We start from the raw sequence: 60,948 nt of genomic DNA on the forward strand, positions 1-60,948 counted from the left end.
GGAAAAAGACGTCGAGAAGGAAACAAAGGCACGGACCCCGTGCCCGGGTCCGTGTCAGGGTCCGTGTGCCTACTGTACGTTGATACCTGCGAGAAAACTTATGCACATGCCTATCCCCGCAATTGCAACTCAATGGCACAATGTTTAACACCTTATGACCCTTCTTAGGACACCATAATATTGCATCAAAACTTGTACAAACACCTCAACCACAACGTGCACTATACTACACAATGCAACACCAATTATGCAATTAACATCGATCACTTTCCTACGACTTTAACTAATTCGAACGCCTAACACCATCGTCAAAACCTTAAAGAAATACACCAAACCTCAATAATAACATACCCATACGCAGCAACGATCGCCCGTCGGTTTCCAACGAAGCCTGCAACACTGAAACTTCAAGAAATATCAATATCACAACTTTTCTGAAACGCAGTTTGAGCAGTCCCACGAAAAACGCCATAACTCACTCAATATTTGTCCAAAAATTTGAACCATATATCAAATCGAAGGTATCGAAAAGTTCTACGTTTTTGCCGTTGAAAGTTTTCCCAAAATATGAACAGAAAAATCGCAGTTTTGACATGAACAGTAAAAACGAGTTTTAGATCTAAAAAAAAACTTCCTTCGAAATTGATCCGATTCATGATCCACTCAAACTACTATTGTCATACATAACTTTTACGCATAAAACAACGCAATACAATATATGACTTGATCGACACAGCAAGAACAGATTATACGTGCCTTTATGATGATAACGTTACCGAAAGACGACACCGAAGCGGAGATGGAGAGAGACTTGATCCGGGACGAACATGGCACCGTTTTTCTCGAAATAAAAATCACGAAAACCTTGCTGGAATTTGAAGAGGGGTGGGCGGCTGCTAGGCTAAGGAAGAGCCCTAGTTTTCTCTTTTAAAAAAAATAATAAAACTAGAATGAAACTTGTGTGTGTGTGTTTAGGCGTGAGTTAGTGTGCGTAAAAGTGTGTTTGTGTGTGTGTGGCGTGTGTTTTAGATAAATTAGGAGACTAATTGCTTAATTTAAAAAAAATAATTATTTACTAATCAAACACTAACTCTCCTATACCTTTTAAATGAAACTCTATAATTAAAATAGGTAACACACCAAACTAGACTTTTAAAAGTTCTAAAATCATAAACTCACAAAAATAATTACATTTAGGATTCAAAATCCTAACATCTCATAAAATACTAAATTTTAAAAGTTTTAAACTCTTAAAATCACTAAATAAATATTTAGGCTCAAAAATGCTAAAACTCACTAAATTATTTAAAAATGCCCATAAACTCAACTTAAAATAAAATACCATCTTTAAAATTGCCAAAAATCGCCACCGGGTCTTTTCCTCAATCCCGCCTCGAATGATCGCCTGAAACATGAAACTCGAAAGACGTTTTAACGTGCATTACATAAACGTAGATACTTTAAAATAATGCATTTAAATGAATTATGCATGACTAAACTCCTTTAAAATAAATTAAATGCCTTACTAATTTAAATAGATGCATGGGTTATACGTGTACTGAAATCGGGTTCTACAAGCTCGGCCAAAATTTTTTCTCGAGCTTCGGCCAAAATGTTGTAAACCTCGTAAAGGTTGATATGAGATAGGTCGGCCGGATTTTGTGGAGCTCGGCCATACAAAAAACCTCATAAAGATTGAAGGCAAAAACTTGTGTGAGACAGTCTCACGGGTCGTATTTGTGAGACGGATCTCTTATTTGGGTCACCCATGAAAAAGTATTAATTTTTATGCTAAGAGTATCATTTTTTATTATGAATATGGGTAGGGTTGACCCGTCTCACGGATTATGACCCGTGAGACGGTCTCACATGAGACTCACTCAAGATTGAAATGAGGAAGGTCGGCCCCGCACTCAAGGAGCTTGGCCAAAAAGTTGTCGACCTCGTAAAAGTTGATATGATCGAGGTCGTCTAGCTCAGAGAGCTAAACCAAAAAGTTGGTGACCCCTTAAAGGTTGACATGGGTGAGGTTAGCTATAGTTTGACCAAAAAGTTGTCAACCTTGTAAAGGTTGATATGATGGAAGTCGGCCGAGCTTGGGCAGCTTGGCCCGAAAATTATCATCCTTGTAAAGGTTGACTTGAGGGAGGTTGGCCGGAACTCATGGAGCTTGGCCAAAATGTTATCAACCTCGTAAAGTTAGATCTAAGTAAGGTTGGCCGGATATCGCAAAGCTCGATCAAACAAAACTCATAAAGGTTTATCTAAGATAGTTCGATCTCTAAGGTCTGGGATGAGCTCCCAGAGATAGGATGTAAGGCTCGAGAATTATTCGTTGTCATTGATGTTAGACTTGTGGAAATAAGAATGCATGAATTATGAGATTTTGAGCAGCAGGGCCGAAGCCACATCGCACCCGCGGTGCTAAGACTACCGCACCCGCGGTGTAGGTGACAGAAATTGGTGAATTTGTGCGAACAGACACCGCACCCGCGGTGCTAGCAAGACCGCCCCCGCGGTGTGAGACCGCACCCGCGGTCATGTAAGGACCGCACCCGCGGTCTAAGAATTCCAGAAAATAATATTGCTGCCGAGAGCACAGCGCACCCGCACTCTTGAGTCACCGCACCCGCGGTCTGCATGCGAGATTGCCACCTTTGAATTTCGTGTTGACACATGGCATGTATATATATACATAAAGTTGCTGAGTCTTCATTCTCCTTTCAGATTGAGGGAAAGAATCGAGAGCAAGCTTTGTTCCTTCAAGCTTTGTCATCTTAGATTTGAGATTGTGCAAGATTTGCTCATTTGATTTTAATTCCGAGTCCGGATTATTGATCCTTGCAACGAGGGCTAGCTAAGGATGTAAGTTTCGATTATTTTCAGCATGGTTCGAAATCTATGTATTGGGGAAATTATGATTTTGTTAGAAATATGTGTTTTTGGTATACCGAGCATCGTATGTTTGTTATCAGAATGATTTTCGGACACCGTATACGAGCCTTGCGAATTTCCAGCATGTATATCGATATTGATTGGAAGAATTGAGCATGTTATATTGTGTTTTGATGAGTATTTTATGAAGATTATGAGTTGTGGTTATTGTATATATTGTTTTGTTGAGATTGAGTTGACCGATACCGAGAATTACACCGTTACGCCGTCAAATTTTATTGAAACCGATTTCAGCTATGTTTATTGAGTTGTTTGAGATGTATATTGTAGTATCCCGATGTCTAATTTGAGTTAATTATTGGATTAATTGTATTTCGGTGGGATCGGAAGGACCGAACCGGGTTCGGATCGTCCGAAGTTGGTTCGGATCGTCCGAAGTTGGTTCGGATCGTCCGTTCTGTTCGGAGTCAGACGAGTCACGATCAGGGTTCGGATCGTCCGAAGACAGGTGGCTGGACACGTGGAAGACATGCAATGTTCGGATCGTCCGAAGTGGATCGGATCGTCCGAAGTGTACCGGATCGGAGCGTCCGAAGTGGATCGGATCGTCCGATCGTTGTCTATAAATAGAAGCGCGAGGCTTCACTCTTCACTCGCCAATTCCGAGAGTTCCAGAGCGTTTTAGTCGTTTCTGATGGGCTTCTAGTCTTTTACCGAGGTTCGGGCACTAGCGGGGAGCTACTGGTTTTGTAGCGGAGCTGTGCTCTAGTTGGGGGCTAGCGGCATCAGTGGGCTGACTACGGACGCAGGTATAGTTCTGGGTTCCCTTTGAGATTTGGGAGTATCTATTAGTCTAGTTAAGGCTTTTAGATGTGGTTTAGTGATATGGTATCACTTGGATTGTAGGCTTGATTCTAGGGCTGATTGCTAGGATCTACTGGTTTGAGGTACGAAAGTACTATCCGAGATAGCAGGATTGAGTATGCTTTACTATGTGTTGCATGTTTATATGTTGCATTATTATCTGTCATATGATGCATGATTTATTATGCGGCATTTGCATAATCATGTTGAGCCTGATTATCTTTGAGATAGCCTGTTGAGAGGGTGCTCAGCCCTCATTTGTTGTGGATGGTTGGACCCCGTTGGCCGACGGTGGTCAGGTCACCGGTATATCCACAGGTTTATTTTGGTATGGGAGCCACCTCCTGGTGCGACGGCGCAGAGTGCTACATACCTTGACGTCATTTGCCTGAGCAGTATTTCGTTATACCCAGATCCTGGTATCCAGTACATTTTGCATACATGCATGTCATAGTCTTGTATACTCATGCTTTCGGTGCTGAGCGTTTTATGCTCACGTCCTCGGTTTATATCTGTTTTGGACACCCTATTCGATGGGGCAGGTCTCAGGTTGGACGGTCCAGGAGGGAGTGGACAGGGAGCTGGCAGGGGTTGATTCGTAGTTGTTGGTATTTATTCTTGGATTTAGTTCGATCTGGTTGTTTAAGTATTTTTGTACTTACAGTTTCGATTGGGTTGTATTACTTATTCCGCTGTTTACCTGATTCAGTTTTAAATATAGATTTTGCATGCTTTAGTTCTGATTAGTAGGTGATTCTGGAACGGGTCACTACATTTATGGTATCAGAGCATGCATTAAGATTTTGGGATTTAGAACTGTTCTTTTGGGTTTAATCTCTGGTAACTTTTGTAGCGAGAGATGTCTGGTTATGACGACGATGCTAGTAGTCATGGCAGCGTTGGACGTTGGGGAGACCGCGACGATCGGGAGCGTCGCCGAGAGCATCGAGAACGTCGTCAACACCGTCGTGATGAGCCTCGGAGTTTTAGTATGCATCGGTTCTTGCAGATGGGGCCGAAACCTCTTTCGGGCGGTGAGACTCCGGATGTTGCGGAGAACTGGCTTGAGAGGATGGAGAGCTGCTTCAAGACTTTTCAGTGCTCGGCGGAGCAGCAGATTGATACCCTTGATTTCTTGCTGGAGGGTGGTGCGCGCAAGTGGTGGAGGTCTACCTCTGCACCGATAGTTCAGCGACAGGGTCGAGTTCTTTGGGCCGATTTCCGAGCCGCTTTCATGTTGCTTTACTTTCCGCCAGCTCTTCTGCAGACCAAGGCGATTGAGTTGATCAATCTGAAGCAGGGAAGTTTGTCTGTTGATGAGTATCAGCAGAAGTTCTTTGAGTTGCTTCCATATGTTCCGCATGTCAGTGATAATGCTATGGCCAAGTATAACCATTTTCTCCAGGGCCTCAATCAGGAGATTTATGATCGGGTTGTTGTCTGCGATGATCCGACATCGTATGAGGGCCTTGTGAATCGTTGTCGCCAGGCTGAGGGCAGTTTGCTGAGAGGTCGAGCCATGCAGTCTGCTCGTCCTACTAGTTCTGTGGGTCCCCGCGCCCAAGCATTTAAAAAGGCTGGATCTACTTCTTCTTCCTCTGGATCTGGAGGAGTTCACCATTTTGGGAAGAAGAGGGGCCCGTGTCAGCACTGCGGGAAGGATCACCCGACGGAGCGTTGTCGCAGGGTTGCGGGTGCTTGTTACAAGTGCGGTGAGATGGGCCACATGAAGAGAGATTGTCCACAGACGGGCGGAGGATCAGGATCTGGTTCTCAGGCTTCAGTTCATCAGAGGTCACAGCAGGGACAGTCTACTCAGGGTTCTAACCTCCGACCGCGTACTCAAGGGCAGGTCTTTGCTCTTAACCAGGATCAGGCGGCTGAGGAGAACGAGAGAGTTATCGCAGGTGTGTTTTTATTATGTGGATTACCTGCTTACGTTCTCATTGATACTGGTGCATCGCATTCATTCATATCTGCGAGGTTTGCTAAACGTCATAAGTTACCTTTCACTTCTTTGGACGTTGTGGTATCTGTTTCCACACCGATGGGTCATTCGGTGCTAGCTAAACGTCTAGTTTTGGGTTGTCCTCTAGAGTTTGAGGGTAATGTTTTAACTGCTAATTTGATGATTCTTGCGATGGAGGATTTTGATTGCATTCTGGGAATAGATGTGCTGACTGTGTTTAGAGCTACTGTGGACTGTTATCAGAAGTTTGTGCAGTTTCGTCCAGTTGAGGGCGACAGTTGGTTTTTCTATGGAGAGGGAGCGCGACCCCCGATGCCTGTGGTTTCTGCTCTGAAAGCCTGTCGTGCTTTAGAGTCGGGCGGGGAAGGCTACCTTATCTATGCTATTGATTCGTCCGCAGATAGTGTCGGTATCAGTGACATTCCAGTGGTTTGCGATTTTCCGGATGTTTTTCCCGAGGAGATTCCTGGTTTTCCTCCCGTTCGGGAAGTGGATTTCGGCATTGATTTAGTGCCAGGCACAGCACCAATCTCTAGAGCTCCTTATCGTTTAGCTCCATCGGAGATGCAAGAATTGAAACAGCAGTTGCAGGATCTTCTTGACAAGGGGTATATTCGACCCAGTGTGTCCCCGTGGGGAGCACCAGTTCTTTTTGTCAAAAAGAAAGATGGTTCGATGCGGCTCTGCATAGATTATCGGCAGTTGAATCGTGCTACGATAAAGAATAAGTATCCGTTGCCACGGATTGATGATTTATTTGATCAACTGCAAGGTACCTCTGTGTATTCCAAGATTGATTTAAGGTCTGGTTATCATCAGCTTCGAGTTCATCAGGGAGATATATCGAAGACTGCATTCAGGACCCGGTATGGGCATTATGAGTTTCTGGTTATGCCTTTTGGGGTGACGAATGCACCAGCAGTTTTTATGGATCTGATGAATCGGGTATTTCGGGATTTCTTGGATAAGTTTGTTGTGGTGTTTATAGATGATATCTTAATCTATTCGCATGATCAGCAAGAACACGCACAACACTTGAGGATTATTTTACAGACACTTCGCGAGAATCAGCTTTATGCGAAGTTGAGTAAATATGAGTTTTGGATTGACAGGGTTGTATTCCTTGGTCATGTCATTTCTAGCGAGGGAGTTTCAGTTGACCCGAGCAAGGTGGAAGCGGTATTGAACTGGTCGCGTCCGACGACAGTAGCCGAGATCCGCAGTTTTCTGGGATTGGCTGGGTATTATCGCCGTTTCATTGTCAACTTCTCTCAGATTGCTAAGCCACTCACTCAGCTCACTCGGAAAGATGTTTCATTTGAGTGGACATCAGAGTGCGAAGAGAGTTTTTGGGAACTTCGCAGACGTTTGACATCTGCGCCTGTTTTGGCTTTACCGTCTGGATCTGGTGGTTTCAGTGTCTACACCGATGCTTCTTTGCAGGGACTAGGGTGTGTTCTGATGCAGAATGAGCATGTGATTGCTTATGCGTCGAGGCAGTTGAAGCCTCATGAGGAAAACTATCCTGTTCATGATCTGGAATTAGCAGCGATCGTTTTTGCTTTGAAAATCTGGCGCCATTATCTGTATGGTGAGCGATTTGAGATTTTCACTGATCATAAGAGTTTGAAGTACCTGTTCACTCAGGCTGAGTTGAACATGCGTCAGCGTCGTTGGATGGATCTACTCAAGGATTATGACTGCGAGATCAAGTATCATCCAGGCTCTGCGAATCTCACGGCCGATGCTCTTAGTCGCAAGGTGAGATTGTCTGCTCTTCAGACTTGTGCTGTATCTGGGATTATTCAGGATTTCTGTTCGATGGGATTCAATTGTAAGCATCGGAAGGGAACCGACGGTATCCGTGTAGCTACTATTTTGTCTGAGCCAGTTCTATATTCTCGGATTAGAGATGCTCAGATGTCTGATTCTAAGGTTCAGAAATTAGCTCGGTTGGCTGATGGAGATAATACTTCTGGATTCCACTATCAGTCCGAGGGTCTTTTGTGTTTATCTGGTCGTGTTGTTGTACCGGAAGATGACACTTTGAGGGAGGAGATTTTATCCCAGGCTCATCGTAGCAAGTTGAGTGTTCATCCGGGGAGCAACAAGATGTATAAGGATTTGAGGACTCGATTTTGGTGGAAAGGTATGAAACGTAATGTTTATCAGTATGTCTCCAAGTGCCTAGTCTGTCAGCAGGTGAAGGCTGAGTATCGACGACCTGGAGGGTTATTGCAGAATCTTCCTATTCCGGAGTGGAAGTGGGAGCATATCACGATGGACTTCGTGACTCACTTGCCTATGTCTGTGGGGAATAGAGATGCTATCTGGGTGGTAGTGGATCGGCTTACTAAGTCTGCCCATTTTCTTCCGTATAACAGAGATTTCACTTTCGATCGGATGGCACGGTTGTACATTCAGGAGATTGTACGGTTTCACGGTGTGCCCGTGAGTATCGTTAGTGACAGAGATCCTCGATTTACATCTAGATTTTGGGGCAGCTTTCAGCAAGCTTTGGGCACTACCTTGAGTTTGAGTACTGCGTATCACCCAGAGACTGACGGTCAGTCAGAGAGGACTATTCGTACTCTTGAAGATATGTTGAGATCTTGTGTGATGGATTTCGGGCCAGCTTGGCAGGATCATCTGCCACTGATAGAGTTTGCATACAACAACAGTTTTCATAGGAGTATTGGTATGTCTCCGTTTGAAGCATTGTATGGTCGACGTTGTCGTACTCCTCTGTTCTGGGAGGAAGTCGGAGAACGACAGGTTGAGGGTCCAGAATTGATTCAGCAGGCCATGGACAAAGTTCTTGTGATCAAACAGCGGATTAAGACTGCTCAGGATCGACAAGCGAGTTATGCGAACACCAAGCGCAGACCTCTTCATTTTGATGCAGGCGAGAAAGTGTTTCTCAAGGTATCACCTTTTCGGAGGATTCTGAGGTTTGGACTCAAGGGTAAGCTATCTCCGAGATTCATTGGCCCTTTTGAGATCTTAGAATGCGTGGGAGATTTGGCCTACAGATTAGCTTTGCCACCGTATCTGTCCAGTGTTCACAATGTGTTTCATGTGTCCTTGTTAAGACGATACGTAGCGGATGAGTATCATGTTTTGCATCCGACAGAAGTTCAGCTGAATCCGGATTTGTCTTTTGTGGAAAGACCGGTTTCGATCTTAGATCGGAAGGATAAAGTACTGCGGAATAAGACTATTCCTCTTGTCTTAGTGCAGTGGCAGCGACGAGGTACTGAAGAAGCTACCTGGGAACTAGAGAGTCGCATGCGGTCAGAGCATCCAGAGCTGTTCTAGTAGTAGTATTTTCAGTTATGATTGTAATTCCAGTTGTACTTTCAGTTGTAATTCATTCTTAAGTTGAATGTATTGTTGTTCAGAATTGTCATTCTTCAGTTGCGATTTCGAGGACGAAATCCTTTTTAGAGGGGGAGAATGTAGTATCCCGATGCCTAATTTGAGTTAATTATTGGATTAATTGTATTTCGGTGGGATCGGAAGGACCGAACCGGGTTCGGATCGTCCGAAGTTGGTTCGGATCGTCCGAAGTTGGTTCGGATCGTCCGTTCTGTTCGGAGTCAGACGAGTCATGTCATGTCAGAGTTCGGATCGTCCGATCAGGGTTCGGATCGTCCGAAGACAGGTGGCTGGACACGTGGAAGACATGCAATGTTCGGATCGTCCGAAGTGGATCGGATCGTCCGAAGTGTACCGGATCGGAGCGTCCGAAGTGGATCGGATCGTCCGATCGTTGTCTATAAATAGAAGCGCGAGGCTTCACTCTTCACTCGCCAATTCCGAGAGTTCCAGAGCGTTTTAGTCGTTTCTGATGGGCTTCTAGTCTTTTACCGAGGTTCGGGCACTAGCGGGGAGCTACTGGTTTTGTAGCGGAGCTGTGCTCTAGTTGGGGGCTAGCGGCATCAGTGGGCTGACTACGGACGCAGGTATAGTTCTGGGTTCCCTTTGAGATTTGGGAGTATCTATTAGTCTAGTTAAGGCTTTTAGATGTGGTTTAGTGATATGGTATCACTTGGATTGTAGGCTTGATTCTAGGGCTGATTGCTAGGATCTACTGGTTTGAGGTACGAAAGTACTATCCGAGATAGCAGGATTGAGTATGCTTTACTATGTGTTGCATGTTTATATGTTGCATTATTATCTGTCATATGATGCATGATTTATTATGCGGCATTTGCATAATCATGTTGAGCCTGATTATCTTTGAGATAGCCTGTTGAGAGGGTGCTCAGCCCTCATTTGTTGTGGATGGTTGGACCCCGTTGGCCGACGGTGGTCAGGTCACCGGTATATCCACAGGTTTATTTTGGTATGGGAGCCACCTCCTGGTGCGACGGCGCAGAGTGCTACATACCTTGACGTCATTTGCCTGAGCAGTATTTCGTTATACCCAGATCCTGGTATCCAGTACATTTTGCATACATGCATGTCATAGTCTTGTATACTCATGCTTTCGGTGCTGAGCGTTTTATGCTCACGTCCTCGGTTTATATCTGTTTTGGACACCCTATTCGATGGGGCAGGTCTCAGGTTGGACGGTCCAGGAGGGAGTGGACAGGGAGCTGGCAGGGGTTGATTCGTAGTTGTTGGTATTTATTCTTGGATTTAGTTCGATCTGGTTGTTTAAGTATTTTTGTACTTACAGTTTCGATTGGGTTGTATTACTTATTCCGCTGTTTACCTGATTCAGTTTTAAATATAGATTTTGCATGCTTTAGTTCTGATTAGTAGGTGATTCTGGAACGGGTCACTACATATATTGATAGAGTGCACCTCGACTATGCCATTTCAGATTTGTGTTGGCTATTGTGAACTTGAGACTTCGACGACGACACCGACGATTCGGCAAGAAAGGTATAATTCATGTGATATCTGGGAAGATATAACTCAAATCAGATCTCATTTGAGTTTCCCAATAAAATCACATACTTGATTATTGTTTATCTTTTGATATAATTGTGATTTGTTTATAGACTTTATATTCAAATCCTTTGAAATGAACATGCTTTGTTTACAGATTGTTATACATTGCATTTGAGATAGGAAAACTTGACAGATAGTCAGATTTCTAGACGTTCGGTGTATCGTTACATAGGAGCAGACACCCTCCTATTGTAGATTATTCGATACAGATATGACCGAAGTCTAGGAATAAGACGTACGTCACCCCGATTGGGAGGGTAGGTGACAGACAGTGACGTCTTATTCACCCCGGGATCCCTAGAGATATAGTTGAGTCGAGTCTAGACATGAGTTGACTAGAACTGCATGTAGTTATGAATGTGGTTTCATAGACTATGAAATCCATGTTTATTGCTTCCAGTCATGACAGCATGGTTATATGATTTGATTTAAATTTCATGTGTATCTGAATTGGGTTGCATGCTTATTTTGATTTGATTTCATAGATTATGAAATCTATTACTTTTGAATATGTTCATGATAGCATGTTTTATGATTTAGATTGTTTCTATATATGCTTACCATGTTTTATACTGGGATTTGTTCTCACCGGAGTTATCCGGCTGTTGTCGTGTCTGTATGTGTGCATGGCAACAGGTGGGGCAGGATCTGGGTCTCGAGCTAGATGAGAGGTTGAGGATAGCGTGGAGATCTCGGGCGTTGAAGATTTCTAGTGTTTGCTTATTAGACTTGTACTACTGATATTTGTAGTTGGCATTTAAACACTAGCGTATGATTGTACTAGACAGACTTGTATGTACATTATGTTGTTTAATTAATATAGAGACATGTTATGCTTTAATTATACATTTGAGTTCATGTTAAAAGCAAAATTTTGACCCACATTTTCGAGTAAAGATCCAATAAATCCCAAAATAATTGAGTTAGAGCCCGGGTCCCCACAACAGGTGGTATCAGAGCGATAAATCCTTTAGACTTAGATAGTCAGAACTGATAGAATTTATAGATTGAGTTAGAAGGGAATGAGCGGGGTAGATTGAATTTTCTTCCTTGCATGTGATTGCTAGCATGAGATTTATGTCAATGTTGACTTACATGATGTGTGCTAGCATGGTTTATCGTTTTCCCTAGTACATGTTGTATTATATATGAATTGATTTCAGCATGTAAATACCAAGCCTGAATCAGAATCGATTCCAGATCAGAGGTATATGTTCAGAAGAGGGCTGAGATAGATTGTATAGATTGCGTACTAATCTGTTTGATATTCAGATATACCGCCTAGGAGAATTCCAGAAAGGGGCAGTACTTCGACTGAACAGATAGATGTATCAGAGACTCCGATAGAAACACAGATGAAGAGATTTCAGTCGTTTCAACCGCCGATTCTGAAAGGAACTGAGACGTCAGTAGATTGTGAGAATTGGCTTGAGGAGATAGAAATGGTGTTTGAATTCCTTGGTTTCACAGATGAGTGTAGAGTTAACCTGATTGAGCACCAATTGCAAGAGACTGCAAGAACATGGTGGTTACTAACCAAAGGAGCTTTAGAACAGAACCGTTCAGTGATTTCGTGGAAGATTTTTAAATTTGAATTCTATCAAAGATTCTTCCCTACATCGTACAGACAGGATAGAAGTGCAGAATTTGCAAACCTGAGACAGAATCAGATGAGTATTGATGAGTATTTGGCTCAGTTCTTCACCTTATTACGTTTTGCCCCTCTTGTGGCTAGGAATGATGATGCGATGTCTAGCCAGTTCATTCAGGGATTGAATCCAGAAATACGTACATTGGTGAGTGTGAAGCAATCGAATAGTTTTGCTGATACATTGAACAGAGCCAAAAGAGCAGAAACGGTTCTGATAGGACAAAAGGGAGCATCGTTTGATCTTCCAGCACCGAATCCACAACAACTGCCTTCCAGAGTTGAGATTGGAAGTAGCAGTGGTAAAAAGAAAGAACCATTGAAGATCGAAAAGAAACAGTTTAAGAAATTAGGAGGTGGACAGAGTAGTTCATCTATCTCCAGTGTTTCCAGTCCGAATTATACTGGAGTATACTGCAGAACTTGCGGAGGAAGACATTCCACAGAACACTGTCAAGGAGTACTTAGTAGATGCAATGTCTGTAAACAGCCGGGACACTTTGCGAGAGTTTGTCCTCAAAGAAGTTCCCGAAGATTTTAGGGAACAGAATTGTCAAAGAATCACGACTGAGAAGTAGCTTCAGAACGTACAACAGGTACTATTATTTAATGATTATGATGCATATGTATTGATATATACTAATGCATTTCATATGATTACATTTGATGGGGTAGCATGGAGATATGATGTATCTGTTGGGTTTGTTTGTACTGTAGTATTGATGTCTTTTCTTGTGGAGGAAATGATGATATCAGAAATTTCTGTATATATTGTATACTACAGTGAGATGAGAATGAAATAGAAATAGATTGTGATGTACTTCTGTTTCTGATTTGAACGCATTATTGATATGCATATGCTGAACAAGTACAGACATATTGTAGAATTTTTCCCGAAAATGGTAAGATTCAGACCAGAGATGACTGATCAGTGGAAATACCACGATAAGGATGTTAGATTTAGAATTCCTTTGATATCTGTATTGTATATGTGACTCAATTAATGCAGAAAGGAGCAGATTGCATCCTTCTGTATTCAGTAGATCTACTGAGATTGAGCCTAGCATTGGCAGATTTGCCAGTGATATACGAGTTGGCTGATGTTTGCCCAGATGAGATTTTGGATTTGTTGTAATCTCAAAAGATAGACTTCAGAAATTGAATGTAGATCAGGTAGTGTGTGTATGTTAAATTCAATAGAGAATGATATTGAATATACAGAATAATACATACCGAATTGAAAGAATTGAATATTTGAAGATTGTAGTGAATATTCTGAGAAGTAGGATTATTGTATACAGAAATTATTCAGATAAGAATTCCGCTTGAAACAGATTGTATTCAGAGTAAATGAGATCTGATGTTAGTATACAGATTGACTTTGACACAGTTGAGATTGCAATCAGTGACAGATAGGATATCGATATTAGAAAGGTCAGAAATTTCAGAAATGTCAGAATTGTCAGAAATGTATTATGTCTGATTTGACATATTATCTTACTCGATTATGGCTTTATATCTGCAGTGTATTGTTATTGTTCTAAATCAGTATTCGTGATATCTTGTATTGGTTGGGGAGCATATTATATTGGCAGATGATATATAGCAGTTGATCAGAATGGCATGAAGATTTGATTGATTTGTCAGAATTGATAGTATTGTTAGAACTTACAATCCTATATATTGACTAGGTTAGTATAGATTAGTGTTATTCTGAATCAGTATTGATACAGATTTTATGAATCGTTGAGAGTATATACAGTTCAGCTTGTATCAGAGATGAATTCGAGAAGTTCAGCAATTCAGAAACGTGATCAGAGTGGTCAGAACAGTATTTCGATAATCAGAGCAGAGTATCGGTCAGAGAAACAGATATGTTATTTTGTGGTCTGTATTAGACTGATTGTGTCATGATGTCAGAATGTTACAGAATTGTGTAACAGAATTGATATTGATAGTCAGAGCCGAATACCAGGTAGGTATTTTTTCTTTACTTTATGTTATTAACTGATTTGTTTATACCGAGTCTGAAATCACAGATAGTGTCAGAAATGCATTGTAGTGGGTTCAGTGTTCATTTTGCTGACTGAGAATATATGAGATTCGAACAGAAAGGTATGATATAGACAGATTAGATCAGTCGTGACAGAATTTGTATAGAAATGTTGGCAGAAATTGTACTGATACGTCTGAATCGCTAACAGAGAATACAGAAAGAAAGAAATCAGAAGATTTATTACAGACTTAGTATATTTCTGATTCGACATGGGGAGTATATTTCGATGAATTTCGTAATAAGATTATCCCAATATTTTCCAGATTGTGATATAATATGATTATGATTGACAGATTGTTCAATCTATATCTATTAGTTTGTACAAGAGGATGTACAAACAGAACCAAATGACACAGATTGATGTCAGAACATAGTCAGAGTGACTAGAATGTAGAAGTAGACTATATCAGATTGTGATTGTGATTAAGTTTGCAATTATGGCAGACCATACCATAAGTTATTTTGCAGATTATTCACAGATTGACAGACAGTCAGAGTGTATGATCTAGATATTAGAAGATATCCAGAGAATTGTGATGCTGGATGTTAGCACTAATTGATATGACTTATTATCACTGCGTGACAGTAACTATCAGCTTATCAGATGGGTAATGAGATAGTTATAGGCAAGACAGTATACGGTGAATACTACAGATTTCTTTTGAAGAAAATTCAAAAGAAGATAAAGATAGTTCAGAATGAACAGATTGAAGAAACCAACGTCGGATGATGACGATTTGGTATTTGAAGCTGAAGATGGTATATGCCCTTGATTGGGATAAACAGACTGGATAACACTATTGGCATTGGGTTGTTATGAACTGTGATTGGTGTATACGGATGTTGTATAACCAACATGGCAAGATTGATTTTGTCAGAGTTACTTGAAGAAGTATTATGATAGCATACTTCATGAATTCGTATTCCAGATGGGGATCAGGGAGTTGAGTTTTGATTTAAACTCTAGTATACATTTCTTCTCGTATATCTCTAAATTGATTGTTTATGAGTTCGAGGACGAACTTTTGTCTAAGAGGGGGAGAAATGTAAGGCTCGAGAATTATTCGTTGTCATTGATGTTAGACTTGTGGAAATAAGAATGCATGAATTATGAGATTTTGAGCAGCAGGGCCGAAGCCACATCGCACCCGCGGTGCTAAGACTACCGCACCCGCGGTGTAGGTGACAGAAATTGGTGAATTTGTGCGAACAGACACCGCACCCGCGGTGCTAGCAAGACCGCCCCCGCGGTGTGAGACCGCACCCGCGGTCATGTAAGGACCGCACCCGCGGTCTAAGAATTCCAGAAAATAATATTGCTGCCGAGAGCACAGCGCACCCGCACTCTTGAGTCACCGCACCCGCGGTCTGCATGCGAGATTGCCACCTTTGAATTTCGTGTTGACACATGGCATGTATATATATACATAAAGTTGCTGAGTCTTCATTCTCCTTTCAGATTGAGGGAAAGAATCGAGAGCAAGCTTTGTTCCTTCAAGCTTTGTCATCTTAGATTTGAGATTGTGCAAGATTTGCTCATTTGATTTTAATTCCGAGTCCGGATTATTGATCCTTGCAACGAGGGCTAGCTAAGGATGTAAGTTTCGATTATTTTCAGCATGGTTCGAAATCTATGTATTGGGGAAATTATGATTTTGTTAGAAATATGTGTTTTTGGTATACCGAGCATCGTATGTTTGTTATCAGAATGATTTTCGGACACCGTATACGAGCCTTGCGAATTTCCAGCATGTATATCGATATTGATTGGAAGAATTGAGCATGTTATATTGTGTTTTGATGAGTATTTTATGAAGATTATGAGTTGTGGCTATTGTATATATTGTTTTGTTGAGATTGAGTTGACCGATACCGAGAATTACACCGTTACGCCGTCAAATTTTATTGAAACCGATTTCAGCTATGTTTATTGAGTTGTTTGAGATGTATATTGATAGAGTGCACCTCGACTATGCCATTTCAGATTTGTGTTGGCTATTGTGAACTCGAGACTTCGACGACGACACCGACGATTCGGCAAGAAAGGTATAATTCATGTGATATCTGGGAAGATATAACTCAAATCAGATCTCATTTGAGTTTCCCAATAAAATCACATACTTGATTATTGTTTATCTTTTGATATAATTGTGATTTGTTTATAGACTTTATATTCAAATCCTTTGAAATGAACATGCTTTGTTTACAGATTGTTATACATTGCATTTGAGATAGGAAAACTTGACAGATAGTCAGATTTCTAGACGTTCGGTGTATCGTTACATAGGAGCAGACACCCTCCTATTGTAGATTATTCGATACAGATATGACCGAAGTCTAGGAATAAGACGTACGTCACCCCGATTGGGAGGGTAGGTGACAGACAGTGACGTCTTATTCACCCCGGGATCCCTAGAGATATAGTTGAGTCGAGTCTAGACATGAGTTGACTAGAACTGCATGTAGTTATGAATGTGGTTTCATAGACTATGAAATCCATGTTTATTGCTTCCAGTCATGACAGCATGGTTATATGATTTGATTTAAATTTCATGTGTATCTGAATTGGGTTGCATGCTTATTTTGATTTGATTTCATAGATTATGAAATCTATTACTTTTGAATATGTTCATGATAGCATGTTTTATGATTTAGATTGTTTCTATATATGATTACCATGTTTTATACTGGGATTTGTTCTCACCGGAGTTATCCGGCTGTTGTCGTGTCTGTATGTGTGCATGGCAACAGGTGGGGCAGGATCTTTGAAAAATATTACTTTTAATTCGAAAATTATCAATTTTATTCTAGCTATTGACCGTGTCGACCCGTTTAATGGATATAAATCTACGAGATCGTCTCACAAGAAACTCACTCTAAAAAATAATATTTTTCATTGAATTTGATTGGATATGAGATTGTCTCGTAACATTAATCCTCAAAAAATTTTGTTAATATAATAATAAGGAGTTATATGTTCAATTGAGTCGTAACTATATCTATATGCTGTGTGGATAAGATGCGCAAGATTGTGCGCAAATCACTTCCGAATTTATAATATTAGAAAAATATAATTATATTACTGAAAAACATAATTTGTAATTAAAATGACTCTCTAAAAAATAATGATTTTTTTGAATTCGAGATTGACGTCGACCATGAATCTTGATTTGTTTTGATAATTAAATATAATTTGAAATTATATATCATATATTTTTAGAATAAATTATAACAAAAACTTGTGTGAGATGGTCTCACGAATCATATTTGTTGAGACAGTTATCTTATTTGGGTCATACATGAAAAAGTATTATTTTTATACTATGAATATTACTTTTTATTGTGAATATCGATGGGGTTGACTCGTCTCATAGATAAATATTCGTAAGACCGTCTCACAAGAGACCTACTTATAAATTATATGAGTCCTATCTCATTGTGCATAGGCACGCCTACATTTGCGGCAGTCGGCACTACGATGGCAGATTATCCACTAACGCTATTCATGCATGCATTTAGAAATTATTTGATGCGGCATTTAGATATTTGATATTTGTTAATTTTAGGAGTAAATCGTTATTTTTTTCTCTATATTTTTAATTTATTTATTTTTTGTCCCGTTAGTGGTATCCCAAGTTGTACTTATATTCGATGGGGGCGTGAAACGAAAATTTAAATATGAGTTCTCTTGTTAGTATAAATAATGCTAAAATTCATTTAGCAAATAATAAATACAATAAATAATACATAAATACATAAGAAACAATATATTACATAAAAATGAGTCAATAAATATTTGAAATAATTACATAAATAATAATCGTCTAGCTATCTTAAGGGAAAAATATATATCAAATTTGTATAATCTAATTTTCGGATCATTTCTTTGTTAATCAATAACATAGCTAGCTCATTTAATATATTTTGTGATATTATTGATTGAAGATAAGTGTATATTAACTTCAACTTCGATAAGCTTATTTCTGCTTATTCAACTGTTATAATGATAGTTAACAAAATCTTATAAACAATATATGTATTTGAGAATAAATTATTCAGTTTTGCCAACATCGTAGCATCTTAAAAAATCATTGAAGTTCTGTACAATACTTCATCAAGCTAATTAAAGACTAACCTGTTAACTTCTCCAAACTCAACAAATACCCCAAAGTCTCTTGATATTGTTTAAATTGTTAAACTGAACTTTAAGAGAAAATCGAGTTTGATCAATTATAAACAAAAAATATTCAAATTACTCTTCTTCTTATTTAATATTGGGCCCTAAAAAATATTTGACTAGGTTATCAACTCAAAAATATATATGTTGGACATCTTCAAGGACGAGATCTTGAAGTGATGACCTCCATGGCTTCATAAAAGATCCGCCCTAATGTCACACATGTGACCACCAAGTCACTGTTATATTAGTATTATATCAATAAATAAAACCAAATCAATGGCATATCTGTAAATAACTCCACAAACAGCCCCTATTTGGCTACACCGCGCAGAAAGTCGATAGTTATCCTCCCAGCGACAAGCATGACACGAATTGGACTCGCTGTATCTATTTTCCTCGTACCAACGTTAACAGCCCCACGAACCATACAACCAACCAAATCCAGACACGTCACGCACCGAGTGGGGCACATGACGAATTTCCACCAATCATATCCGTCCACGACATCATTAATGAGGTCGGCGCACGTGCCATCGAGTACATTGAAATAGGGGTGTGGGCCCAACTTTATCCGAAAGCAGCTTATTATGGAAGAAGATAGCGTGTGGACTCGTGAAAGTGGGGGAATTTGAAGGAATTGGGCTTCGTCCCATCCACAACCAGCCCGGGTCCACATTCCTTATCTATTTTAATTTTTAATTATCAATAATAATCCGGAATGTTTCCGAAGGCATCTTTGAACTCAAGCAGCCTCCCCCCCCCCCCCCCCCCACACACTTGACCTTCATATTCCTCCATTTTGTTTTAATTCAAATATTTTCATTTTTGCAAAACATAATGTATACTGCTCTTGATTCGGATTCAACTGGAAATGAGAAGGTTGAATACAAACTTGGAAGACCGGTTCGGTTCCTTGACGTGTCTTTTTTTCTTAAATATGAAACCTGTATCGATATTAGTCTTAGGGGTGGATTTTCGGTATACCGTGGCAAAAATATCGATATCAAAAAATTCATACCGGTACCGATACCGAAATTCCGAAATTTTTCTATGGAAAAAATTCACACCAATACCATAATGATACCGAAAAAAAATTCGATATACCAAAAAAATGTGGTATACCTAAAAAAATGTCGGTACGGTATGATTATTTTTCGGTAATTTCGATATTTTTCCCACCCCATTTAGTCTTGTGCGTTTTATGCCATATTAAATCTGAGTAGGTTTTCTATGAGACGGTCTCACGAATCTTTATATGTGAAACGAGTCAACTCTACCAATATTCACAATAAAATTAATACTCTTAGCGTAAAAAATAGGCAAAAACTTGTGTGAGACGGTCTCACAAATCGTATTTTTGTGAGACGAATCTCTTATTTGGGTCATCCATGAAAAAGTATTACTTTTTATGTTAAGAGTATTATTTTTTTATTGTGAATATCGATAGGGTTGACCCGTCTCACATATAAAGATTCGTTAGACCATCTGACAAAGGATCTACTCTAAAAAGTAATATTTTTTTCATAGATAACCCAAATAAGAAATCCGTCTCACAAAATAAGACATGTAAGACCGTCTCACATAAATTTTTAACATATTTATAATATTTGGTACTTTCAAATGGTTATTATTTGTTGCTTAATAATATGACAATAAGGCAAGTTCAAATATTATAGGAAAAATAGAAGATAATCTTGTTAAGCATGCTTTTCTCCTGCTAATAAAAGATGCACACACGTTACATGTGTTATTATTATTATTATTATTTTGATCAAATAATAATAAACAATTAACACAAAAATATTTTCAATTTAGAAGAATGGTTTGATTTAAAAGAGAAGATTTGTTTATATTTTTTTCTATGTAAAATATTTAGTGACTCGAAAAAGTTTTTAGTAGGATAAGTAAGAATTGCGAAATTAAATATTTTGAAGTCCTATAAAAATCTCATATTTAATAATATAATATAGATAATAAATCATTAATATATATATATATATATATAATTATTAAATACAAATATTGATCACAAAAATAATTATGGGATGAATTTGACTTTTTTTTATTGGTTAACTAAAATGAGGCAGGCATGAGTCCCATCAAACAACGTGATATTGGCAATTTCGACTTCGAAGATTTGTTTGGTTGAAAATTCAAATTTGGATTTATTATTTCGATATTTGTTTGTGTATATATTATTTATTTACAAAATATTGGACCGCTTTTATTGACTTTTACAAAATGTAAATAAATTGCCTGGCATTTCGTCCGTTGCAATAAATTCATGCTTCCGGATATCATCTGCCAGCCTTAATAATTTTTGCAACTGTATAATTTCAGATATGTTGAGAAGAAATGGGCAAAATCTTATCTTATGCATTATTTTAACCTGCAATGGAGGACATCCATTGTTTACAAGTTTGTAACATTAGATATCGAACTCGAAACTTTGTCACAAACTCAAAAACTTTGATGTCAAATAAGCTATAAATTATATGAGTAGATCTCTTGTGAGATGGTCTCACGAATCTTTATCTGTGAGACGGATCAACCTTACTGATATTCACAATAAAAAGTAATACTTTTTCATGGATGACTCAAATAAGAGATCTGTTTCACAAAATACGACTCGTGAGACCGTCTTATAGAAGTTTTTGCTAAATTATAAACAAGAAGAACTAATAGTGTTACACGTACATGAAGAAAAATATACTATATGTATTTGCTAACCGGTGTTCACACTTAATGAAGAAATACAAGACGTATCAATAACAACAACAAAAAATTTTTTTTTGAAGTATTGCGTTAAATTAAGAAGTGTAGGGAGACTACAATAAAAAAAACTCTCAGAGATTGTGTCACATATTATTTTTGTGAGACGAATCTTCAATCCAACTTTTTACGTCAAATATATTAATTTTCACAATAATTATATATCAGATCAACAAATCTTACGTTTCACGAAAAACATGCCATAAAAAAAAATCAGACATTAGAAGTCAACGTGTAGAATTCGGGATCAATTTGTCACTGAGATTAAAAAAGAGAATAAATAATGACCAATTTCTCGGGATTATATATTGTGAAAAATTTGAATTATTTTGGAGTGATTTTATAACATTCAGAGAATTTTTCCAGTATTTCGTTCCCCACTGCTTTATCACAAGTGGTGGGGATTCTAAAATCAAATCACCATTTAGTCAAATATAAACAAATAAAATCACAGGAAGTCGTTGAAAATTTTAACATGCTTAGCCTCCAAATATATGTTTGACTTTTAGATTCAGATGTTTTTATATATCCAAATCTAAGTATGTACACATAAATATATTTTAAAAATTATTTATGGAAAAGTTTACGTATATATTTATAGCAAAAACTTGTGTGGGACAGTCTCACGGATCGTGAGACGGATCTCTTATTTGGGTCATCAATGAAAAAATATTACTTTTTATGCTAAGAATATTACTTTTTATTGTGAATATGGATAGGGTTGACCCGTCTCATAGATTAAGATCCGTTAGACGATCTCACATGAGACCCGCTCCATATTTAGATACATAAAAGTAGTTCTCATTTAAAAATTATTTGACTTGTCTTTAGAAATTAAAATAATTTTAGAATAGAAACACGAGTTTCGAAAAGAAAGAAAGAGTAGAAGAAAATGGGCTTCTGATTCGATGTAGCCCATGTTTGTACAGCCTGTTTCAATTTGGGCTGGAAACCAACCCAAACCCATTAGATAACAACACGAACTTTTTGAAATTATTTAGGATAGGGTAGTCATTCTCCACACTACACTAAAAATTAGACATGTGAAAACTGGCTATGGTTCAGACCGACTAATCATTTTGATTGGTCGAAAAATGGTCAAACTTAGTTCAACTATTTCATGTGGTGAGGTGGGCCGGTTTGGTAGGCGTAACAATTTTTGAGTTAGATTAAGCAAAATGGAGCCGGTCGACCTATATTTTCGTGGGTCGAGATATCGTCAATCCAATCTATCAATTTCACAACGAGCCTAATTTATTTTGACATATTTACTAAAAATGAAGTCGTTTACTGAAGTTTCTTTTTTTTTTTTCAAACAAAAAACACAACGTTTGGCACTCCTGTTTCTTTTTTATGAAAAAATCTCTTCAAAATTATATTATATCTAACGATATAGGGAAGGATATGGTTGCTTCGATGCTATATGTGGGGGCATGGTTTGGATGGACAAGATTCACACATATATGTGATTTTAAAAAAATTAGTGGACTCCATTTATGTGTGGCTAAATTTGAGCCCTTGATTCTATCATAGGGGTCGTGTCCCTACATGTAGGATGGAATCAACCGAAGGATATCACCATCCCAATTAGCTTACATTACTAAATTCGCCATTATGGTGAGTTTTTCTTCACTTTTTTCCCTTTTTAATAAACTAAATGTCGAATCCATGTAATCAAATGATTTATATTGAGTATATCTAGGGGCGGAGGCAAGATTCAAAAATATTTGAGGCTGACTTCGTTCTGGGTTAGACACTAATATGGATTACTATTTGGGTAAAATCGAACCGAATTTTATAGAATCGAATTAATCGAACCGAAAGAAGTTCATTATGAAAACCGAACAAACCAAAGGAATTTTTAGATTTTAAAAAAAATAAGTTTAGTAAAAAAATGCAATATAAAATTGAATTAAATAAGTTTAAATTATATTTATTAAAAATATATATTAAATATATTTTTATTGTCCAAAAAATTTTTATTAAAAATTTATAATATTTATATACTAATAAATTTATTAGAAATTTAATTGTATATATATTCGATTTGTTTTGTAAGTTGAATTTTTATAATAAAACCTGAAATCGAACCAAACTGAGCGATGTTTTAAAAAACTAAAATCGAACTTCCAAATAAACTGAATCGATTTTTATAATTAATTCACTTCGGTCGATTATTTTTGTTGAAAGCGGTATTTTGCTCAATTCTAGATGACTTAATTATATTTGCCCTTATTTTGAATCCAAAACAGATTTTTTCAATTTTTTGGACTCTAAGGAATCATTCAAGTCAAAGGTTAAAACCAGTTCACATTAGTTTTTAACACCAACATCTAAAAAAAATTAATGCATAGATATGTGGTTTTTTAATTATTCACAATAAATATTTTTATAATTTAATAAAATAAAGTAAAAAAAAAAGTGAGTTTCTTAAACTAATGTATAGAGACGTGACTTGCATAATTTTTTTAAATGCAACTCACGCTCAACGAAAAACAATTATTGGGCATGACTTGCCTAATTTTTATTTTTAAAAAGCAAGTCAAGCTTCAATTGGCGTGACTTGCTTAATTTTTTTATTTTTATTTTTTGAAATAAAAGCTGGACGTTTATGGTGGAGGAACCATATCATGTGAAAGACTGACGACCCACTATAGTTTTATTATTTATTGACATATGCATGCATCTTTCTTTTCTTTTACAATGTTATCGTCGCTTCATTGTCATATCAGATCAAAGTAGATTATCAATGCGGTTCAGCATAAGTTGAGTCCACTTTGAGTCAGCTCGACCAGTTAGACATCACAGAGATTAAGTTCAAGGCAAATTAGCCGTTCTTCTGGCAAAAAGAGAGTCAAAATCGTTGCATCATTTCAAATCATTCGAGGCAACCAATTATTGGTATATCCAGTTCTATTTTGTATAAACTGACTGATATTTGATGATTAGAATTTGCTATTGCAATAGCATTTCCCTTACACATGATGGTGTGCTTAAATGTATGATACAAGGGGCGCTTATTTTACTAAATAAACATCATGTTTATCCAGTTGATTTGAATGTAACTAAATTGATATTTTCAGTTAATATGTTGCTTAAACTGCTTGAACGTTAAAAAATGTTAAAATTTCATGAAATCGCATAAATGATTATATTTTTAAGGGTGAGTTTTTAATTCAGTTCTTGAGGGAGAGTTTTTTTTAAAATTATCCCTCGAACAGAAAAATATTTTAAACTCGTTTTAGATTCAGTTCTTGAGAGGGAGCTTTCTTATCCCTCGAATTGAAAAATTCTTTTTAATCGCCTTAAATGTTTTTGATTCTCACAAAAAGAGAGAATCAATATTAAAATTTAAAATTTATAGTTCGTGTTAATTGCTCAAGTTTTGTGATCATAAAAAATGGGGAGATTGTTGGAACATTTCATATTTGTAATATTGATTTTGATGTTAATAAAACTTGTTATTTTGTTTCTAACGAATTTGCCTAAGTACGCAGAAGCTGAAACTGATCAGGATTCGAACTGATAAGTCATCGAGCCAAAACCGAAGCTATCAAGACGCAAAACTGAAAACGTCAATTTATTTCCCATAATGAATCAGTTCAACTGATATATCAAAGATGAGTTCAACTGATTGTCCAGCTGATAGGTGGTTCAACAGAATACCTTCAGAAGCCCTGCCAGCTGATGAAGGGCTCAACTGATGAAGAGCCCAACTAACCAGTTCAACTGAAACAATGAAATCAGTTCAGCTGACGAGCCAATTGATTTCACCAAACCAGTTCAAGATCAGTTCAACTGACTAGTTCAGAACATCAGTTAGGAATCAATCTGTTTACAGAATACGACAAGTTTATTCAAATGGAATCCAGCTGTGCGCATTGAGGAAAAGCTTTTGTCCAGTCAAAGGACAATACTGGACGTGCAACAGAGCTTAAGGCTAAAATGTTCCAGAATGACTGTCGGAAAGTACAGATATATTTCGAGGAACAAATTCAAATTGCAACAAACATGTTTGATGAGTCTTGTTGTACGGTCTCATTGCCTCTATAAGTACCAGAACAAGATTATCAAAATACAAGTGTGAAAATCAAGAGAGAAGGGCACACTCAACGCATATCAACTTACAAGAAGCAATCATCCTAGATTTGAGGGAACACTTCAAAGTGTTATCAATTTAGATTAGAAGCATAATTCACTCAGTGTCTGAGAACACTTTCGTATTGTATTCATAGATCAGTTTTCACACACGCACACACCATGACTCACATAAATATAGAGAGTTAATCTTATTGAATAGTTGAGTGAGTCTTGTACAAAGACGTTAAACTTGTGTATGTAGTCTTTGACACATAGATGTTAAACAAGTGTTGGCTAGAAGGTGTTGCCTTCAGTCTAGACATGGAGTTCAGTTAGGCAGTAGTGTAAGTCCTAAGATGAGTGGGTTTGTACAAGACATTGTATAAATCAAAGTCTTCTAGTGGAACCTACCCGAGGTGGTAGAAAGGGTGACGTAAGAGCAGTTGAAATACCTGAACATCCATAAACATATCTTGTGTATTTAACTGCTTAACTTTCGTTTTAAAATTGATTTGATCAGTTCAGCTGATATCAGCTCAGTTCTGACCATAATTGAACTGATACAAGCTCGAACTGATCTCTCTTATATCAGTTAATCAATTTACATAAGTTAAAAGATTTTCAAACTAGTTAGCTTTCTTAACGAAGAATTATTTCGAATATTTTCCGCTTGGTTTAAAATCAAACTCGATCTAATTCATCGGTGTTTACATTCTTAGAACACGAGCTATTGAAACTCATGGGGAATATTGTGTTTGAAGTACCCTTGCAGGTGTCAAAACCAATCCTTCTGGATGTCTACATTCTAAGAACAATGACAAAACATCCAAGGCTTCAAGGTCGTAAACAAGCCATTTGAACTACAATTAATGAACAAAATGAATCATGTACCCGAGTGATAATATGACATATAAGAAATTTATAATTTATATAAACATATGAAAATTATTCGCACAAAGTGTGTAGGCGAATGTGTCCACGTGAATACATTTTTTCATATGTATGTATATTAAATTCGTAAGACTATAAAATAAAGATGACGTTATCAATTTTATATCATATATTGCATTTATTACCTTGCTCCGTATGGTGAAATTAGAAAAATATTATCATCGTTGTTTTGATTTTCAGGTCGAGCGATTAAGTTGTATCCCAAGCGGTCAGGACATAGAGGAGTCATTCTTGACCAGGCCCAAATCTACAAAATAATTGAGTTTAATAAATGTGTACCAAAAACGTATATATTGAAATAAAAAATTGTAATAAATATATATACCCGTAATATGTATAAAGGGGGCCTGCGATTTCTTGTTTTCTTGAGCTAGATGCGGAACACAACCGGTGATATAAATATGCAAGTATCACACTTGCCCAACTATAACTACGAACCTTATGCATATCTTATAGAATATGCAACTACAACAGTTTGACCGCACAACCTTCAGAATCAGGTAACATACAACCACCGATAACCAACATCGCAACACATTGGGAGTATGGTGTCATTTCTATATTTGTACTATTTTCATCAATTGTTGTTTGTATACGGTGCTAGTACAGAATAGTCAACTTTATTGAATCTGAAGTTTGCCTGAAGTGACATAAAACCTAACCAATCATAACAATAAACCTGTCATACAGTAAACTTGCAGGACATATCAATCATGATGATAGGGTCACCATCAACATTTAACCCCAAATTTAACGCAACATCTTGTAGCGTGATTGTGACCTCGCCAACTCGAAGGTGGAAAGTATGAGTTTCTCCGCGTCATCTTTCCACGAGACCAGTTATCAAATGATTATCATAAGCACAATCATCACAGCAGAGTATGTCGTAAAAACTCATTTCGTGTAGACATGATCGGACATGATGGTGTAGTATACTACTTTTCCACAATTCCTAAATTAAATTATCTTATTGACACACTCTTATGGTGTTATCCAAGTTGTTAGACGTAATAAAATTAGATATACGTGTTTGTTGCTGAAAAAAACAGTAGCATGAACAAGTCCAGCATGTAACGGCATTCTAATAATAATAATAATAATAATAATAATAATAATAATAATAATCTATCACAATATTGTATAAAAAACAACTACAACATCAATCATCAAAACAATTATAATATAAAATATTAACTATAAGTAAAAAATAATAAATACACTAAAATAATATTTTCACAATCTACGGGTTTTGAAAATACCATATTATTTTAATAATAAAAAACATAGCTAGATTTAAATTTTTATATTGAAGTTTTACCGGCATGAAAAATCAAAATAAAAGTATTGAAAATCTAAATAAAATCAAATCAAAAAGTTAATGTTTGGTGCAAGAATTGTCCGTGCTAGAAGAGCGATCGAACCGTGGTGCTTGAGCTGATACGCAATTTAAAAGATTTGAGTTGCATCATTACCACCAGCTATAGCTTTTGGTAAAACGGAAATTGCTCGGTCTTACAGTTGGCAATCAGAGCCAAGGTCACGGGTTCGATTCCCATTGATTGCAAGGAGTGCAATTATTGGGAGAGAGATTGTTGGGTACAATAATTGTCCATGCTAGAAGAATGATCAGATCATGGTGCTTGACCTGCTGTGCGGTTTAAAGATTTAAGTTGCACTATTACTACCAGCTATAACTTTTTGCAAAAGTACAAACGCTCGATCCTACATTTAATGTGGGGACCCGGACGCTAATCAAGTTCTTAATCATCATTGGGACTAATTAATCAATTATAAAACAGGGTCTAATTTTTTTTTAAAAAAAATGCGGAACGTAGTGAAATCAAACTAATATACATATTAGTATGAAATACAATACAAGTCCTGTACTGCAAGCATTCAAAATAAACTAAGGTTCACATCTAAATATCAAGTGTCAAAACCCTATATACATCCAAGTCCGAAGTCTCCACTCTATCACGATCTCTCCTCATCTCCTGGACCCTGATCCTGTCCCACCTGTTGTCATGTACACATACAGACAAGACAACAGCCGGATAACTCCAGTGAGAATATAATCCCAGTATAAATCAACGAAACATGCAATCATATAAATAAATATAAAGCATGTAAGCAGGTAACAGATATATGTATCAAAATCTGAAACATAAACAATCATAGACTATCAAACATATACGTGACTCCACGTCTCAGACTAGACTCAATCCTAGTGTAGGGATCCCGGTTTCCAAATGTGGTATTCCTATATCGAATTCCGTAATAGAAGGAACTCTGTTCCTATTACTCGATATAACCAAATATGGTGTTCCTATATCGAATTCCGTAATAGAAGAATTCCAATCCTATTACTCGATATAACCAAACATCCGGTGTTTTGACCTATCCGTCATGGACTTTAGCTCTATCGCTAATATCATTATCTTGAGACATCGTGCAATGTGCCCGTGGTGATTCCACCACTATCAGGCACTTCTGTCACAAGATTACTCGTCCGATACCTGCAATCTATAACTCAAGAGAACAAGTATATCAATCAAATCAATGCAAATATCAATGCAATAAAGTAAAATATGTGATTTAGGGAAACTCAAGTCTAGACTGACTTAAGTCGATCTCCCAATACCACATTGACTTATACCTTTCTTTCGTCGGTTTCTGGCCCAGTCGAAGTCCTGAGTTCACAGTCTGTCTGGCAATGACAATACCAATAATCTCATATAGTATACCTTTCAAATCAATAACAATCTGATCAATCTGGATTTAATTCAAAATCAACGGCATAACGGTACAATTTCAGTATCCCCGTCCATACAATATCCTCATATCACAGTTACAATCCATAACCCATATCCAATACAATCCGTACTCCAATCACAATTCAAATCTGTCTGGTATAAATCAGGATACCCTAAAAATTCACAATAATTCCATAATCAGTCCATTTCTCAATCTGACTTCGATTCTACGATGTCTAACATGTCAAGAACATCATATATGAGTTCTATTCAATTCTGACAATATCATAATTTCAAAACATGTCAAAACGTAGTAAAACTTACGTCCAGTTGTAGCCTACGTTGATAGGAACTCGATACCGAAGTCGGATTCAAAATCAGATAACCAGATATTACACAATTAATTCTGGAATCAAAGGAAATTGGAGAGGTCTTGCTTTGGGGATTCTCGGCTGTTTCCTCTGAAGGAATGAAATGCAATTTGGAAATTTATATATCAACTTGCATGGTGAGAGACGTGGCCCTTTCTCCAATTTTCGCCCAAATCTCTCAAAATTACGAAAATGTCATCCAGTAATTACGAAAATGCTATCCAGCAATGTCATTCAATAATTACGAAAATGCCATCCAGAAATTACGAAATTGCCATCCCAATAATTACGAAAATGCCATCCACTATTTACGAAATTGCCCTTAAATTTAATTCAACTATTTTTCCATTTAATTACAAAAATGTCATCAACACGATTTTATTTTCGGGGTCTCACAAAAATGATAATATCTCGAGCCTTACATTTAACTTGAGTTAGGTTAACATATTAAATAAAATATAATAAAGTAATTATTCTATCTATTAATGTAATTAATAATTTGAAGATCTACGCAAACAATAATAATAACAAACACGTAATAATTTAAAGATATACACATACTAATGTATTTGACCGTGTCAAAACACAAACATTTTTTTTAAAAAAATATATTAGTGTCACACTATCTCAAAGGGATCGACTGCATTTTTTTTCCCAAAAAAAGTTAATTAAGGCATCTCTTATAAGAAGGGGTAACTTGATTATGTTGTAATAAATTTTTGAATCTATATTAAACAATTAAATTAATCTAACATTATTGTAGTTAATATATATGATCGGAGAGTGTATTTTATAAAAATATTTAAGAATTTATTTTTATGATTATTATTATTATTATTTTAGAAAAATAACACAAGTCGCATGGTTTTTTAAAACAAAAAACTTAACAAAAATATACATACAAAACATATTATATTTAAAATTAGTATTATCCTAACATATGATTATACATGCATTATAAAAATTAAGAATAACCAAAAAATAAACATATAAAAGTATTGTGGCTCATAATTAGCGATGATTGTATTTTTTTATTAAAAAATAAAATTCAAGTTAAAAAAATTAGAATCAAGTTAAAAAAACTGAATATTTTTTTAAAAAAATTAACAAACATTTTTTAAAAAAATAAATTAGCCTTTTAAATTTAATTTAGAGCAAAAATATACATACAACAAGTTAAATCTAAAATTATTATTATGGTACTACATAATTATGCAATGATTAGAAAACAATAATAATAATATCAAAAATTTACATATAACATTAAATTTCTTAAAGTTTCCTAGACAAAAAATAATGATAATGATAATTTTATCATAATAAATGGTTTTGAAATATCTTTACAAATAATAATAATATTAAAAAATAAATATAATATTTAAAATTGCAAAAAATTAAAATCAACATAACACATAAATAATATTTTATCATAAATAATAATTTCATCTATAAATTTAATACTTAACATAAATAATTATATTAGTATTCATACATTATTGACAGTTGAATCAAAATTACCTGTAAAAAAATAAAAAAAATAAATTAACTCAAAATTAGAGTCAAGCAATTAAACAAATTATATAAAAAAAATTAAGAAAATTTACGAGTAAAGAGGCGAGAAAGAGAAAAACATGAAACACAATATTCGACTCTTCATATTATATAAGAAAAGCATGCGGATGTTTCCAATTATCAATTAAAAAGAGAGCACATGGCTTTGCAGCATTGACTACCACGCTTTGCTCCATGTTCCTCGGTCGACGAGATACAACTGTATTTTTAAAAAAAATTAAAGGAAGTCAAGTCGTTTCAATCGGCGTGACTTGAATTAAAAAAAATAATGAGAGGGCGTAACTTGCTTTTTTTCTATATATATAAAAAAATCAAGTCACGATCAAGGGGATGGCGTGACTTTTTCAATCACGCCTTTTCGATTGGCGTGATACGTTAGTTTCATAACTTCTCTCAAAATGCTGTCTTTTGTTTAATTATTAAAATATTAACCTTAAACAGTTAAACCCATAGATTTGGATTTTTTCAAATATTAAATAATAATATGAACATTAATAGGAAGCAAAGAGCTTGATACACCATTTAAGCAATTATATTCGAAATTTAAATAATTGATAAACCATATAATAACACATACTATGATAAAGATCGAAATTTTGAAAAATTTGAAAGGTTATTTACTTTATTTTTCTCAAAATTAATTCATACTAAAAATTTAAAATTCTATAAACTTTTAGCATTAATATAAATTAATGTAACAAAATGTGTAATTACTTCATATTAAATCAATTAATATATTTGTATGTTAATGTAAAAATGTTCTAAAAATATATTTGAAACTTAAACCTAATTTGAAATTTTAACTTATATTAAGTCATTTACCCTTTTGACAGAAATGCGACCAAAGTCATATTTGATTTTAGTATTTCTAGAATACCGTTTTTAAAAAGAGTGAGTTTCATGTGAGACCGTCTCATGGGTCATAATCCGTGAGACGGATCAACCCTACCCATACTCACAATAAAAAATAATTCTTAGCATAAAAAGTAATACTTTTTCATGGGTGATCCAAATAAGAGATTCGTCTCACAAATACGACCCACGAGACCGTCTCACACAAGTTTTTGTCTTTTAAAAATTCCTCATAGCTAAAAAAGTTTCCCATATTTGGGTCAATAAGATAAAACTAAAAAATACTCAAAAATAAAGTAAAACTAAAAAAAGGCAAAAACTTATGTGAGACAGTCTCACGGGTCATATTTGTGAGACGGATCTCCTATTTGGGTTGTTCATGAAAAAATATTATTTTTTATGCCAAAAATATTACTTTTTATTGTGAATATGGGTAGGGTTGACCCGTCTCACAGATTAAGATCCGTGAAACGGTCGCACATGAGACTCACTCCTAAAAAAATACTCAAAATCAAAACTACTGTTTTTTTATTAAAAAAATTGAGTGGAACTGAATCCCACTCTAGCCCAAGGATAGCTTTGCCCCTAGTATATCTATCTCACAGTCACCCTCTATAGGGAGAAATGTTGCAATACCTTCAGACAACCTTTGACCATTAAATTTTTTCTAAATTCTGTATCCATTTTGTATAAATTTACAAAAAAAAAAAAAAAAAAAAAAACCATTTGAAAGCATTCTCTAAAACCATAAAATCATATATTATACATCATTCCCACTTCTAATGTTGTGGCATGAGGTACACTCAATGCACATGTAGATGCTCTAGTGTTCCTCCTCAAGAACTCGTACCCAAAATTTATAGCTATCTTCTTCATCCAACTTGAACCTTGCTTTGTTCTAACATATGAATGTCCCATGATGTAAGCTATACCGGCTTCTCTCGCTTCCATCAAATCACGAAGCTCTTTATATGCGCCTTTATCCATATCTGGACTCCCGGGAATGACAAACTTGACTTGTTTCCTAGGCTTAACAGGTGGTGGGGGTTGTGTTTCCCTGAGTTCGGATGTGCTAGCTTTTTCGGGATTGGCACCATTTTCCTCCCGTGGCTGAATTGAGTCTACATGAGTGGAAAGTGTTCCAACTACAACCATTTTTTCATTTTGCTTCCAAGAATCTTTGCCTGGTTCATTCAAATTCCCCTTCCCGGTTCGTATGTACTCTGCAATAGAACACACAAGATCGTTTTCGAATTGTATGTCATCTTTATGAGCATCACGATAACCATATCGGACAATGCATCTGTACGTACGGTACTCTCTTGGTCCAATACGCCCCACAAGAAACCGTTCTTCGTGCTTCACGTGGGGAATAGGGATGGATTTTACACAGAGAAAAACTAGCACCTGGTGGAAAGCCGGGAGATTGGTGACAAAATGGGAGAAGATAGCTGGTATTCCAGATACAAGTTCCGTGTGTATCACGCCAATGCCTTTAACCCGTACGATGCCCAGACTCGGGCCCAACTCAAGTAGCCAATCAACAGATACTTTATTTTCAACATCATACTCGTACTTCTTAAGCGTACCATAGTGCCAGACACACATCACAATCACGAAGATGAATGAAATGGCAACTGGTACCCATGCTCCATCAAGAAACTTGACAAGAGATGCACAGAAATACAAGGACTCGAGTGTCCCGAAGAACAAGACAAAGCAAACTGCGAGAACGACATTTTGGCGCCAGCATAGCACGATAACAAGAGACATCAAACACGTTGTGACCAACATTACGGTGATGACTGCCAAACCTTCATGAAGGAAAACATAAAACTTTAGTAAGATTAACTTTGGATCTTCAGGAAACATAAAATATCTACCTGCAGCATTGCCTAAACTCTTGATGTCTCTAAAACCGAGAGTGACGGCTAAACATAGCAGCATTAAGATCCAGTTGACCTCAGGAATATATATCTGGCCATGGATTTTTGACGAGGTGTGCACTATTTTAACTTTAGGGAAGCACCCAAAGGCGGAGCACTGTTTTATGATGGAGAAAGTTCCCGTTATAATGGCTTGGCTTCCAACTACTGAAGCAAGTATAGCAATCACCAGCACAGGCCATCTTAGTTTCTCTGACACAATAACACGAGATATATTTAGTGAGGGCAAATACCAATGTTCTTTGAATTTAACGAATGACGATTTAAGGTACATACCAGGTACAGAAACATAAAATCCAATACGATAATCATTTTCGATTACATGATGCTTAGAGAGATATGCAGCTTGGCCCATGTATGCAAGGACTAGTGATGGATAAACAATGGATGTGAAGGCTAACTGCAAATTCATGACTCAGTCTGTTAGATAAAATAACATTAACTCCGTCACTCATTGAAGTTTCGATCAAAACACTTTGCTTTAGTGTATAAAAAATCACTTTGCGACTTTGCGTTAGAAGTTTGATACAAGAAATAATAAACCTCAACATTAAATTAAAAACCGCTAAAGCATAGAAGAGAGACTATGCCAAGAACGGAGAGTTTAAGCAAAGTTAGGAGTACAAAGTTCAATTACGATCCCAATGATCGATGGTGAGAACAAGTACTATACCTTGATTGATGACTGGGAAAAGTGCCCAAGATCAGCAAACATTGCTTCCGAACCTAGAAAAATCAAAATTAGAGATTCCTCTAGAAGAAAAAGACTATAAACTATTTCGTTATCTACTTTTCCTTGCCTGTTATGCAAAGTAGGATTCCTCCCAATGACATCCAACCCCCTCCTTGGGTTTTCTTTAGAAATGTATACATATAGTGTGGTGACAGAGCTTGATAAACATGAGGATTCCAGTGGAAAATATTGTAAATACCAATACAGCTTATGCACAAAAGCCATGTTATGACCACAGGTGCGAAGAAGATTCCAACCCTGTGAGTGCCATAGTGTTGAAGGGCAAATAAGGCAATTAGTACCGCACAAGCAACAGGGATTTCCACATCTGCACGATTATTGCATTTCAGGTAGCAGAGGAATTGAGTCAACAGTGTTTTTAAGACTAAATAATAATGTATTGTAGAAATGAGATAAATTTAAGAAAATACTGAAATAACGTAAGTAAACATCTAGAAAGAAAGAGCAAATTATGTAAGAATACATGTAGTTTATAGGCTTTCATTCTGAGAGATCAGATAAAAACTTCTTCGTCTGCTGCTAAAATGCTTTTTGAATTAAGACTTGATGTCAAGTAACACTGATCTTCATATATTTCTAAAACTTCAACCTTCTTTAGAAACCAATCTATATGTATACATGAGTCCTCTAACCAATTAAAGTCATACTTTTGCACAATATCTCATTTCAGCTCTCATACGCCCCCCATTTACTGAAATTAGATATTGGACTAAATAACATAGATATCTGAATGTATATAAATATATCACGCCCAACAAACACAGTTAAAGCTATTTATTCTCACAACTTCAACTCTGTTGTACACACAGAAATAAGATGATAGTTGCTAGTTGCTGCCATAAAATGGAAAACAGAAATTCTATCCAATGCAAGACATTATTAGTGCTATGCTTTGGAAAACTTTACTTGAAATTCAAAATATAGCAAACTTGGAATTAACCACAAAAAAAGCATCAGAATGCAGTGGCGGAGGAAAAGGGGCGAAGCATAGCAGTCGCCCCCTTCCTCCTACATTTTCTTATCATGTACATGTATATTTTCCCAATAATATATACACTATAAAACAAAAGTTAGGCCCCTGAGTCCTGGAAGTCTTTACTTCTTCGTTCTGTCCCCTCTTCCCATTCACCTATTTTCTTGTTCCTCCACTGAGTCAGAACAATCGAGGGGCGAAATTTGGAGTATCTTACATTTGTGGTGCTCTCTTTCCATTGCAAGTCCTAGACCAGAAACTGCCGAAAAAACTGCACAGCAGGCGACAATTATCATGTCAATCAAAGTTTTAAAAAATCAGAAATGCTAAAGAATTTTAACAAATTTCAAGCCAAACTAGAACTATACCCGAAACAGCCGGAGTCAAAATCCCATCCCCGATCACCATAGAAGCACCGAGAAGAGCCAACACGAGCAAAAATCTCTGCAAAACTCTGCGTTTTTCGAGTGAAGACTTAAGCCTTGCCCCAAAAGTTGAGGGTGAAGGGCATGAAATATCCTTCTTGTAACTACACAAATCTTCATCTGCGGACTGGAAACTAGGCAATGGATTTACATTGGCATGCCTGCATAAAAGTGAATACAACGCAAACGTGCCTCCTTCACCGTTATCATCAGCTCTCAGCACAACGAACACATATTTCAACAGTGGAATCAAAGTTAATGTCCAAAATACAAAAGATAGAACCCCAAAGATTTCTTCATTGGTCTCAGAATGTTCGATATCTTCGGCAAAAGTATTCTTATACACATACAATGGTGAGATACTCAAATCCCCATACACGACACCTAAACTCTGGTAAGCCAGCGACATCATTGTTCTCCAAGATTCTTTCTGCAATCCTCCCACAGCAAAAATAAATAAAAATCAAAAAACAAAGAAAACAAAACAAGACATCATTCAAGAATCATAGAGCTACGTGGAAAAAAAAAAACTCACCTTTACACAATTCTGATAAACCCCACTTTCAGGATCCATTGCAAATACCCTCAGAACCCCAAGGAAACCATTACAGCTGCAAAATTTAAAATTTAACCGCAACCCATCTGCCAAACGACTCACACCAGTAAAGAAATGTGAAGAAAATGCAAACTGACCCATCCACCGAATTATATATACCTAGAAAATGAACAATATTGTTGTGACGGTACCTTAAAATGTGACACAGATAGCAGTTCAACCACCTCCAGAGAAAGAGCAAGCAGACAAAAGGAGTTCAAATATTTTCGTGTTAGAATGAAGAAGAGAGTTTAATTTTTATCTCCAATAAGTTTCTTGACGTAAGTAAGAATGTGGGATCCGATTACAGTTTATACAATTCTGAAATTTCTTCAACTTTCGTTTTCTGAATGATTTTTGCGTTGTTAAAGTTAGATGACATCTTTTTACTTTTTAATTAAACACCACATTTCACACTGTTCGACTTCTACCTCTTTTGTACGTGGTGCTCCGAAATCTAGGAAACCGTGGGGGTTAAATTAAAAATATAAAATCAATAGCATTTTCCTCAAAAAAAAAAAAAATTAATAACTTTTTTTGTTAGACGGATGTGATACGAGTCAATTCTGTACATATTTAAAATAAAATCAATATTTTTTATTGGTGACCCAAATAGAAAATTGACTCGTGATAGTCTCACAAGAATTTTTGTATTTATAAAAATTGTGTCTTTTTTAAATGACAAAAACTTGTGTGAGACGGTCTCACGGGTCGTATTATGTGAGACGGATCTTTATTTGGATAATCCATAAAAAAGTATTACTTTTTATTGTGAATATAGGTAGGGTTGACCCGTCTCACAGATTATGATCCGTGAGACGATCTCACGTGATACCTACTCTTTTAAAATAACACTACTTTGATGAAATTTGAATAAACATTTTTTCCATTCATAAACTCGTGAGTATTTTTGTAAGTTCAACATTTAAAACACATGAAACAAATACTTGCTCACCCCCCACACACATTTTTTACAAATATATTTTTTAAACACGAATATATTCGTGCAAAAATCATTTTGGTGTTGAAAAACATCAGAAGACAATCATGATTCATGTCTGAAAAAAAATTTAATATTTCTAATTATTTATTTAATCAATGAAAAATTATAAATTTTGTCCATATAGTTTTGGTCCATGTGATATTAAATTTCAATTTTGGTAAACAATCATTTCTCATCCGTTGCACCAGCATGACAATGGCATATCCAATATTTTATGTGAAAAATAAAATAAAATCAAATAAAATGGCCGGAAAATGATAAATAAAAGTCAATAATAATTATTTGATTCATCGTATATTTAATTAAATATTATAAATTGATTTTACGTGGATAGCGTCATTATTATGGATTATATATTTTAAGAATCCTTGAAAGCCTTATTTTCCTTAAAAAATGGCTGCGGAATGCCAACGTAACATTTAATATTATTTTCTTAGATCAAACGAACTTTAAATTACTTGACAGAATTATATTCTTTTCTAATTAATAATATAAATAAAAATAATGCTGACAAAGGATAATAAAAAATCAATATACATTTTTTTATTTCAACTTAATCTTTGAATTAGCCTCAAATAAATAAAGACCTAATTAATTAATTATTCTTGACCAACTAAGACAACATATTAATAAACAAATAAATTTCACTTTTCTAGCGACTTGGAAGGGTTACGCGTCCGGAAGCAGAGATTGACAAGGAGACACGTAATATATTAGTAAAGAAAACGTAGCCATTTTTATTCCGAAGATTGTCGGAAACCGGATTTGATCATTTAATCGGTCAAAATTAGATATTAAACGCAATAGTTTGTTTGCATAATATCTTGTGTCAAACGAATTTTTTATTTATTATTCGTAATAAATAAGTTTAACTTGGTAAATGTCGACCTCGTACGTGCAAAAGCAGGATTTGGATCCTATACAATTATTGGTATTGTGTACTTTTTACATAAGATGATCGACGTTTCATCCAACAACTTTTCAAATTTATCATACACTTGTTACAAGGAACATTTGTTATAGTTGGATAAATTGGAAATATCATATGTGCGGTGGGGGTTTGATAAGCCCGAATCTTTCAAATTAATGTTCATATATAAGTTGTAAAAACATACGTAGGATCGAGTGCTTACAGTTTTACCAAAAATTATAGTTGATGGTAACAGAGCAATTCAAATATTCTAAACCACACAGTAGCTCAAGCAACACGGTTCGATCGCTCTACCAAATAAGGAAAATTCTTGTACCCAACAATCTCTCTCCTAATAATTTCACTCCTTGCGATCAATGTGAATCGAACCTATGACCTTGGATCTGATACCAATTGTAGGACCAAGTGTTTACCGCTTTACCAAAAGCTATAGCTGGTGGTAATAGTGCAACTCAAATATTTTAAACCGCACAACATCTCAAGCACCACATTTCAATCGCTCTACCAAACAAAGAAAATTATTGCACCCAACAAAATAGTTTGCATCAAATATTATATAATGTAGAAAATATAGAATGTATTTATATTCTCAATGATATAAAGTCCAAATCTCTCACTAAAACCCTGGAGTAATACTAAAGATACAACAAAAATACCGTACAACAATTAAATCGTGAAATTTTGTTATTATGTCGTGAGATTTTGCATTGAAATTATCATGAGAGGTTGATAAATTGAATTTTTGTCTTGAATTCTTTTTGTGTTGTAAGAGTTGTTGTACAAAATTGGTTGTACATGTTGCATTACTCAAATAACCCTGTAACAAGATACCCTAATCCCATATATTTTTCTTTTTTTTAAAAAAAAAGAGAAAGAATCCCTCAATCCAACTTTCATGAATAGTTAATTTTTCAATAATAAGCAATTCCAAAATTAGGAACAAATTAGTGAAAGGTTGGTACTGCCCTCACCTCGCCTTTATGTGGAAAAAGAAATTATTGGAATCTTGCACGAAAAAAAAGAAAGCTGCAACTCAAAAAGGGGAAAGGTAGAAAAATGTAGAAAACTCTGGAAAAAGGTACAAACTAGCATAGGAATGTGAAAGAAAAAGACTAAATGCTTAGGGTATTTATATAAAATGTATTTTAATATAAAAAAATATTTAACTTGAAAATATAATAAAAGAATTAGTATGGAAATCCATTTGGTTTCAAAATTACAACAAATAATTTGAAATCCTTTAATGAATTTGATATACTATAGTTTGAAATCTCTTTAAAATCTAAATGTCAATCTATTTTTTAAAATCTAAATGTCAGTCTATGTTACAACGAGAGTGTTTTTCTCACTTTTTTATTTTATTTATAGAATTTGATATATATATATATTGATAATTTAGAAGCTAACATTTGACTATATCATACGAGGAGAAATACTACAGGTGTAACTTAGAATAATCCCAAATTCTAAATAATATATCCAAACGCACTTAGAATATCTGAATTTTACGGAACAAAACTTTGTATTAAGTTACAAATTTCTGATAACAAGGAATCAATTTAAATTTAGCTCAAAACCCTAATAATCATCAATTAAAATCCATATGCTTAATTCAATTCCGAGAAGTCTAAGTTCGGTGAATTGTAAATTTTAAATATTACGAATATCAAATGGTACAATTTTATTTTTTAAAAAATATATTATAATGCAATGTATTTGATTTGAACCGTACTTAGATAGACTTTTGGAAAGCCTTCTTTTATGGCAATGGCATAATTGGAATTCTTGCCTAAAATAGTAGGGTTTCTTAGCTTTAATTATTGGACAATTATTCAGTTTTCTATATGAAATTCAAAATATAAAAAAAATGATATTAATCAATATTAAAGTATCTTTTAAAATATAAAAACTTAATTAAAAATAATGATGGTGGGAATTATATTATCGGATTTTCTAAAAGGAAAATAATTATTTTTCGGTAAAACAAAAATTTGTGTGAGAGTGTCTCACATGTCGTATTTTGTGAGACATATATCTTATTTGAGTGATCCATGAAAAAGCATTACTTTTTATGCTAAGAGTATTACTTTTTATTGTGAATATCAGTAGGATTGACCCGTCTCACAGATGAAGATTTGTGAGATCGTCTCACAAGATATATACTCTTTTAGTAAAAAGGTTTAAATTGACATGTATAAATTAGGTAAAGCATCAAGTTATAATGTGATTAGGTCACAAAATGGGAGTCCTATAGATTTGGACCCAATATCCATACTATACATTATTGAGATATATAGCATTACTTTTTAATTAATAAAGTGGGCCTATTGAGTAGAAGAGTTGGTGGAAATTGAAAGAGCTACAAGAAGAGAATAAAGATATAATCAATCACACATGGTAGTAAGGCTTCAAATATTTTATCAATGGGAAGATATTTAAAATTTTCTAAAAACATAGGATCTAATACTCAAAATCCAATTGGTCACTTATAAATCAATTATAGTTATGTAATTATGTTTCAACAATCAGTTTTAACGAAATATATATGACTAAAAATATCACACATATATACCCACAATATTAAAATCAAAAGTGTAATATTAGTATCATATAAAAGTAAAATTGAGAAAAAAAATGGTGTCCTCTCTAGATAGTTATTATCATTTCCTCACACTTAATAATATAGTATAGATATAGTATAGATATATAAAATTATAGCATATTGTAATTGTACAATTCAGACTCATGTTTCAATCACTCTTCAAGTGGGATGATTAATGTTCCTCAACATTGACCGTCACAATTAATTGGAAGCCATATACTTCGACATAGTTATAAGATCGTGTATTTATCGCTTTATCAAAATCAATAGATACTAATATTAGTAAATGGTGTTATAAATCAAACACTTTAAAACATATCGCAAGACAAATATCACGTTTAAATTGATCTCCTAACCCGATAATAAAATGACAGTTTCTTACAAGGTTTTTGTATTATTAATTCATAAATATAGTGTTTCATCCCTTGTGCTGTCTATTGGCACAAGTATAGTAGATTTTATCCCGATAATACAAAACCTATAGGTGTAATCTTTCGCTCAATACTAGAATCGAAAATTGAAATGACATTTTGAACACCTAATTGGAATTAGTGCAAAAAAAGCTAGGGGAGGTAAGGATGACAATTACTATTGCAACATATCCACCTAAGTATTAAAAAACTAGCTCACTTTACTTCATGACCTAACTTTTGAACGCTACGTGACCCCTATCCATTGAGCTCTAATTCATTTAATATTATAAGAGTATGTCTCTTATGAGACGGTCTCACGAATATTTTTCTGTGATACTAGTCAGCCCTACCGATATCCACAATAAAAAGTAATATTCTTAGCATAAAAAGTAATACTTTTTTATGGATGACCTAAATAAGAGATCCGTCTCACAAAATACGACCCGTGAGACCGTTTCACACAAGTTTTTGCTATATTATATTTGTTTGTTGGTTCTAATTTTTCTCTAATATATTGGTAAGATTAAGTCGAATGTTCAATAAATTACATTAATTAAATATACTCAAATATATATGTATAGACACACACACGTATACACATACATTTTCAACGTTGCGACACTCATCGTTGATTATCTTCAATGAATCAATGAAATTAAGGCTAAAGTTAACCCTTTAAGTCAACAAAATTCTCCTAATTTCATTATATTATTATAATAAATAAACTTTATTGTATGATTGATTTTGAGCTTACGAACTTTAGAACGTCTCAAACCACAGTATTGTTAGAATGTCATTTTCTTAAATAAATAGTTGACGAAAGTTATTTTGCAAATTTTTCCCGGGACTTACGGACATAGTTGCGGTCCTAACAGATTTCCTTTCATAGAATAATACAACTGGGCTGGGCCAGGCCCAAAATTACTTTTTCGATAAGAAGTTCCAAGAAATTATTGGACTCGAAATGTGAATAATAGCATAAATCACGCTTTGTTTACATGAACATAACACAAAGTCCAAATTTCATAGATCAAACCATATATGTCATTCCAACTTGGATTATATTCATGTGAGGCACTCTCATTGTGGCAGCGCCTCCTCGGCAGTTCCTCCGCAAGAACGAGTAGAAGTAATTTATAACCAATTTCTTCAGGAACAATGAGTTTTTCTTGGCTCGTACATCTCCATGTCCAAGCAAATATGTGAATCCAGAATCAGTTGCTTCTCTGAGAGCTGAAAGCTCGTACTCGAGGCCAGGATCTTCATCTCCTGACATGATGCTGGCTGGTAATTGTGGTAACGGTATCCTTGATGTCGAGGGCTCTGATTCTTTCAATCTATGTTCGCGCATTAACGGGACTTTTAGCTCTCCAATCCCATTGAAATCTTGGATATCGTCGGCCCTTCCTGCTACGGAAATGCTGTCCAGTTCTTCCTCGTTGACGGTGCTCTCCAAAGCAAGATCTTGAGCTTCTTTCGTCAGAAAAATTTCAAGACTTTGCACCAGAAGTTGCTCAAATGCGTGATGATCTTCTTTCCTTATGTCTTTATATCCGTATCTTACAATACAACGAAAAATATGGTAGTCTTTGGGGCAAATCCTTCTAAAAAGAAACCTTTCTTCTTGAGGGACAACGGGTATCGGGACGTTCTTGATGCAAACAAAGACTATAATAGAGTGAATGGCTGGAAGATCGAGTAAAAACCGCCCGAAAACCGAGGGGATACCTTGGACTAGCTCATTGTATAGTAATCCAATACCAGGGACTCTTACTGTCCCGAGAGAGGACCCGAGCTCGTGCATGAAATCCATTGATATCTTGCCACGAACCTCACTCTGGTACTTCAATACGCTACCGTAATTCCACATATACATCAGACAGAGGAAAAACGAAGCAAAGACTAAAGGAAGCCATCCTCCTTCTCTTATCTTGGACAGAACCGCAGATAGATAAATTAACTCGATTGTTCCAAATAGAAGCGGGAAACACAGAGCAAAAAACAAGTTGGTTTGCCATATTAGAAGCATGACGAGCGTCACTAGGGCCGTGCTGACTATCATCACACCAACTTCAGCAATGCCTGCAAATTTTCCCTCCTCTCTATCACCTTATGTTTCATCTCTTAAATAAACAGAAAAGACGTAAAATAAAGTAAAATAAAATGAACCGTAAGCATTGGCGATTTCTGTAGTGCTCCGGAAGACTGCAACAACAATAATGCACATAACCATCAAAAAATAATTGATGACAGGTATGTAAATTTGCCCCATTAGTTTTCTTGAAGTGTGAATGATCTTGAGACGAGGGAAGCATCCAAGAGTCATGGACTGCTTCACGCACGAGAATGAAGCCGATATCATGGCTTGACTAGCAATTATAGCTGCAATCGTGGCTATCACCAATACTGGCCAGAACAGGCTCTCTGTACCATTATAGAACAGCAGGTCAAATACAACCATCATACAACGAAAGATTAAGTCCTCGTAAGGAAAACTTTACCAGGAACAGAATCATAAAATATTTGGTCAGCTGAATCAGGGTGCTTAATAAGATATGCAGCTTGGCCCATGTACGCTAAAAGGAGGCATGGGAAAACAACACCAGTGAAAGCAATCTGCGGCAGTTTTTTAACTTAAATTGGCCAGTTAAACTTGAAATTTTTAATTAGTACAAGAATAACTGAAAAATAACCTGTATAGACGGCACAGAGAAATGGCCTAGATCAGCAAACATTGCTTCTGCACCTGAAAATGTAGTGTTTCAGTTAGTAGAAAAGAGTATACTAAAAAAAATTACTAGAAAAGAATATAATTTCATGCAGAAACTTGTATCGAACAAATATTCATATGACATTTCCCATTTATTTGATGTACGACCGATAAAATACCAATGGAGCGAAAAACCTTGCCTGTGATGCATAAAACGCAGCCACCAAGTGCTGACCACGCTTGGATGCCATTCTTTTTGAAGAAAAGGTAAATGTAGGCTGGATTTATTGACTTCACAACTGTTATATCATACTTGAACATGTTGTATATTCCGATAGATCCTAGACTAAAGAACCATAACGCAAGTGCAGGAGCAAATGCGAATCCCACTTTAGCAGTTCCAAACCTCTGTATGGCAAATAATCCGACCAGGATAACTATAGATGTAACAACAAGAGCATCTGAAAATGTAGGGAAAAAAATCAGTATTGAGACTCTTTTTATGACTAGGTGATATTACCAAGTGGAAGCACAAACAATCTATTATAGCTGGTGATTATTTGAAAATTGAACAGAAAAATATTTTAAAAAACCCGCATGGTGTCACCAATGATTCAATCACGACAGAGTTGCATTGATCCATTAATTGAGGTTTTCTTACTCGTGCCAAATCCAGGTATCCGACCCTGCAGACCGCTCACAGCCGACATGACTGAAAACAAAAAGCTTCATTATGATGTAATAATATGAAAACAAAAATTACTGTGAGATGAAACCAAAATTTGATCACTTGATAAGAAGCTATAAGAAAATGGGATTTTCATGTACCTGATATAGCAGGAGTCAAAATACCATCCCCAATAATCATAGATGTACCCAAAAGAACAAGAATTAAAAGAAGTTTCTTCAGATAATCCTTACGTTCCAATAAATCCTTTATATTTAGTGCCCTCTCCAGTTCTGGAGTGGGCAGTTTGAGCTTGAAGCTTGAAATATGTTCATCGGCCACTTGACGATTTGGCAAAAGATTAACATTTGCATACCTACAAATCAATGAATACAAAGAAAATGTTCCTCCTGTACATGGAACAATGAGGAGTTATTACATAAACTATGATGTAAATTTTAAGCAAATAGATCATACCTTCCCCATTATCATTCGCTCTCAGAACCACGAAAACGTATTTTGATAAAGGGATTAGAGCGATTGTGTAAATTACTAACGACAAAGTCCCCAAGACATCAACATCTGAAGTTATACGCACTTTGCTGAATACATCAGAAAAGACGTATAGAGGACTCGTACCCATGTCACCATACACGACACCAAGAGTTTGAAATGCCAATGCAAGAGTTTGCCATAAAGAAACATCCTATTATGTTAACCAATCCAAATCAGATAAGGACAAGGAAAATTATCATACACAGACGGACAAATCATAATTTTTTGTTATATTATATAGATCATATTATGCTCCAATCCAGTTCTGTAAAATGAGGAAAAATAAGAACGAAAAACAGGAAATATTTGTTTTCTTTTTAAAAGGAGAATTATATCTGGGTTGTTCAAGTCCCATCAAGGTTACTAGAAGTAGTAAAAAGAACTAAAAACTAACAAGCAAGATTAAGATAGATGATTTTTTGCATATGAAAGCAAATTTCCAGTAAATAGTGTGGTAAGCAATTTAGTCCTACAGCTAACATTGGTTGTTCATTGAAAACAAATTAAGGTCTCCCAAACCTACTTAGGAGTTTCGATTCTTTTGAATAAATGATCTTTCCTCTCCAATATCATATTGAGATCACTCCAAAAATTCAAAGTCATGGAAGTTGTTGACTCATACTCTTTACATTTTTAACAAATGGATACATGATGACTGATAATTTTTTATTTATCAGATCCCAAAATCTTTTTATATAATCCACGATTCTGATTAGCGGAGAGTAGTGAAATATACAGTTATATAACTTACAGGTAGTATTATACCAGAAATAGCTATTGAGTTACAGGGGCAGAACAATCATTCCCCAGACAAAGATAGCATACGTTCCATTCGAGTAAAAGATTCTTTAGTCATTAATGGTTTAGAAAATCTAATTGTCACGCTTTAAATACACTGAATCACAAAAACTAATACAGATGAATATATTAAAAATATGAGATTTTTACCTTACTGCGGTGGCCATGAGCACCAGCAATCTCCATTGATTCAACATCAAAGGAATCAAGCCTTTTGGGCTTCTTGACCAGCCTTCGCCTCACAGATCCATATCCTTCTCCATCTTCTCTACCACCAATCAATGACCATGGCGGCGATTCTGAGTCTACTTCACTCCCATCGACCCACTTGAAAGACTCCGCACGGCCACCTCCGAAGCCGCTAACACTGCTCCCCGAGAACTTTACACTGCTGCTCTCTTCAATCCCTTCCTCTTCCATTTCTTTCAATCCCAGAAAACCCACCTAAGATCAAGAACCTCTAAAGGAGAGAGAACCCCCTTAGGAAATCAATAATGCATTGGATGTCCTTTCCTGGCAATTATCACGTGCGTGGTTCATTTTGTGGAGATGGAAATCTAATATCGTTGGCTGTTGGATCTCTAACCAAATGATGTCACCAAAATCATAGGAATGATCCAATAGACGGCGGGACGATATTCTGTCACCTACCCAATGTCTAAATATATAATCTTTAAAAACACAAAATTATTTTCAATCTTCAATAAATTACTCAAAAATCACCGAAAACAAAAAAATATACGATATTTAAGTATTATTTGTTACAGATTATGTATTAATATATAATTTATGAGTAGTCAAATAAATATAATAAATATTGATATCAACAACAAATTAGTCCTTCGTATAAAAAACGTTACAAAATATTGAAAATATGATACCAATATATTATAGTTGAGTAATAAATATTTTATATTGATATAAAAGATAACATTTTAAGTATAAAATTGGAACAACTTGATTAATATCAACATTTACTACATATATTTGAGTACTCAAAAATCATATATCAATATTAGGGCTCAAACAGTTGATAATCAAATATCATATATTAGTATAATTTTCAATGGTTTGTATCGATTTTGATCCGAAATGACGAACGTGTCATTAATATCATTCTTTGTTATACATGTTTGGTAATAAAAAATCATACATTATTATCAGATCTGAAACAGTTAATACTCAAATATCATATAATAATACCATATTTTTAAGGTTTTGTACCGATTTTTATGTGAGAAAAAACATGTGGACTTAGAGAGCGCAAACATATTTTGTTGTGGATCATGGAGTACAAACACATAAATTTTCAGACAAAACTGAATATAAATTTAAATTCGAATGCGAAAATTTAAAGCGAATTTACTTTGAATCTTCTTAATATTGTTGTTGAAAATATATTAGAGCGTGAAAATAACGGCACCCAGTTGGCCCAGTATTGCAATAATGCATGTTTTCTCTCTTTTATTTTCTTACGTACAGTTGTCCCAGATATTTTCTTACATGAGAAGGTCTCCATCTCTAAGATAACTCGGAATATGGTATCTTTCCAACGTTAAATGTCATTGAGCTATTAGGCTATAAATTACCATTTGGACAGATTTATTTCATCCTATTCATATGAGCATTGCTTTTATGATAGGATGGATGATCAATATTTGTCCATGCATATATAGGATCTATTTTTTTTTTTTGAAATTATATGTATGACAAGATCTTACCCGTTGAAATGTAGTGAAGGTAGTGTCCATATAGATAAGATCTCTTTAACTATCTGGACACAAATTATGTTTTAAAATTATTATTTCATTTTGGAGACGAACCATATAAATTGGTATTAAATATTAATCTCATCCTTTTTAATTTATATTCAAATTGAACAAATGAATTTAACTAAATTTAAGAATTTTAAAATGGCATTATATGGAAGGCTTGATGGCGTTACCAAATGTAATTTTTTTATTTTGCAGGTACCAAATGTAATTTCTTTCCCACTTATTTTTATTTTTTATCCGTAAATAAAATTTAGACCAAAATTGCTCTTCGCTTGTCATATTTATACGCTATGTTTTATTTGAAGGATAAAGAAAAGATGACCAGCCAATCACGTCTCTTCCAATGTTTGATTTAAATATTGTGTTAACTTCAAAGTCCGAGAAAGCTATATATATATATATATATATATATATATATATATAAAATAAGAAGTTGCACATGTTCTTAGTATATATATGGCTTTCTCTATATATATAACAAGTAGGTGCACGTGTTCTTAGTATATATATATATTATATATACGGCTTTCTATGACTTTGAAGTTAATACAATATTTAAATCAAACATTGGAAGAGACGTGATTGGCTGGTCATCTTTTTATATATATATTTAGATACTGTATATATATATATACACACACATATATATATATATATATGGCTTTCTCGGGTTTTAAAGTTAACATAATATTTAAATCAAACATTGAATGAGACATGATGCAACGTGATAGTAATGAAATCGGAATTTTTTTTAGACAATGAAATCAAGATCACATATAAATAATTATATTATATGATGCAACGTGATAGTAATGAAATCGATTTTTTTTAGACAATGAAACCAAGATCATGTATAAATAATTATATTATATGATATGTCGAATCCAAATCTCTCAACATTTTCTTTTTTTGTTCGTCATAGGAGCACTTTTGGTTGTTGCATTCAGTATGTCTCTTAATTCGTTTTGTATATTTATCTCAATTGCAAGGTTTTAAAAATGTTATGGAATGTCATATGTCATTGGCTTGGTATGAAAAAGACCATGGGTTCCACGACAGCAATTCTTCACGCATTCAGGAAATCGTATAGGGGTAACTCGACGCTAGCAAAAATGTGTATGATAGCATTGGCGGCAATAGTATACCACTTATGGAGCTTGAGGAATAGAGCATTGTTCGATAAGGAACAACCGGACGTTGAGTGAAAAATTGAAAAATCAAGATACAATTGTTCCGGCAGTTTCCTAGGGCTAATGAATTGTTTTTTCAACATCATTTACATGCTTGTTATTTTTATTGTAATAGGTTAAGATATGATTCGCCTAGAGATGCTCAGTGTACTTATACTCTGAACACTTTTTACCTATTTTAATGAATGTTCATTTCATTAAAAAAGAAGAAGTAAATTTATACCTGAGAGGGTATGTAATATGCGTGTCATTACAAGATTAAAAGTAGAATTAATTAAACCCTTATATAACTATTTCAATGGGTATATTTGTACAATCAAGGCAATCTGCTGGTTGTTTTTGTGGTTGATTTGTAACAATGGCTAAATTCATTAAATAAGAGAGACAAGTTTTCGATCTTCTTTGTTGTTTCCCAAACATAGTAATAGTTGTTCTAAAAAAAGAAAGAGCAGATTTAGGTTATTTCGTATATGTCTCTTTTTTATTCTCTTTAATGGTTTCATGCAGAATATTTCGAGAGCACAAAGTTGCAATAGATGAAAGTTCTCCATAAATGCTGAAGAATGAGTGAAAGTATGCAAAATTTTGGTTCTGATTTTTTGTGTTTTTACAGTGTAATTAAAATGGTTATCAGAGAAGTGCTAATGTAACTAAACTAAAAATGAGATAGACTATGATTGCAGCTTAATTTGTAGAAAAAGTGTAAACTATAAAAATCAAATATCGAACTTTTTTTCCTAATAGCTAACTCACGAGTCTATCTGTCACGCCCCGAGACTCAGCCCGTGCATGCATTACTGCACAATAGGTCTCTATAGCAACTACTTCGTATTCGTCTTCTCTTTACGAAAATGATTAACCTAAGTTGCTATAGAAGTCCATTGTAATACATTAAAGTCATTTTAAATATTTAATTTTTATTATATAGGACAAGAGGTATCATAATCACCCCTCCTTTAGAACGCGACGTCCTCGTCGCGGCCTTACCTCTCGATCCACCAGCTCCGAGAATCTATAGATGACTCCTACAGGTTCAAGAGGTGGCTTCCATCATGTAGCACTTTACCCCGCAGGTTCAAGAGGTGGATCACATGCACGTAGCACTTTGCCTCGCATAACACTTATTTCTCGGTGTTCTTTGCCCGTGACTGCCTTTGATATCATTCTGTCACGCCTTGAGACCGGACCCGCTCCTGCGTAACTGCATAATGGGCTCATATAGCAACTACTTCATATTCGTCATCGCTTTACGAAACGATTAACCTAAATTGATATAGAAGTCCATTGTAACATATTTTAAACGCATTTTAAATCTTTAATTTTACCATGTGGGACAAGAGATATCACAATCACCTCTCCTTTAAAACACGACGTCCACGTCATAGCCAAACTCCTAGCTTAACTAACGCCGAGAATCCAGAGGTGGCTCTAACATGTTCAAGAGGTGGCTCACATCATGTAGCTCTTTGCCCCGCAGGTTCAAGAGATGGCTTCAATGCTCATAGCACTCTTTTTCCAAATAGCTAACTCACGAGTCTATATGTCACGCCCCGAGACTGAGCCCGCACCTGCATGACTGTAAAATGGGATCCTATAGAAACTACTTCGTATTCGTCTTGCTTTACAAAAATGATCAACCTAAGTTGCTATAGAAGTCCATTGTAGCTCATTAAATTCATTTTAAATATTTAATTTTTACTATGTGGGACAAGAGGTATCACAATCACCCATCCTTTAGAATGCGACGTCCTCATCGCGGCCTGACCCCTCGATCCACTAGCTCCGAGAATCTAGAGGTGGCTCCTACAGGTTCAAGAGGCAGCTCTCATCATATAACACTTTTCCCCGCAGGTGGTGGCTCTCATGTACGTAACACTTTACCTCGCATAGTACTTATTTCCCAGTGTTTTTTGCCCGTGACTGCCTCTTAGGGGTGAACAAAATTTCGGTTAAACCGAATTAACCGACCGAACCGAGTGAATTCGGAAATTCGGTTCGGTTCAAATTAAAAAAATTCGGTTATATCGATTAATTCGGTTCGGTTACGATTTTCAAAATTTTGAAATCGGTTAACCGAATTAACCGATATAATAAATACTATTATTTAATAAATTTTTATTATTTATCATTTTTTAATTTATAATTTTTAAATCAGCCCTAAGTCTAAAAAAAATTTGTTATGAGTGTGATTTTATGTTTGCATGCATTTGTGTAGAATGTAATGTTAAAAAAAATTACATATATAATTAAATTTAAATCACATTTTTTAAAAAAAATTAATCGATTATTTTAATTCGACTCGGTTTTCGTCGGTTATGAAAATTAATTCGGTCGGTTCGATTATGACTAAATATTTCGATTCGGTTTGGTTATGACTAATTTGGTTCGATTGGTAACCGAACCGACCGAATGTTCACCCCTACTACCTCTGATACCATTCTGTCACGCCTTAAGGCCGGGCTCGCACCTGCGTGATTGCACAATGGGCCCATGTAACAACTATTTCGTATTCGTCATCGCTTTACGAAAATGATTAACTCAAGTTGCTATAGAAGTCCATTGTAACTTATTTTAAACTCATTTTAAATCTTTAATTTTTACCATGTGGATAAAGAGATATCACAATCACCTCTCCTTTAGAACGCGACGTCATCGTCGCAGCCTAACCCCTTGATCCACCAGCACCGAGAATTTAGAAGTGGCTCCTATAGATTCAAGAGGTGACTCCCATCATGTAGCACTTTTCCCCGCAGGTTCAAGAGGTGGCTCCAATGCTCGTAGCATTTGCCTCGCATAACACTTATTTCCCGGTGACCGTATCTGATACCATTTTCTGCGTGACTGCAAAATAGGCCCCAATAGCTACTATTTCCTATTCGCCCTCGCTTTACGAAACTGATTAGCCCAAGTTACTATAGAAGTCCATTGTAATCCAATATAAACTCATTTTAAATATTTAATTTTTTTTACCATGTGGGACAAAAGGTATCACACTAACAACAAACTTGTGAATAATAAAATATAGATTTTAAAATAAGAGGTAAAAAATAAATAATTAAAGCCACATACAAAGTAATCAAGCTTAGTCGAGCCGAATTCTTGAATCGTTGAATTTGACTAGTTTATAATCGAGCGAGCTCAAACATTATTTAAAGAATATATTCATGACTCACGAGTTTATTAAAACTTTTATTGAGCATAAATGAATTTATGAAATATAAATCATATATTTAAATAGTCATTTAATTCATTAAAAATTTAATTATATATTTTAAAAAAATATGATATTATTATTTAAATTCATAATTTTAATATAATATATAAATTTAATAGATTCTTCTATATTTATTACCAGTAAAAGTGTAAAATATATAAATCTAATATCGAAATTATTATTGTTTTTATCTATCTAATTGCTGATTGATGAGCCTATCAGCGAATATGTGAACGATGAAATATAGGTTTTAAGAGAAGAGGTAAAAAATAAATAAATAAAGTCACGTAGAAGTAGGCAAGTAATCGAGCTGAGCTGAGTCGAGCCGTACTCTTTAATCTTTGAGTTTGACTCGTTTATAATAGTTTGAGAAACATAAATCATAAATTTAAATAATTATTTAATTCATAAAAAAATTAAATTTATATTCTGAAAAAATTTACTATTCTTTTTTAAATACGTATTTCATTCTAATAAATAAATTTAATTGATTCTTTTATATTTTATATTTTTAAAAGATTAAAATATATAAATTAGATATCAAAACTATTTTTTTATCTAATAGTAGATTGATGGACCTACCAATGAACATTTGAGCGATAAAATATAGATTTTAAAAGAAGAGGGAAAATAGATAAATAAAGCCACATACAAGTAGGCAAGTAATCGAGCTTAGCCAAGCTGAACTCTTGAATCTTTGAGTTTTTCACATTTATAATTGAGTTGAGCTCAAACTTTATTTAAGAAATAGCACATTCAAATTGAATTATATTTTTAGGAAAATATTATATTCTTATTTAAATTCGTAATTTTACTCCAATAAATGAATTTAATAGATTCATCTATATTTGAGACGATCCAATTTTTTTACATAAAAAATGTGTGTGCGATATGAAAAAAACTCTATTTTTAGTAAAATGTTCTAAAAAATATGCATTTCAAAATTTCAGAATCGTTTTTTCGTTATACATTTGGTCGAAAATAAATTTAAGTTGAATCAATAATATGAAGTATAGAAAAAAAAATAACGGCTCGAAAATTTGAATTCTTATGTCCTATCATAGATTTATTTCTCGTAAATCTATTATGGGAAAGACTAAATATAAACAAAGCAAATGAAATTTCCAAAATAACCAAGGTTATTTTGTTAAAAAATAAACATATACGAGTGCAACTTCCTCGGTTAAAGTAAATCAATTTTTTTTAGCATTTCTGCATCAATGTATAACTGATATTTTAACTATATTTCTCATAAATCCCCTACAACTAAAAAAATGGGTAGGTTCGATGTTATATGTGGGGATAGTGCCCCCATATTGTTTCGATGAACAATATTTACACACATATGTGATTTAAACAAAATTAGTGGACCCCATATATGTTTGGCTAAATTTGGGCTCTTGATTCTATCACGGGGCATTGCCCCTAGATGTAGGATGGAATCAACCAAAAAAATGATGTTTAAAGACGGTTTAAACCGCTGAAGAATCGCTGCAAGATTAAAATTTATGATGATTTTTCGACGATCTTTTTGAAAGGCGGTATGTTTTTTGTCGCTAAATTTTTCGGAATTTTGCCCGTAAAATGTTGTTAAAATTAACAATAATTACATTAGTTGGTGTAAAAGGGACGAATTGGATAAGCAAGACGAGAGATAAAGTGACCAATGGTTTTGGCCATTTGGTCACTATTTTGGGGCATGCAAGATTAACGAAGCTGGCGCAAAAATTTTCAATAGCCTCCACAAAATCGTCGTTAGTGTGCAGCGACGGTTTAATGTGAAAATTAACGTTAATTATTGCAATGATTTCTCATTAAACCACCACTAAAGTTATCAACGGTGTTTTATACAGAACCGGTGCTAATTTCAGCAATGAATTTCAAAAAACAGTTGCTAAAATTAATGATTTGCATAAACCGTTGCTAAATTTTAAAATAAAATTATAATATTATACGTAAAAGTTCAAAACTGAACACGTATAATATGATATTGTAATGTGGAATTTGGAAACAAACAAAATGAAATCGAACTAACGAATTCATAAATAAACACATGCATCGACATAATATATATAAGCCAAAACAAAAGACACAACACTTATTTGGTGAGCTACGAAGTTTATGTCTCGTTACGCAAGTAAATATGCAAGATAAACAAATAGCATACGTTCGAGCAAGTAGTAGTGTATAAAAATCCCGACATAAACACAAATAAGAAAGAATGTCGAGGAGCTATGGGGATTGGGTCTCGTCATTGTAGTAATGGGAATCATCATGTCGTTGTGATATGCGCCAAATAAATGCGAAATTTTCTACAACGGAGCTAAAGGCCTCGAAGGTGAAGGAAATTTAGGTGGAGTATTAACTAAGACGTGGATTGTCTCATCCAACGACTTCTACGCAACCTAGAGGCTTTTAGTGTTGTTGCAACGAAGGACTGCTGTTGATGAATGAAACCACAGTGACTTCCTCTGTCGCAACTATATTTTGAATGGACTTGACGACATGCTCTACAATGTTTACTGTTTTGTCAAGACAACCAAGAATTTGTGGAACTCGTTAGAGAAAAAGTACAAGACAGAAGAGGTAGGAGTCAAGAAGTTCGTTGTTAGTAGATTTTTGGACATCAAAATGGTGAATACCAAATCTGTAGTAAGCCGGGAACAAGAAATTCAAATGATTATTCATGAATTTTTGGCAGAGGGGATGTAAATTAATGAACATTTCAAGTGGTGATTATTATTGAGAAACTACCGTCAATGTAGAAATATGGAAAATTTATAATCAAATGTAAATGCAAGTTATTAAGAAGATGATGGAACAAAAAAAGAGATGCATGCAAGGAAGTTCAAATGATCACTCACTAATCAGCAATTAAAAATATTCAATATACCAATGTAATTGCTTACAATTAAACAGTACAATAAATATAGTCTTCTTAACACGAGCGTTGTTTATTTATTTAATTTTCCATTGTTTGTCAATCAAATGGTCATGGAAATAAGTATATATATATATATATATATATATATATATATATATATATATATATATATATATATATATATATATATATATATATAATACCTTTTAAAGTGAATAAAATCGTATGGTTAACTAAGGTAATCAATGTCTCGCCTCTCATTCAAATTGTACGAACAAATGTCAAAATATTTTAATATTTTAAATTGATTTACTCACACTAATATCATATTAATCTAAAATTATACAAAATTTATATAATTTTTTTTAAAAAAAAAATTGGCCACTCGAGTTAAAGCCCGAGTATCAATCACTGTGGCTCCGCCACTAGACAGAAGTTTGAATCGACCCATTGAAGGGAAATTGCTGGAGGAAATAACAAAAATAATAGGTGTCTCTAGACTTGCAGATGACAACGATGTCAGTTTAACAAACTGGCACGCAGCTACAATTGCGAAGGGAAAAAATACGAGCCATGAAGAGTGCAAGAAATAGCACATGAAGTAACTTATATAGAGAAGAACATCAACATCAACTGACCATGTGTTCTCACATTGAAGCAAAACATATATAGTTTTAAAATTTTATTATATTCTTGTATTAAAAAATTTATTTTCTACAATTCCTATTTTGCAATCTCACATTTAATCTATTTCTTACTAGGAGTCATTAATTTCAATAGCAATTGATATCCCAACCCATCAAGATCCGGCCCAAACTCTTGTCCCATATATAAAGCCCGCAGGTGAATGGCCCATGACAAGCCCATGTATTCTTCTATAAATACCAGGTTTGAGCGTATGATTAAGGATTTAAGATATTGTTTTCAGCAGCGCCCTTAGCTGCTCCCATATATCCTCAGTCTCTGACTTGAGCGTCGGAGGGGCTACGCCAGGACACCCTCCTGGCCCCCTCCTAACGGTCTTATTTGTGATTTCAGGCCCAGGGTAATTTTGAAGCCCGTGTCTAGATTAGTGACGCTTGCGTGAATCGGACCCTAAATTTCTCGTGAGTATCAGCAATATTTTCAAGTTTAAAATTTTGAAACAAAAGTTAAAATGACAAATGGGAAAAAGCAGATCAGATAATTTATATTATAGATTGGAAAAAGTCCATCGCATATATGAAAGCCACCAGAGGAAATGTCTTGGACCAGATATTGACAAAAAGTTTTAAAAGACAAATGGGAAAAACCACACCAGATAATCCATATTCAATTGAAAAAACCTCATGGTTGATTCATCCACATCGAAGCCAAATGTTACATGTGAGGCATCACCTCATACGTTGAAATTCTAATGGATTTTTTTTATTACACATAAAATTTGCAGCAAAGCCACAATTAACCAAACCTAAGAAAATGAGTTAAGAAGTCCATAAGACTAAGTTAAGCATCTTCGGCCTCGCTTTGTTCAAGTGTCACATCAATTTTAAAATAGGATTGATATAAAATCACCACACTGCCCCCAAATGATTGCCATTTTCCCTTCAAATAAAATGACTGCTTGAAGGAACATATATGGTTTTCTTTATCAAGAACTAAGCAACAACATAATGCCTACGCTTCTATTTTGCTCCATAAAATTCAATTCGCTTTCGCATCAATCACCTTCCGGGCGAATGAGGGTAAACAGAAAGCTGCAGAATGAATCTGAGTAGGAGAAAAAGGCGAATTAATTCGCTGGCGAAAACATGGAGAATGTATGAAGTTGAAAGGGAAAGCAATTATGTGTGTAACATGTACCTCGGAGTTGTAGAATTTTAAGGGTCCATATGTTTTGACATGACTAATATCTGCATCAATTGGATTGATAGGTTTCTTGAAATCAACCGAGGGACCTTCAGTCGCGCAAAGCATGAATCCCATAACACCACTGAAACGAAATTCACCGAAAATATGCAGAATGGTTCGTCTGACGCACGAGCAAACAGATGCTCACCAAAACAAAAGTTGCTTATAACGATACTAAGAATTTGATTTGAGATTATAGTTCTCGAAAAAGTAGAGATACATCAGTAAGCGCGTAAAAGAGAGGAAGAAACAAGCCACAACTTTATGTGAATTCAAAGCAAAGAGAGAATATACCTTGGGTATGTTGGAACTGTTGTCCAAGCGTAATTGACAGAGCCTTCGAAAATTTGGCGACAGTTGGCAACAATATCTTCAATAATGTGCATGTGAAGCCATATGCTTTCAGCTTGAGTACATACCACTCCTCCTGCGCGAAGAGCCTTTGCCACTGACGCAAAGAAAGGCTTTTCAAACAACTCTTTAGCAGGGCCTGAGTGTGAAGTAAAAAGTTAATTGAACGAATGAAACATTTTAAATACGTGAGAACATTTTTCCTGAAGATTTAAATACCTATTGGGTCTGAAGAATCCACTATGATCGCATCATAAGTTCCTTCTGGCACAGCCTTGAGAAATGCAACTCCTGCAAAGATTGAAGCAAACACAATGATTTCATAATTCAATATCGAGAGGAGATGCAGAAAATAAATGGAGGGTAAGGCAAAAGTGAATGGAAGTCATAGTTGACTGTACCGTCTCCAATGTGCAGGTTAACACGGGGATCATCAAAGCCAACAGCCACATTTGGGAAAAATTGTCTAGATACCTGGGATATGTCGATTGATTATCTTAAACTAGCCCAATAACTATGCTCTAACTTCCGAACCTTGTTAACAAGAAATCGGGCAAGGACATATAGAGTAAAATGCATATCATAGGCAGAATTTGCAAAATAAAATACACTTACCCATGTACTTCGTATCTCATAACAGAGAGAACTAAAAATCCAAACATTAAATGAATATATAACAAACCTAAGGAAGTGAAAACAAATGAATAACTTACATCAACTACCATCTTATCAATCTCACAGATGTCAATCTTCTCAACAGAGGAATGACGAGACACCTCCCGCAAGACACCACCATCTCCTCCTCCAATTACAAGAACCTAAAACAGAGCAGTTCGGACCATGAATAATTGATCACAGTGAAGTACAAAATGATTTTTCCTCATTAGAAATATGAACTTAAGTCAAGCAATTTGAATTGTCATGGAAGATTGGACAAATAAAAAACATTTATTGCTCAATATGCTAGTGTAATTTCTTGGCCACCCACAGACACTTGGAGACAAATATGTTCTTCAAAATTATTTTTTTATGTCATGTTTAGCACAGATGTTAAGTTCTACCAAAGTACGACACTTTCATTGCTGTAATTCAAAATGCACAGATCCTTACCTAAACTTCAAAGATTGACAACCGCTGAGAAATTTAGATACTTCAACAGGAGATCATATAATTACCATTATGCTCACTCTTTAATGTCCTGTTTTTAATTTTCTGTTGGGTTGGGAATTGGTAGGATTAGCTCTTTCTGGAAATGTTTCCTGCTATATTTAGAATTTAAAACTTAGTAGAAGCAAACACCTTTTTTGGATTTGGTATTGAGCAAAGTGGAAGATGGACAATCATTTCTTGATAAGCACACTCATCCCTCTCTGTGAGTTGAATTACACCATCCAAGACAAGAACTTTTCCATAAGTGGATGACTGCAAAAAAACAACCAAGGTTCATGCATCAACCCACACTGATGAAATAAATCAAACTAAGTATAAAATCAAACAAATGCCAAGTGTTTTGACTCCACAGAGCATCACATACCTGAAAAACCAACACATTCTGGAAGTCAGACTTTCCCTGGAATAATATTTTTTCTATCTTTAAAGAATGTGCTTCTCCTGCTTGAATTTCAACAGAGTACTCAATTGAGAATCAGAATTAGGGAAAAGCACACAATTTCTGAGCTGAACAAGCCAAGAAAAAGAAATCAATATTGTGCAAAACAATGAATATACATGTTTGAACTCAGCAGCATTCATTTTCATGCTCCCCAACTTACAAATTTACTTATCATTTCCATTATTGTTGAAAGGCAAATGCTACATTCCGGACATTCAAAAGAATTCATCATTAACTCAATGAGTGGAAAAAATGAAATTGTAAGGTATGTAATAAATTCAGGACAGAGTACCGGGGAGGAGAAATGGGACTGAGAAAATGTATATACTTAAACTTAACGTTGCAAGGAACTATTGCTGACAACAGGCAAAGAGTTGGGCAGGAGGCATAACAGTAAAAAAAAAGTGATCGAATTAATCTATCCAAGTGTAGAGAAGGGAGAGAAACACAAAAGAAATTAATTTCCCAATTTTCTCTTGATTAAAAGTTGAAATTAGACAGACAGTACAATGTTCGAATGCATGCCTAAATCACATTCAATGCATGATTCCATCAACTAATATCAAAACCTCCCGTTCCAAGACCGTCCAAAAACTCAAATTTCACATTTTAAAATCACTTTCCATCAATAAGCAAGTTCCACCTCATTTTCCTAAAATGAAAAACTCTGTTTCATTCCGACTTTTATCGATCCATCACCTCGAACTGGAGATACAGGCGGACTTTATATTGAAAAGCAAAGAAGAAATCACAAAACGTAAAGATACGATACACAGAGAAAAGGAAAAAAATTAGGAAAGTGAAACTTGTGAATCCCCATATGACAGAATTAACTTTTCATTTCGATGAATCCCGTGGCTTCTCTCGTTTCATACACCCCAAGCACAGAGCTTCCGCAGATATACAATCTAACTACTGAGCAGTGGCATGAAATTATATAATTTTCATAAACATGTACATGAAATTCAAGTAATCTTACAAACCTACTCACCCCTCGACAATATAAATAAATAAACAAACAAAGATCCACACAAATAAACAAGTTCATTACAGGAAAACAGTATTTCACAGAAAACTTGCCAGGCCACATTGGGCTAATCTCGGAGAACCATCCGGGAATGACAGCTGAGATGCACTCAGGCAACTCCTCCAGTGCGCCGCCGCCGCCGCCGTTTTTGACTTCCATCGCAGCACAGCCGTTATCTTCCCGGTTCTCTTCCTCGCGCGGCCTCTTCAGCGGCAAATCAGTCGCAGATTGAACCCCTTCTGGCATGAGCGCCTAGAGATGTATGTATATGGGTTAGGTTACGCTCTCTCTACCTGCAAGTAGATGGACAACAAACACCAAACAACCCCTTATATACCCAGCTCAACATGTGATTGCCTTTGCGAATTGAAACTGTGAAATTCCCCATTGTTCATCACTCTTTATTATTATTATTTTACAAAAAACTTTTACGAGAATAAATCAATTTTATGAAAAAAAAAATTATTTTACCTAGATTTAATTTTTTATAATTCTAGAAAATTATTTAATATTACTGTAAAAGAATATATCAATCTTAGTTAAATTGATGTGTAAATTTCTAATCTCATTTAATTTAAACTTGCGATCATGTTCACGATCTAATCATTATAAAACTGTCTTAAATTCATATTTAATATTTTTAATAAATCATTAGAAAATCTAAAAAATATATCTCTAATGCCTTTTAATAGTAAAATAAACTATATA

General features: G+C 35.1%; 3 protein-coding genes across 5 annotated transcripts; all 3 read right to left on the bottom strand.

The window, feature by feature from the left end:
• Nucleotides 1-32,507: 32,507 nt before the first annotated feature.
• On the bottom strand, nucleotides 32,508-37,028 carry LOC140807186 (potassium transporter 6-like). Of its 3 annotated transcripts, none has more exons than XM_073163925.1 (9): nucleotides 36,771-37,028; nucleotides 36,559-36,634; nucleotides 35,967-36,453; nucleotides 35,816-35,869; nucleotides 34,672-34,932; nucleotides 34,545-34,597; nucleotides 34,148-34,271; nucleotides 33,809-34,063; nucleotides 32,508-33,739 (listed from the first exon to the last, which is right to left on the bottom strand). In XM_073163925.1, exons 2-9 carry the CDS (start codon nucleotides 36,595-36,597, stop codon nucleotides 32,679-32,681), a joined length of 2,334 nt encoding a protein of 777 aa, XP_073020026.1. In that variant the 5' UTR covers nucleotides 36,598-36,634; nucleotides 36,771-37,028; the 3' UTR covers nucleotides 32,508-32,678. The 3 variants fall into 3 exon arrangements, with proteins under 3 accessions (XP_073020026.1, XP_073020027.1, XP_073020025.1); XM_073163926.1 differs by having other exon boundaries at nucleotides 36,739-37,028; XM_073163924.1 differs by having other exon boundaries at nucleotides 32,509-33,739; nucleotides 36,559-36,665; nucleotides 36,771-37,027.
• A 5,399-nt stretch (nucleotides 37,029-42,427) lies between these two features.
• LOC140808427 (putative potassium transporter 12) lies at nucleotides 42,428-46,904 on the bottom strand. The gene is made up of 9 exons (XM_073165562.1): nucleotides 46,448-46,904; nucleotides 45,422-45,650; nucleotides 45,106-45,354; nucleotides 44,939-44,989; nucleotides 44,478-44,738; nucleotides 44,261-44,313; nucleotides 44,069-44,183; nucleotides 43,737-43,991; nucleotides 42,428-43,649 (listed from the first exon to the last, which is right to left on the bottom strand). Exons 1-9 carry the CDS (start codon nucleotides 46,715-46,717, stop codon nucleotides 42,598-42,600), a joined length of 2,535 nt encoding a protein of 844 aa, XP_073021663.1. The 5' UTR covers nucleotides 46,718-46,904; the 3' UTR covers nucleotides 42,428-42,597.
• A 9,777-nt stretch (nucleotides 46,905-56,681) lies between these two features.
• LOC140807333 (spermidine synthase 1-like) lies at nucleotides 56,682-60,591 on the bottom strand. Its single transcript, XM_073164143.1, has 9 exons — nucleotides 60,294-60,591; nucleotides 59,136-59,212; nucleotides 58,901-59,023; nucleotides 58,315-58,419; nucleotides 58,003-58,075; nucleotides 57,821-57,892; nucleotides 57,545-57,740; nucleotides 57,203-57,332; nucleotides 56,682-57,109 (listed from the first exon to the last, which is right to left on the bottom strand). Exons 1-9 carry the CDS (start codon nucleotides 60,484-60,486, stop codon nucleotides 57,044-57,046), a joined length of 1,035 nt encoding a protein of 344 aa, XP_073020244.1. The 5' UTR covers nucleotides 60,487-60,591; the 3' UTR covers nucleotides 56,682-57,043.
• Between the last annotated feature and the right edge of the window lie 357 nt (nucleotides 60,592-60,948).

This window comes from Primulina eburnea, chromosome 12 (genome assembly GCF_022965805.1).
Source record: "Primulina eburnea isolate SZY01 chromosome 12, ASM2296580v1, whole genome shotgun sequence".
Classification (NCBI taxonomy): domain Eukaryota; kingdom Viridiplantae; phylum Streptophyta; class Magnoliopsida; order Lamiales; family Gesneriaceae; genus Primulina; species Primulina eburnea.

Excerpts from the sequence above, each read along its gene's own strand:
- LOC140807333 (XM_073164143.1), bottom strand. The coding sequence starts at position 60,486 with ATGCCAGAAGGGGTTCAATCTGCGACTGATTTGCCGCTGAAGAGGCCG. Across the intron at positions 58,420-58,900 it reads CAATACCAAATCCAAAAAAG|GTTCTTGTAATTGGAGGAGG; the intron begins GTGTTTGCTTCT and ends GCTCTGTTTTAG. Across the intron at positions 58,076-58,314 it reads TTGATAAGATGGTAGTTGAT|GTATCTAGACAATTTTTCCC; the intron begins GTAAGTTATTCA and ends GACATATCCCAG.
- LOC140808427 (XM_073165562.1), bottom strand. The coding sequence starts at position 46,717 with ATGGAAGAGGAAGGGATTGAAGAGAGCAGCAGTGTAAAGTTCTCGGGG. Across the intron at positions 44,990-45,105 it reads TTTGACTCCTGCTATATCAG|TCATGTCGGCTGTGAGCGGT; the intron begins GTACATGAAAAT and ends TTTTGTTTTCAG. Across the intron at positions 44,184-44,260 it reads TCTCTGTGCCGTCTATACAG|ATTGCTTTCACTGGTGTTGT; the intron begins GTTATTTTTCAG and ends AAACTGCCGCAG.
- LOC140807186 (XM_073163925.1), bottom strand. The coding sequence starts at position 36,597 with ATGGATCCTGAAAGTGGGGTTTATCAGAATTGTGTAAAG. Across the intron at positions 34,933-35,815 it reads GGAAAGAGAGCACCACAAAT|ATGTGGAAATCCCTGTTGCT; the intron begins GTAAGATACTCC and ends ATAATCGTGCAG. Across the intron at positions 34,272-34,544 it reads TTTCCCAGTCATCAATCAAG|TTAGCCTTCACATCCATTGT; the intron begins GTATAGTACTTG and ends ATGAATTTGCAG.